General features: G+C 44.1%; 1 long non-coding RNA gene across 1 annotated transcript; it reads right to left on the bottom strand.

Moving 5' to 3' along the window:
- Positions 1-14,037: 14,037 nt before the first annotated feature.
- On the bottom strand, positions 14,038-34,736 carry LOC115080738. The gene is made up of 3 exons (XR_003853642.1): positions 34,611-34,736; positions 15,392-15,426; positions 14,038-14,169 (listed from the first exon to the last, which is right to left on the bottom strand). It is a non-coding gene; the product is annotated as an uncharacterized LOC115080738 (long non-coding RNA).
- Between the last annotated feature and the right edge of the window lie 37,353 nt (positions 34,737-72,089).

Below are 72,089 nucleotides of genomic sequence, written 5' to 3'. Positions count from 1 at the left end.
CAATTGGTTCCTGAAAACCATATCTTAAGTTCAAACATTTTAAATTAAAACTGATTGTCCCATAAGAACAATGTTCTAATTGAGGGATTGGTTCTAGTACCAGGGCCCGATGCCCCATTTTCACCAAAATACCTGGAATTTAGTAACATATAATACTGTAAAAAGCTGTGACACATTTCAAAGCATTACTTTTTTTATCTGAAGAAGAAAGTGCCAAGATATTAGAGATGTGAATCGTGTCCTCGATCGTCTTAACGATCGATTTCGGCTGGGAGGGGGAGGGAATCGTATTGTCGCCGTTTGGGTGTTTAGAGTATCGTGAAAATCGTTAAAATCGTGAACCGGCACACTTAAACCCCTTAAAACCCACCCCCGACCCTTTAAATTAAATCCCCCACCCTCCCGAACCCCCCCCAAATGCCTTAAATTACCTGGGGGTCCAGCGGCGGTCCGTAGCTAAATCGGGGGAAGGGGGAGGGCAGGAAAACCGGCACACTAAAACACCCTAAAACCCACCCCGACCCTTTAAATTAAATCCCCCACCCTCCCGAACCCCCCCCCCCCCAAATGCCTTAAATTACCTGGGGGTCCAGCGGCGGTCCAGAACGGTCTCCTGCAATTGAATCGTGTTGTCTTCAGCCGGCGCCATTCTGCGCCGCCATTTTGCAAAATGGTGGCGCAAAATGGCGGCGGCCATAGACCAACACGATTCGACTGCAGGAGGTCGTTCCGGACCCCCGCTGGACTTTTGGCAAGTCTTGTGGGGGTCAGGAGGCCCCCCAAGCTGGCCAAAAGTCCCTGGGGGTCCAGCGGGGGTCCGGGAGCGATCTCCTGCCGCGAATCATTTTCCGTACGGAAAATGGCGCCGGCAGGAGATCGACTGCAGGAGGTCGTTCAGCGGGGGTTCCGGACCCCCGCTGTGCGCACATGTAACATACACATGTATTTGTACATGTTATCAAATAGCCTGACCACATAAAATATGCACTCCGCATACACATATGCACTCAGTTTTAACTGAATGCACGCCTATGCACACAAATGCCACTTCTACCATGTAAGTGGGGATATTTTAAAAGGTAAGCGCTCTAATGCCATTGCCAGTTTTCCCAGTGTGTTCCCAGTTTGCCCAGTTAAGGCATAGGACTTCCACACCCCCCTAGTTTAATAGCCCTTCTTCCCCGCCTTAGATCCGACCCTTAAAACCCCGCTGATCTGAATAGATTTTTTTGTTTTATTACTTCCATGTCATCTATAGCAGAAGTAAAAGTACATGGCAAGGGACCCTGGAGCACACCAGTGCACAGAAAGTATTTACACGCTAATTTCAAGTTAAAATCCAGGAACAGACCACGCCCACTCCCCGCCCCTTTTGGAAACTTTGCACTTGTGCATGCAGCAGCATGTACGCACATATCCTGGCGTCTTTTAAAATCTGCTCGGCGCACACCAGCCTGACATATTCGCACATCCCCTAGTTTCAGTTCACGTAAGGCTTTTAAAATTCATCTATTAGAATATACAACTTACTTACGCACATGGGGCAGATTTTAAAAGCCCTGCGCGCGTAAATCCAGCTACATTTACGCGCGCAGGGGGTTCCGCGTTCCGAGCCTATTTTGCATAGGCCCGGTGACGCGTACAAGCCCCAGGACGCGTGTAAGTCCCGGGGCTTGAAAAAAAATGGGCAGGGGGGGCCTCGGAGGGAACGGGGAAAGCAATCAGGGCTCCCCTAGGGCGGTGCGAGCGAGGTGCACAAGTGTGCACCCCCTTGCATGCACTGACCCCGGATTTTATAACATGCACGCGGCTGCACGTGCATGTTATAAAATCGAGTGTAGATATTAAAGTCCGGCCCATAGGGTTAGATTTTAAAACCCCAGAGTTTATGTGCATGGCCGGGCCTTATGCATGCTGGGCCAATTTTCAAACAGGCCCAACCACGTGCGTAAACCCTGGGATGCGTGTAAGTGCCGGGGCTTTAAAAGGGGGTGGTCCGGGGAGTAAGGTGGGGCTAGAGGCGCCCGGTACAGCAGCCATTTGCCTCTGTGCTGGGGGATCGCACACCAGCAGGGTGCAAAACGTGAGTTAAAGAAATGGGAGGGGGGGCTAGGGAAGATCCCTCCCAGTCTGCTCATGCGCATATTTTTTGAAAATCTAACCCATACCTTCTTTAGTTTATGCATGTAAATCCTATATGGAAAAAGTACAAGCCCGTATTTAGTTAACTACTTTTAGCAAACTGGAATCAGCATATGTAAGTTCGTTCATGAATAAAAGAGGTCAATATCAAAGCAGTTAAACAGGAAATAGGATGATCAAACTGGCAATGTAAAAAAAAAACTATAGATCAAAAATGTGAGAATATTGCACTTGGTATTCAGGAAGACTCAAACGAATTATTGTTCTGTGTTCCATCTATGTGGCTATTTGAATTGCAATCTCTTTTCAAAAGGATTAGCCCAGCTAAAGGCTACAAAATGTCTTCTGAAGGTTGATTCTTATAAACTATGTAGTCCAATGTGAATGCAGCAAAGTTCTGCCTTCTGCATACAAAAGGACCCTGCTCTTTGTGTTAATATGCTACTTTTAGTTAATTGTGATGCTGTATTTGAGGGTCATTTTATCACTGCCCTTGTAGGGCGGAAGTCTATATATATAGAAAGCATATACAGACTTCAGCCTATATTTTGAAAGCAGACTTAATCACATAAGCTGCTTTGAAAATTATTTCATTTTTTACACTGTATGTGTTAATTGATTTAAATTATGTGTTTTATTATTTTATATGATTCAGTCCGATATATTTTATCTTGTATTTCTCATTTTATGTTTTTTATCTATTGTTTGACTATCCACTATTGTACACATTGCGGCGGATTTTAAGAGCCCTGCTCGCCTAAATCCGCCCAAATCCGGGCGGATTTAGGCGAGCAGGGCCCTGCGCGCCGGTGAGCCTATTTTACATAGGCCTACCGGCGCGCGCAGAGCCCCGGGACTCGCGTAAGTCCCGGGGTTTTCGGAGGGGGGCATGTCGGGGGCAGGACCGAGCGCAGCGCTGTTTTGGGGGCGTGTCGGGAGCGTTTTGGGGCGGGTCCGGGGGCGTGGTTACGGCCCGGGGCGGTCCGGGGGCGTGGTCGCGTCCCGGCGTGCTAGCGGCCCGCTGGCGCGCGGGGATTTACGCCTCCCTCCGGGAGACGTAAATCCCCCGACAAAGGTAAGGATGGGGTTTAGACAGGGCCGGGCGGGTGGGTTAGGTAGGGGAAGGGAGGGGAAGGTGAGGGGAGGGCAAAAGAAAGTTCCCTCCGAGGCCGCTCCGATTTCGGAGCGGCCTCGGAGGGAACAGGGGTAGGCTGCGCGGCTCGGCGCGCGCCGGCTATACAGAATCCATAGCCTTGCGCGCGCCAATCCCGGATTTTAGCGGCTCCGCGCGTATCTACTAAAATCCCGCGTACTTTTGCTTGCGCCTGATACGCCAGCAAAAGTACGCCTATTTGCGCGGTCTGAAAATCTACCCCATTGTGAACCACTCTCATAGTCTTTTCAGAACAACGATATAGAAATAGTTTTAAATAAATAAATAAAATTAGCAGGTGTTAGGCAGAACCCACTGCGACAGACGTGCACACACTTACTCCTGCTTGACAGCAAGTGTAAATAAAAGCATTTGCATATATATACGAGCATCCTATGGAAAATCAAAAGTATGAAGGGTAAATGGTTTCCCCCACCTCAGCTCCAGCCCTGGGAATGCCTCTTTCTAGGGCACGTTAAAGTATGCACAAAACTGCTTCCACTTGTACTTCTACGCGTACCATCAGGGAGGTTTTATGCATGTAAATACTTTTGAAAATCTGGTCCTTTGAGCAAGGCTTAGCTTACTGCAGCCAAAAAAAAATGTACATTTCTGTCATTTTGTTGCATCTTCATTTTTTTTCCTTTTTTTTTTTGTTGCTATTGTGTTGTTTCATTTTAACATTCACAATTTCAGCACCTGTTATAATCCATTTAGCAAGCATTACACATGAAAGTCACATGTGTTCAGGCACTTCAGTGTGCATGAATTTTTTTAACCTGTGCTAAAGAATTAAACGTGCACTAAATGAAACGATGCAAAACAAAAGGCAGCACATCTTTATCATGTAAAAGAAATGCACCTGGTTGTGCACAGGGAGCAGTGCCTGTTCTCTTGCTACTAGCTCTGCTGTGTTTTATTTCATCATTTTTCCTTTTTCTTGTGTGTTAGTATTTGCAGCCCTTTTCTCAGCACTTCCCCACCCCCTTTTTATGTCTTTTGTTCAATGTAGCATGACTATGCGGCTCAATCTGACCGCATCAGGCTCAGTTGCATGCCAGCGCATGTATACCCAAGGGTCTTTTTGGATGTGGAGCTGTATGTGCTGTCTACATTCTTGTTTTCCAGCTGTGATTTAATGTTTTGTATTATGATTGAAGAGACTTCAGCATGACATTTATTGTTTTCCTTGCACAGTTTGTTGGCTTTCCTAGACCTTTCAATCTACAGTAAACTTTTTTTTTTCTCAAATTATGCTGTGGAAAAAAAACCGAATTGAAAATATAAAAATAAACAAGAATATAAACATAAGAAGTCACTGAGGGATCTAAGTCACCCAATTTAAGCCCAGAAATGTTAAATAACTTCAGGATAGTGATTTTAACCTGCTATTCATCATGGAGCAGAGGCTATGGAAGAGGCCAGATAGCAGCCAGGTGGATGATAATGAGCAGATAATGAAGCATGGAAGAAGAATTACCATGGAAACATGATGGTAGAAAAATACCATTATGACCTATCTAGTCTGCCCATCTACTCCAACTAATTCAGCTTTATAATCTCTACCACTCCCTGTGTTTATCCCATGCTTTCTAGGTATGTGCAGGGGAAAACGTTTTGTTTTGATTCAACCATTTGTTTCTCAGGGCACCTCCATTCAGTTCATTTATTTCAAACAAACAAAAAATGTCTTTGTTTGTTTCATTTGTTCATTCATTTACCATTAAAGTCAATAGCGGAAGCACTGCAGCCTATTTTTTACACCAAAATTGGGGTTCTCTTATTAATTCTAATGAAATGTATAGGAAGACATCATCAGAAGAAGTAAAGAACTCCAAGGTGCTTAGACTGAAGCAAAGTGGTACCAAACGTGGCATGAACAGCCAAAGGCACCGTAAAGTGACAGGAATTTTTTAAGGCATAGTCAGAGGAAGAAAAAAGCAGCACGAGTGGAAAGAACACCCCTAGGCTTCAAAAGAGGGCACAAACACCAGTGTCATGATTCATTAAAGGTAGCACGAGAAGCAATGTGGCTCTAAGAATGGCATCAACATCCCAAGGCACTGTGAAGAGGAAACAAAGCAGAAAAGGTGACATAAAAAAAATTCCAAGAAACAATTAAAGGAACAAAGCAACACAAAGGCACCAAAACAGCAGCTTCCTCACAGTGGCAAAAACACCCAAAGGTGTAGAATCTGGGGTACAGCAGCAAGGCAGACTGGCAGAAAGTACCCTAAGGTGTAGCACCAGGTTGACAGGCCGATACAGGCTTGACAGGCCAATACAGACTTATTCAGTAAGGGGTAATAGCGTGTCAAAAACACGCATCCAACCCCCCTGAACCTAATATTGCCCGCAACATGCAAATGCATGTTGATGGCCCTATTAGATATTCCCGCGCAAAACAGTAAGTAAAATGTGCAGCCAAGCCGCACATTTTACATTAAGAAATTAGCGTCTATCCAAAGGTAGGCGTTAATTTCTGCCAGCGCCGGGGAAGTGCACAGAAAAGCAGTAAAAACTGCTTTTCTGTGCACCCTCCGACTTAATTTCATGGCGATATTAAGTCGGAGGCCCCAAAAGTTAAAAAAAAAAAAATAAAATAAAAAATAAAAAATTTTAAATGGGCCCACGGCTTGAAAACCGGACGCTCAATTTTGCCAGCGTCCGGTTTCCGAACCCGTGGCTGTCAGCGGGTTTGAGAATAGACGCCGTCAAAATTGAGCATCGCCGCTGACGGCCGCCGCTCCTCTCCAAAAAGAGGCACTAGGGACACGCTAGTGTCCCTAGCGCCTCTTTTTGCCACGGACCCTAATTTTAATAAATTAATTTACTGTATTGCGTGCACAGGAGAGTATCGGCCCGTATGGTAGCAAGGCTAAGTGGCAGAAAGGCCTCTATTGTTTAGCATGAGGGGTATAGTAGTAAGGCAGAGTTGCAAATCTTCCTGTTGAAGGATTTGCCAATAGTCAGATTTTGTACGAATGATCTGTCATCAGTGTCAGTTTTATGACAAGCTTATGTTATATTCCCTACTTGAAATTAATCTTACTGCTGGGTAGAATTTTGGATTACTTGTAAAATGTAAAAACTCTTGTCACAATCAGAATATGACAATGGTCTCTCATCAATGTGGCTTTCCTGGTAATTTGTGAAGTTTGCTTTATTAAGAAAGCTGTTCAAATATTCTGTAGCTGAACACAGTCTCTTCCCTTTATTGATTTTATGGTGTTGCATTAGTTCTCTCGTACCAGTGAAACATTTAAACCATTCAGAACATGTACAAAGGTCTCTCCTGTGCATCTTTTTTGATGTGCCTGCATGTCTTCCTTCTAAATGAGGGATTTTAAGGACAACACACTCCAGTATAACCAAGAAAAGTTAACCTCATCATCCTTGTGGACAATACCTTGAAATCTTCAGCTCAGTGTGTGGTGGTGGTGGTGGTGGTGGTGGTCAAAAAGGCAAATAGAATGTTTAGACTTGTTTGGAAAGCAATAAAGAACAAAACTGAGAATGTCATAAAGTGTTTGTATAGAGCCATGTTCTAACTACACCTTGAGTGTTGTGTGTAGTTTTGATAGCCCCATCTCAAAAAAGACATAGCAAACATTGAAAAAGTACAGAGAAGGGTGACAAAAATGATAAATGTAATGGAATAGCTCCTTTATGGAGAAAGGCTGAACAAATTAGCTTAGAAAAGAGAAGACTGAGAGGGAAAATGCTAGAGACATATTACATCATGAGTAGGGTGGAAAAGATAAATAGGGAATGATTATTTACTCTTTTAAACAACACTAGGACTAGAGGACGCCTCATGAAACTAGCACCCTGCAGATTTAATACAAATCATAGGAAGTATTTTTTCACTCAGTATACAATCAAGCTATGGAATCTGTTGCCAGAGGAAATGGTGATGGCAACTAAAACAATGGGGTTCAAAAGAGGATTAGATAAGTTCCTGAAGAAAAAATGCGGCACTGACGCTCCCTGCTGAACCACTTCCGGTGCGAGATCCCGAAACAAGAACCACTTACAACAAGAAAGAGAATTAGCCACAGCGTTAGAAACCCCGGGAACATGCCTAGTAGGGGTGTGCCTAGCCCATACAGTGATATTCCATCCCATACAGTGCAGCGCGAACTCATGCAGCAGATTGGACACCAATATGCACTTCACAGACTGCCTATTAATGACATCCACCACACTCCGGTTATCACACCAAAACACTACTCTCCTGTCTTGGAATTGCGATCCTCAAAGGAATACAGATATGACAATGGGGAATAATTCAAGGAACGTAATGTTCTTGGTAACCCCGGCCTCCTTCCAGTCCTCTGGCCAAGGTGCCACACACCAGGCACCGTGGAAGTAGGCACCAAAACCAACCAATCCGGCAGCATCGATAAATAATTCTAAGTCGTGATTCGAGACAGAATCATCTTGCCACAATAAAGAGCCATTAAAATCCAACAAGAAATGATCCCAAATCTGTAAATCCTCCCACAGCCACTCTGTTAAGTGAATGTGATGGTCACTCTTCCACAAACCCGCCATACTGGAACTCAACCTTCTCAGAAAAACTCTGGCCATAGGAAGTATGCGGCAAGCAAAATTCAGACTGCCCACCAGGGATTGCATCTGGCGCAGAGTTAGCTTTTTGGCCAGCAATGCCCTGGACACAAGATCCCTCATGACCATCACTTTGTCTGCCAGCAAACTTGAGATTATCTTGATTGAATCCAACTCAATACTCAAGAAAACTAGATGAGTACAAGGACCTTCAGTCTTGTTCTCTGCTAACGGGATTCCAAAGTCAGAAGCAGTGCTCAGGAAACAGCTCAACAGGTGCAAATAAGTCGATGAAGATTAGTCACCAATGAAAAAAAAATCATCCAAATAATGCACGATGTTCGCTACACCAGCTCGCTCGGCAACCATCCAATGAACAAATGAACTAAATGTTTCAAAATAAGCACAGGCGATGGAACACCCATAGGCAGGCATTTGTCAAAATCGAATGCCTCCTGAAAATGGAAACCCAACAATGGGAACAACTCAGGGTGAATTGGAAGCAACCGGAAGGCAAACTCAATATCCACTTTCGCCATCAGGGCCCCCGCACCACAACGATGAAACCATCGACACCACCGACTCAAAAGAAGCATACCACATGGTGCAGAGATCCCTAGGAATGTAATCATTGACCAAATTACCTTCCGGGAATGATAGATTATGGATCAAATTAAACTTACCCAGTTCATTTTTGGGCACCACCGACAAAGGGGATAAGGAAGGAACCTGGAAATGACCCGCAATCCTCCCCAAGTCAGTCTCATGTTGCATTTTAGAGGATACCACATGAGCCAATTTTTGAACCGATGGGCAATTCTGTCCCCGTCCCCCCCCCCCCCCGTCCCCCCCACACACACACACCCACAGGACCCGCAAAGGGGATATGAAAACCATGCACAAAACCCTGAAACAAGAGCAATGCAGCTTCTGCTTTGTGATACCTACCCAACTATACTGACATAGCTGCTAAATGGATGGGGGTAGGCGCCAACCCCGCTACCTCATTTTGGAGTGCTTTTTGCAGCAAACCTGCCACCACCCCCGACACTGGATCATTTCGGACACTTGGGGGCAGGTTGACCCATCCCACAATTGGAGCATGCATGTTTGAACTTACAGTCAGGGAAGTTACAGGCCAAATGGTTGAAATTCCAACACACATCTGGGAAACTGGCCCTGGCTTGACTGCCACTTGCTGGGGCCATTCTGGTCTGAAAGAGCTGCCCGCAGGCATGCCAGACATTCCACTAATGTCCCCTCTGCCAGAAGACCCTACCTTGGCACACATCTGTGTCAACCACAACCTGACATCCCTACTACCCCAAGTCATAAATTTGTTCTCCTCCATCTGGTCCCTGAAATGCTCATCATAATTGAGCCATGACCAACCCTTGTACACCCGGATGGCTGCCAGAATAGCATCGGCATATGCCAGCATGGGGCCATACTGAGCCAGGTCACGATGACCCACCACACTAGCCAAACAGAGGAATGAGTGAGTCTAATTAAGTACATTGCAAGCCACCCTGCATGGCATACCCTGAAATCTATCCGCACCCCCTTTTTTCTCTTCTCCCTGCGACCCTCCAGCAGCTGGAAAATATTGATGTACTTACGCTGCCTGATCTTCTTGCGAAGTGATTTATGCACATCCACCCATAGCTCGGACAGGCTAACTAATGCAGGTGCACCCCTCACCTGACCCTTTTCACCTGCCTAGCTTTTCTCACCAGAAGCTATGAAGGAAGGGCTAGAAAAGGTAGAAGAGGAAGAAGACGAAGAAAAAGAAGAATCCGAAGAACTGGGCTTGGAGCACTTCTTTTTATGCCATGATTTCTCATGTTTCTTGGAAACCGAGGAACCAGGAGCCAAAGACTCTGCAACCCCTCCCCGAGAAACCACAGCCTGTTCTGTCAAACTAGGAACCCCAGTCCCTGGTGAAACCTGAGCCCTGATCTGCGATGGATGAACCCCCAGTGATGGCATCAGACTCACAAGGTTGTCCTCTGTCCGAACTCATCTCAATGGTGTTCGAAGCTCGAGAACAGATGGTAGTACTGGAGGTTGAAAACTGGGAGCCACTGGCAGGACCCATCTCACTGGGGTTTGGAGCTCAGAGGCTGTTGGTGGGACCCGTCTCATTGGGGGCAGGGTCCCAGGAGCTGGATGTGTTCACCGCCGCTGAGACTGGATCATTTCGCCAACCCTCCTGCCACGAAGGTCCAGGGTAATCGATCGACTCTCCAGCAGGAGAAACCTGTGAAAAAGGAGCAGCAACAACCGAAGCCCTGGAAGATGTTGCGACCTCCGGACCTTCTCGAGGAGGACCCATAGCAAAAGAGGGAGATGCTGGGCCCCCCCCCTCCCGCCAGGAACACCACCCCAGGGGGACAATAATGCAGGCTGCATCCCCCAAACCTCCCCTGGGGACACCCATACCAAGCGGGAGGAAGTTCCTCACCCCATGGCTGAAGAAAGGGACCCCGGTTGTCCCCACAGCCCCAGAAATATTCTGGTGCCCTCCCCATGCCTGGCCAGGCACTGCCAAAATCCAGACCTGAAGCGGAACTGGGATCACATATCCCAGGAAAAACTCTCCCCCCTTTGGCAAGAAGGTGCCCAACTGGGTGGCCCACCAAAACTCACCCGAGCATTGGAGTCCCCATGGTCCCAGGGATCCCTCCCCAACACACCCCAGACTCCCTGGGCACAGCATTCCCCCCAGGCTCCAACCCACTTTGCATAGATAAAAGAAAATTCTCCTGTGCTGCACTTCCCCCAGCTTCAGCACCGGACAGCTCCTAGTGCGATGCTGTAGCCGGCACAGCAGCAGGGGAAGGCAGGAACTCCTGGCAATTGCACGAGCAGGAGGGGGAGAGCCGCAGCTAGACAGCGCAGCAGCCTTAACTCTGCAGGTCCTGATCCAAGAGGCCCGCCCTTTACCACCCACAGTATCAGGACACCTTGATGCCCACCCCCCGAGCCAACCGCATCGGAACGTGGTGCGGTTGAGCCGGTCCCGACCTCCCAATCGCTGTGATTCTCACTCTGAGCCATCACAGAAACTTCCTCTCCTGGCATGGCTGCTTCCTCAGACGCCATTCCTCACAACAGTGGAATCAGGCAGTAAGTTGAGGAGCAGGAGCAGGACTTGCAGCATCAGGCACGTGGGGCTTGTCTGCTGCTTCCACAGAATGACCCCCCCCCCCCCCGACTCCTCCCACTCCCATCTACCCCTGGAGGATGGGAACCAATCAGATCCCCAGAAGCAGGAGGTTTAAATCAAACCTGTGTCTCACCCTCCTTCTCCCCCCCCCCCCATCCCCCTGACCTACTCGCTGCACGAGGCCAACGGTCTTTGGCAGCAGCGGCTCCCCTCCCCCACCCACCCACCTGTCCTGTAGGCTTGCCAGGCGTGCCTGACACCATATTACAGCGGCCAGGCAGATATGGGACCTGCCTGACCTTATATAGTTTATATTTCGCCCACTCCACTTTCAAATTCTCTTATGTTCCATGCCCTAAATGATGAGGACAGGCCTTCCTGCAACATTTTCCATTTCCATAAAGCGGTGCTCGTGTTCCGTTCTCTCATGCACTCTGGAAAGAGGCTTGGACTCCAGTTTCTGCTCAGCTTTGAGGACAAATGTCCTAGAATGAGGGTAATGTGTCTGCTTTATAAGCAGTAGCTCCCAGGTTTGAAGAGTCAGCTGTCTTTGTCTGCTGGAGACCTGCAGCTAATATGCTATAATAAGTATTCAGCCCTCCCTCCCACCCCACCATTTGCCCACCCTCCTCTTCTATGGTGGGGGGCGGCGAGGCCTTCTCATTTAGGCCAAACAGTCACTGATGTTTCTGGTACAGCAGACATACAGTAAGTGAAGGATGAGGGGATTAGTGTCTGTAGGTTTCAGACAAACCTTGAGAGACTTAATGGTTACCCCATCTGTCCTCAGTTGCACAGCAGACTTAAGGATGAAGTAGAATTTTTTTGGTTTGTTTTTTTTAAAGGAATAACTAGGGGAAGAGGAGGTAGGGGTACTAATAACTCAAAGAAGAAAGCTGTTTAGCCCGCTCGCTCACAATTGCTCTCATAAAACTTTCATATGAATTTTTATGAAAGATGAGCGAAAGGACAGTCGCCAAGGTTGACGCGCTGATGATTAATGCCGCTGCTGACAAGTTTCTAACTTGTGTTAATTCAGCCCCCCTTTTCTACCTGTTTCCAATATATGTGAATCTACAGCACTTACTTGTACAATTACAGCTTAGGTGGATTTTGCATTTTGCAAGGATACTGTCTTTATAGCCTGAAGAAAATGAATCCCTTGTGTGAATGAGATCATCACTTGGCTGTGAGTGCATCAGGAGTACTTTTAATTAAATTAAACCGCATAGTCTAAAAGCCTAAAGAGAATTATACACACTTTGAAATGTACACAGTAAGAGGATGGAGATTGAGGCAGAGAAAGTGACAATATCTAATGCTTGCTATACTGTTTGTGCTTTTTAGCTGGGATGCTATCCCTGGGTACCACAAGTATCTGGCTAAATGCTGACTTTAGAATATTTTGGGCACTTATCTGGCTAAGCTTTACCAGATATCTCATCATCCTGCTAAAACATAGCTGGATACAAGTAGGGCATTTCAGGAAGGAGTTAAGTTAGCAGGCTAATAGGGTCATTTATCAAAATGCGCTAAGGCATTTTCGCATGCGTTAAGGGCTTATCGCATGCAAAGCACCATATTGTATGGTTCGATGCAAATTTGGAAGAGTTAGGGGCAGGGAGTGGGCTGGGTTTGCCTGTCTGTGAAGAGCTATCGCACAGACATAACGCTGATTTTAACAACACCTTTTTGGATAGCGTTAAGTTGTGTGATAGCTGCTCTGATGTAAGGTTTTATCGCCTTGCACGGTCTCCTGCAAGGCCTATTTTAGGTGAATTGAAGCTCAGAGAGAGAGAGAGAGAGAGAGAGAGAGAGAGAGAGAGAGAGAGAGAGAGAGAGAGAGAGAGAGAGAGAGAGAGAGAGAGAGAGAGAGAGAGAGAGAGAGAGAGAGAGAGAGAGAGAGAGAGAGAGAGAGAGAGGAGAGAGAGAGAGAGAGAGAGAGAGAGATATTTGTATCCCTATGGTAGGCCCACCTAGTAACTCGAGGTGAGGTTTAGGTATTAGTGTAGGGGATTAGGGGCCCCTTTGACATTCAATGTTAGACTGAACATTTGATGACCCTCGGAGTGAGAAAACTCACTCCAAGATGAGATTTGGGCAATGTTCTCTCAACCTAGCTTGATGGACTCTCTACCTGGGTAACATCAAGCTAGGTGGAGAGAACATTGTACAAATCTCATATTTGGGTGAGTTTCCTCACTCCGAGGGTCATCAAATGTTTACAAGAGACCACTGTTCTGTTCGTACGTCTAACATTGAATGTCAAAGGGGCCCCTAACCCCCTACACTAATACCTAAACCTCACCTCTCTCTCTCTCCCCCCCTCCCCCCAGTGGTTGTATGCAGGAAATACAAAGGTCTGGCTCCTATCACAAAGTCTGATAATGTGAGCGCAATTTGCACTAACTTAGCTCTTCGCATAGGTAATTAGCGCAAATTGCGATAAACCATGCCCCTTTTGTGATACCGCATTTTGTTAAATCTAGGCCTATGTTAATGAGCTAACTCCGATATTCAGAGTTAGCCAGATAATTTATCTGGCTAACTTTGGTTGTATCAAAGAGAAGTCCTAACGTTAGTGGATTAAGTTATCCGGCTATCTTTAATACAGCCTGTTATATTCAGTAGTGTGGCTGCACTACTGAATATCCCTCCAAAGTTAGTCAGATAAGTTTATCTGGCTAACTTTGTAATCCAGCCAGTGGCCAAATATTGCTCTTAATTATCATTTTTATACAAAAGGTAACATTTTGGAGGATATCTCAAAGAAAAGGTTGCTCTCATCTTAGAATCTTCAGAGCAAATAGATAACCCCCCAAAAAAGGTTAATTTGCATTAGACATAGGAGGCAAAGTCTACCATGTTAACTGTAGACGTTCAACTATATATCTTTTAAAACAGATCTATCCCAGAGGTAGATTCCAAATAAGGAAAATTAAACCCTGACATTTTTCAGCCAAGTATAGTTTTGAAATTATTCAGTCCTGCTGGCAGTGAATACATTTTACTTGATAACCAATAATTTCAAAGACTCTGATTCTCCCATTTTCTTTTCTAACTGTCCAACTGACATAGAAACAGTCTGCATCTCATTTTCCTGGATTTCTCACCCAATTAAAACGATGTTCTCCTGAAAAAAAAAAAAAAAAAAAAGCTGTACTTATCTCTTTTCTCCCTGAAATGGAAACCTCTACTGTAGGTTGCAAACTGACTCCCAAACAAAGGGGCTTCCCAGAAGCGGCACCCACATTAAACTCTTGCTTTGGACAGCAGGAAGGGAGGGGAGATCACCAGCTCACACTCTGTCCTTTTTGGGTTAGCAATGGCGGGGGCAGGGAGTTTTTTTGCGGGACACATTTCTTTTTTAACAGAGGGGAGTGCCCTGGAGGGAGGGGAGATTGGCATAGAACAATAAAAGAGATAGTTTGGATATTCGTTATCTTGATGTATAAGTTGGGAAGTGTAACAGAAACACGCACCTCTTAAGCTGTTTGTATGAAGTATGTTTATTAGAAAATTAATAAAAATGTTGTATCATAAAGCTTTGACAGAAGACTGGGAGGGAGAAAATGTCTCAACTGTCATTTTCTAAGTTTTCACGGGAGACTAGGAGGAGGACAAATGGCAGCGGGGATTCCGGGAACATATTTTTTAAATATGTTTTAGACAGTTGAGAGAGAAGGGAAAAAGACTGTGGGGATATTTTTAAAAATCATATTTTGACAGTCAGTTTAGAGAGAGGGCCAGGAGGGAGAGCAGTGGGCATTTTTTTTTCCCATAAAAGTAAAATTACAGTTGGTTGGGAGGGAAAAAGGAGAGAGAGGCCAATAGGGGTTTTTGGGTGTTTTTAATTACAGTCAGGAGGCAGGGAGTGTGAATGGCCAGATGTAGGCCTGTTATTGAAGCTCCTAGATTTGGCTAGCCGAGTTAGGAAGCCAGCGCTGATAATCAGAGCCAGATGCCTAACTTTCTCCCCCAACCTACCCCTGCCCCTGGGCCAGTCCTGAATTTGGTTGCCTAAATTTAGCCACTAAGCATGGTCAATTTTCTGAAGGCTTTAAATCCAATAGGCTAAAGTCCTTACTTAGGCCCTCGTTCACTAAGCATTTTTCCCATAGACACAGAATGGGAGAAAAGCCTTAATAAATCAGGCCCTTAGCCAGCTAGATACCTTTAAAAACTGATCACACACACAGAGAATGAAAATTAAAAAAAAAAAAATCTAGAAGGGGTTGTGTATATTTACCTAATCTCTAAGGGGAATAAAATAACCTATAAAAGAAAACAAAGGAATTATAAAAGATTCAATGGAGGGAATGAGAATTCTCAATTTCAATAATATTGTTAGTTACCTCTTTTCTGTTCTGCCTGAAGATCTGAAGAGCTCCTGAAAATAAAAAGCAGATATTTATTTGCAAAATTTATGAATTTATTGTATTTTTTGTAATATAACAATCACATTTCCAATTAAGTATTACATATCCAGACACATCTACCCAAATCTGTAGAATTATTGTAACATTTTGTATTCTAGCCCTCCTTCAAATATGCTACCAGTTATCTTAAATAACCTGGTCAACTTAGGACTGCATTTCCACCAACTTAGAATAGTATGCTCCTGGCATATTATTCTAAGTTGGTGGAAATGCAGTCCTGCAGTGATGAGGATAATATGGAGTCTGATTCAGCTAAACCTGTCACAAAATCTAGCATCCTAACAATGATCAAGGAATTTAAATTATTCAGAGTTGTATTTCTCAAGCAGCTGTGAATATGAAAGGAGGAATGAAATAGCTGAAAATGAAATGAACATAGGCGAAACTGCTTTCAGATCTAACAGCAACCTGGACATTGTTGAATTTGCTTGTGGGATAAGATCCCCCTCCAAAGACATGGCCAACCTTTTGCTAAGAATGGTTGATACATGGGACATACTTCTTCTGATGTTGGCTGCAATGGCAGTGGCCTAGTTCTTCCCCCATCCTACCCCCCCCCCCCCCAGCCTGGTGCTCCAAGTGGGCATCTGTCTTGCCTATCGCTTGCAATGGCCCTGAACCCAGCATAGCAGTTGGACACATTGGCTCATTTCTCTACTATGTATGCAAAGTATGCTTTTTTTTTATTTATCCCCTCCATTAGTTACAATATTCAGAAAATAACACAGTATAGAACATCACACACACACACACACTCACACACACACACCCTGGGAAAGGTCAGAGTGATATAAAAAAGAATTAGACAGAGAAGAACAAATAATTGAATCTTTGTTGTAGCAGAATGATGATGCCCAGAAAATTGTCCAAAGGAAATACAAATCCATCACGGGAACTGAAGACATACCTGAAGATCATATTGATCTTCAGGCATGTCTACTGAGTTCTGAGGAACAAGAGTAACTAACACCAAGGGTGGTGTCAAGAATTTCAGGACAAAAAGGACTCAAGAGATCAGAGAGCAAGACGCAATCAATTATAAGACCTTGAAGATCAAAATCTTCTCTGTCTCAATATACATTATTCTATAGAAGAAGCGTTCAGCCCTTAACAACATGGCTCAGTGAAAGGGCTTTTCCTTCTCCCTCTGTTTTCAAGTAAATAGCAAAACAATTTTCAGCACTGGAATAGAAAGATGTATGGAACTGTACTAGAAAATTCCAGGGGATGAGAACAAAATAGACCACAAAGGAGAGAGAGAATGAGCAAAAGTGCTCCTGGACAGAAAGAAGATAGCTCATAAGGGGATCAGAGGAGGGAACCAGGTCAGAAATGGAGTTCCTGCTACCAGAATTCTGCCATTGAGTGCATCCCTTGTGATCTTGTCTCTACTTGTGTAAAGAGGTCTAGCATTACTAAATATAGATTCACATGGTGCTAACACTGGGCTAGATAACTTTGATCTTTGATGATGCAAGGATGTATAATTTATGCTTCAGCCATCACCCACAAAATATCGGGTATGCAATATTGAGTAGTAAGCATAGACAGCATGTTAGAGTTTGCACAAAGAAAGAGCATAATTACTTCTGACAGGTCTAAATACATCTCAAGTTCTGTCTCAGGGCATACAGAAAATATAGTGCACATCCATTTGCCAACACTGTATTGAACATTTTTCTGCACCAAGCACATAGAAAATGCAGATGTCATAGTAGTTATATTCTTATTTTCTGCAGTAATTACAGAAAGAAAATGTTTCCTTGCTATTTTCTTTACATTTGATAGAAAAGAAAATAAGATGTTCTTGATATTGTAAAGTTATCATCTTTCCCATCAGTATGGGGCAATTTCTTAAGTGCCCAGGGAGCTTGTTTATTTTCAGGAGTGGCTGATTCAGGCCAGCTTATATCCCATTGCATGGATGCAGATCTAGCCAAGCTTTTGGGAAATGTGAGCTACAACCATGCCCTCTGTGTCAATGAGGAAAATAAATCATTGGCATTATGGTCCATGGAGGTAGATGCTGAAGCTATGTGCAAGGAAGACAGATGAGCTATTAGATGGAGCTTTACAGGATGAGGATCTGTAAGGGTACAACGACAAGCATGATGATTGTGCATCAGCTTTGCAGAGGCATTTCTACCTGCCATCTGTGTGACTGGCAGTGAGCATAGGGCTAGATGAAAGAATGCTGGGAGCTACTGACTTAGCAGCAATCCCTGCCCATACCTGCCAACTTCAAACCATTAAAAGAGGGCAGAGTCATGCACTGAGCTATGCAACACAGCTGTGAAGGACCAAAGACCAATTTTGAGTGTATAGTGAACAGGGCGGGCATGAAGGGTGTGTGACCTGTGAACAGGGTTGGGTCTTCCATTAATATGGACTCTGGATACTTGGGTATGAAGTATTGTTCAGCGTCTGCAGCAATGCAGGGAGAAAGGCTCTTGGACCCCACCTGTCAGTGGAGACGGGGATCTCTCCAGAATGATAAGGCTTAATCCTGGAGAGGTAGAAGAGAGGTCACTACAATTACTGGGGGGGGGGGGGGGGGAAGAGGGATGAGAGGGGTTAAAGGGTGCTTTGAAGGAGATCCAGGTTCTTTTGTGGCGATCTGGGTGCTCTGTGGTTCTGGAGGCGGGGGCAGTGGTGTGAAGGGGGTTGATTTTGTGTGAAAAACTGTTGTAGATTCAGTGGACTTAATCTTGTGTGAGGGGGTTTGATGGTATGGATGGCTTGATATTGCAGGAAGGTTGCTTATGGTGTGGGTGTTCCTGATGATGCTGTGGTGGGGGGGGGGGGGGGGGGGGGGCGGGCTGCTTCAGTCTTGCTGAAGGGGCTGGGAAGAAGAGATCCTCTGTGCTAACTGGCCTTTTCACTTTGGGTTGGGTAGCATGAAGGATTTGGACAGAGTTCAAACATTATATTTATTACAGTTAATGTGCATACTAGTTCCTTGCATTTTATTGTCATATATTTTACATGTTTATGATAACATTCAGTGCATACCTTGTTATGTAGAATGTTAGCATACACATTAAAATGTTAGTGACATACATACTACAACATTTTTAGCATGCATTTTAGTACATAGACTCCTTTATATAAAACATAGTAACATAGAAATGACGGCAGAAAAAGACCAAATGGTCCATCCAGTCTGCCCAGCAAGTTTCTTATGGTAGTAACTGCCGCTCTGTACAAGTTACCCCATGTTTCTTTTAAGGGTGATAATAGCCACTCTGTGCAGGAAACCCCCAAGCTTTTTGTTAAGGGTAATAATACTATTAGCAACATTTTTACAAGGTGAGCAGCCTTGATAATTCAGACAATGCTGCTTGAAAATGCTTTGCTTTGGACTTGGCCATAGAAGCAACCCTATGCTTTATCCCTAATATCTATTTACTAGTACACCCTGGACCTTTAAAGTCAAGGCCCAGAGTTGGCTGTCATCTGAATCCAATTCCTGTTTCAACCCTACCATTGAAATGGAGAATAACGTTGCAATTGCGTCAAAATCATGAAAGCTAATTGGTTAAAGGTAGTAACAGCTGCCCCATGCATCCTTTTCTTCATTTCCATGTTCTAGCCTTTAAGGATCCGAGGTGTGTATCCCATGCCTTTTTGAATTAATATACTGTTTTTGCCCTTAGCACCTCTTTCAGAAGGGCATTCCAGGCATCCACCATACTCTCTGTGAGGAAATATTTCCTGATGTTGGTTCTGAGTCGTTCCCCCTAGAATTTCATTTCGTGACCCCTAGTTCTACTATCTGTTTTTCCAATAGAAAAGGTTCAATGTTCATGCATCATTAAAATCTTTCTGGTACCTAAAGGTGTGTATCATATCTACCTTGCTCCTCCTTTCCTCCAGGGTACATATATTTAGATCCATCGGTCTCTTCTCATAAGTCTTCCGATACAGACCCCACTCCATTTTGGTCGCCCTTCTCTGGACCGCCTCCATCCTGTCTCTCTCCTTTTTGAGATACAGGGTCCAGAACTGAACACAGTACTCCAGGTAAAGCCTCACCATGGACCTCTTCAAGGGCATTGTCACCTCTTTTTTCTTATTGGTTATTCTTCTCTCTCTATGCAGCCCTGCATTCTTCTGGCTTCAGCTATCACCATGCCACATTGCCTCTAAATCCATCAAAGTGCTTTTTCTTTACCATCCTGATTTCTTTTAGTATACCCTCTATGTGTCAATATGTACACATTGATAGTAACTTTCCAACTGGTGTGCGTGTGCACATATGTTGGCCCACGTCTAGGAACGCAGCCATTTAATAACATGTGCACACATATGGGCTCATTTTACAAAATAGCCTGGCTGTGTGCATATATGCACCAAATTTTAAGTGGGCACGCTCCTGTGCGTGCAAATTCTGCTTCTCTCGCTTAAATCAGGGGACATTAAAAGGGGCATGTGCTGACGCACTTCTCAATTTTACCAGTTCGTTCCCAGTTTGCTAGCTAAGAGATAGGTCCTCCAACCCCCCATGGTTTGATAGCCTTCACTCTCCCCAGTTAGCCCTGACCCTTAAAACCCTGCAGATATTTAAATGTTAACTTACACTGTATCCATAGCAAGAGCAAAGTTAGGTAGCAGGAGACCTCAGTGCGCACCAGGTTGCCTAAGTATTTACTCGCTCATCACAGGTTCATGCCCTAAAAGCCCAGACCATGCCCATGCCCTGATTTTTGAGATGTGCCTGCTGTGGCATTTGTGTGCGTATCTTGAAACTTTTTAAAATACAGTCGGTGAACGCAAGCCCGATTTATTCGTGTATTCCCCAACTGATGTGTGCGCCGGGCTGTTAAATTCACCTCTAAGCCTCTAAATCTATCAATATGCTTTTTCTTTAACATCCTGATGTCTTTTACTGTATCCTGTATGTGTCAATGTGTACACTGATATGCGAAGGTCATATTTGCCTACATTCAGCTAATACATTAATTAGTTCTGTTTTCTACATGAGAGGGAATAAATAACCAATGTTTGTGACAAACATCAATATTTCATGTATACATTTATGGTATCCAATATAGATGCAAACCCTTTCTCTCTTCTTGTAGCCTTCCCTTAACCCTTCCCCATATGACTATATATGCTGATCAAGTAGTTGTGCCTTACAGTTTATTGACACAAAGTAAGAAAGAAGAGGCAATGATCATGAAGTTCTATGTCTTCTCAAGTTTTGTCATGAAAGTTGGATGAGGAAGTAGATTACATCTAGGTCATCTTGCAAATCTCTCCAAATATAATAAAAAAAATCTCTCATGCCTGTTGTTCTTTAGAAGGCTTTTTGTGCATGCTAAATGAATCCAGCTATAATTTAGCTGGATAACAAAGGGGCTTTCCAGGAGTATATAGAGGAGGGGGTTGAATTATCTGGCTAACCTACCTGAATATGAGATATATCTGACTAGGCAATCTGGATAACCCTAGGCCCCGGCATCGGGCCTTTGTCTGGGCCTAGACCCTGCTGTCGGGACCCAGCCTCCAGGTTGGGTCGCAGCATCGGGCCTGGGTATGGGTTGAGGCCCCGGAGTCGAGACCCAGCCTCCATGTCAGGTCATAGTGTCAGACCTGGAAACAGGCCCCAGCCTTGGCTGAGGCTCTGGATCCAGTGGCAGCATTGGGCCTGGGTCTGGGCCAAGGCCCTGACATCAGGACCTGGCCTCCATACCAGGTAGTGGCATCAGGCCTGGGTCTGGGCCCCGGCCTAGGTCTCGGGACCCAGCCTCCAGGTCAGGCAGAGTTCGTGGCAACCTATTGTGCCCTCGGCCTATGTAAGGCTGAGGCTTTGGCGTAGGCCAAAGTCGATGGATCCCCACCAAACCAGGAAAGTGGGGGACGGGAGGAATCCCGACCCCAGCATTTTTTCGGGTGGATGGGCGGGAGGTCTCATTTTCATATTTTGGCTGTTTTGGGGGGAATTTTTTTAATTGTTTGTTTTGTTTTTTCTCAGGAATGAAAATGAATCATACAATCCATAAACCAAAATTTTTGGCAAAAAAAACTCCCAAAAAAAGAACTGAAAACAAAAATGAATTTTTTTCTCCTGCACAACCCAATCAGTGGCTGTGTTTAGGAGAGAGAGCGTGCACAAGAGACTGAGTTCCCCACCACAGCACAAAGTGCCCTGATGATCTTCCCTCACCCTGCCAGTGAACCTGACCTCGTGCCCCCCCCCCCCCGGGGGTTATTAATCTAATGTGTGAGAGCTCTTTGAGATCCAGGAGAGAAGCTATGACTTTGAGACTCTGCTGTAACCCTTCAATTAGTTGGCTCAAAACCAAGAGGGGTTTACAGACAGTGCCTGAACAGGGACTCGTAGGTGCACTTGTGGTGGCTATGGACCATTTTTATGTGAAGACAGATGTTAAAATCAATAGGGAATTTGTGAAAAATGTCCCCATTGACTATAATAGAGTTAAGATGGCTACCAGCCTCGCCTGTGGGGACGAGGATGGCAAGAAAAATCATCTTACCCCTTGCTGGGAGGCTGTGCATGTTACATGGGGCCAGGAGGATCTACAAATATACTCTGTAGAGCTCAGTGATGTAAGCAGTGGGGTGGAAAGGAATCTGCCTGAATCATCAGAGGTGGCATGGCTTGCAGAGAAGGAGGTAGGTTCTACTGCCAAGTGGCCATCCCCTTTACAGCCCTGGAGGGAGGGGAAGAGCCTGCATGCCACTGTAGGAGGGGCAGAGAGAGACCTACCTCATGCAGGCCTGATTGTGAAGAAAGCAGAGATGAGTTGCATGTTTTGCAATCTGCTTGCCTGTTGCTTTTCTAATGGCTATGGGACTGAAGGCATCTGTGAGGAAAAAGCGGGGCCTGTAGAGGGGAGAGCCATGGTGGCTGAGAAGGCCCAGGTGGTGAGGGCTCGATGAAGAGAGTGGAAGCAGCTGGGGCTGCCTCCACTGCAGGCTGTTTGCCCCGTGGTTCTTACTGCGGCAAAGGAAGAACGGGAGCGGTGCTGGAGCAGAGAGGTTTCCAAAATAAAAGAATCCTCAGTCTGCAGAGACTTACCCCTGCATTGTGGCCAGTTTTGGAGGAGCTTGGCCAGATGAAGGATCACCGCTGCCACTGGGAGAGGCAGGCCCGGTGGCTTGGGAGAACTGCCACAGCATCTCAGCGGAAGAAGGCAGAGCCCAATGTTGCGTTCAGCGTTGCAGTGACGAGGGGAAGAGGGAGCTGCTTTAAAAGGGAGGTGTCTCCTTTTCTTCCCAGCTCACAAAAAGAGCGTGTTCACTCTGGGGCCAGTCAGGAGACAGAAAGCAGTGCCCCGCTGCCCCTGGAGGAGCCTCAATGCAGCTGGAATGGAGCAGCAAAGGGACTGCCCAGATTCAGTGAACTCAGAGGAACTGGATCAAACGCTGGATTGAGGAGAGGCCCCAGATACCTGCTAGGGTGATCTGGTAGGCAGAAGTTATAGCCTTAGTCATCTTGCTGTGAGTACTTGTCGCTTGAGTGTGCTGGATAAACTGGCTTGCCCGGTTAACACATAGTAAGCTGACTGAGATATCTTTGAACTGAGTTTAATATTGCTGATTTTTTTTTTTTCCTTATCATGTTGGGAATTTAAAAGAAATGTAGTGTTTCTGTGATTTGCCTTTTGTGGGAGGGTATGTTTGTCCCTCTGCTTTTTTTTTTTTTTACAGATTTCTACACCCATCTACCTCAGCTTCAAGCAAGTGGCACCTGGCATATCAAAAGCCAACGAAAAGTTGTTAGAGTTGCCAGGAGACCGGCTGCTGAATTAAGAATTAATTAGGAGGCACTTATTCCTTACTGTGAGTATGTGGGAGTATTATTTATGTTCCAACTGAAAATGGTATAGGAATGTTTTGATTTGCTTGTAGGTTGCTAGTTGTGCTGGTGCCCTGAGCAAATAACAGATGTGTTGAAATACTGCCAGAGTAAGATGAAGATATGTTATGTTACTGTTTATTTAAGAAAAAAATCATCATAAAAATAGAAAAATATTCACAAAAATTTAAAAATCCTGATGTTCAGTATATATATTTAATTCCTTATGCTACTATTCTCGACTAACTTTATTTTGTGATATATTATTTGGCTATGGAAATATTTGTTTAATACCAAAAAGTCTATCAAGCAATCAGTGTCCTCCTTTTAGGGGTTTTCCTACGTGTGATCTCCCCCAGGGATTACACTGAAGGTTAATTTAAGCTGCAGTGGTTCCTACTGACGTGGAATGGTATACATGTATGTGGTTGCCATATTTTCATTGGGATGCGGACTTAAGTGGATATTGTCTTTTTTCTGTAGTGTTTCCTGCTAACTCCGCATTCGGGCTTGCCATGGATGGGACTGAGACCTCTTTATTGTGAAGGCATCTCTGTGTAGGTTAGCGGAACGGCCCGTGTGTGCCAGTCTGTTACCCTCGCTTTTTCTTGGAAGAGGGCCAATTGTGCCTAGATTGAGGATCGTTCCCTCAGATATGGAGGGATGGTTAGGTTACTGCTGTCCATAGGTAATGGTCCTCTGGTTTGTGGAGCCAATGGTGTTAAGAGGTGTTGAAGTATGGAAAGGTTGGGAGCTCCTCCTTGAGAGCTTGTAATGACTTACAGGTGTTGTATAAGAAAACCCATGGTGCTAGTCTATGTTTAATGTGATTGCCTTATGTAACTCGGGCACTTCTCGGTTTGCCAATAAGCCCTGGGTGAGTGCAGCGTCAGTTAGCTAGAGTAGGATGAATGAAGGGAGGATCCATTCAAATACAGCCCTTCCTTCTGCAGGGTCTGGAACGGCCAGTCCATTTGTAACAGTATATAACCGCACCCTTGCTACAGCTTGGCAGGCAGTCCTTTGAGTTAGAAATAAATACAGGAAGCAGAGAGGAGTTTAGATGTTGTTGCTTTATAGGCCCAGCCAGTTTTAGCCAGGCAAATCCTGTTTGGTTGCTCTGGTTAGGGTCGGGAGGGTTTCTGCCCAGCCAATACCCAACCTGTCTGGTGGGAGATCCCTCTTACATTTGTTGGACTTTTACCTTTTGAGCATAGGGGCCTCGTTGGAGCCTCTTCAGCTCCTGGAGTCAAGGAAGACCTGCCTCCCATTGCCTCGGTGAGAAAGGGGGTGCCAGTGGTCTGTTGTGAGCCATTCCAGAGTTATCCTCAGTTTTGTCAGCCTAATTTCAAGATCCAGGTCGGAAGTTCTGACCGCCCTTCCTTCCTGCTGGGAGCAGGACACCCATCCGGTGATTCTTCAAACCCTGGGGAAATAGAGACTTTAACTTTCTGAACAGCGGCTTAGTATTCTGGCCATGTGGAAGCAGGTGTTCTGCCCATCCAAAGGACACCCTGCCCACCTGGGACTCTATTTTCCAACAACCTGGAGGGTAGAAGGTACCCTGGCTCTGGCATCAGACATTCCTGTTCAGATTGAGGAAAAACCTGTAAAGAACATATTTGTGGTTCTGTGGACCAGTATTGTGGCATTTTTTAACTATGTGCAACAGTAAAGTTGATTTGGACACTAACACAGTGACTCCTTTGATTTCTTTGGCACACTATGCACAGCACACTGAGTATCAGAATTTCTCTAGCCCGGGAATTCCAGATGGAGAGAGTTAGTCACCCTGCACTGGGAACCGAGGACTCCTTTCATCCCCCAAAATAACCTATACCCTGGGAAGAATGGGAGGATGGAGAGCTAGCCTGGGTTCCTGCCCCAAAGAACTTATAAATTATTTTATGGCCCCATTAGAGTGCAGTCTGCACACAGGGATGGGGGGGTTACACTTACATGACGTATTGTGTATAATGCTTACCCACTATATGACTATTAGCAACTGTACCTGTTCTACGCCCGGGCGGTGAGCCTTTTTATTGGTACATCTGCTCTTGTTTTGAGCAGAATTTCCCTAGAAATTCACTGTAAGAGTGTCCCTTCCACATACACACACCCTCATACAGGCTCCCTCACTCTCTGTCACACACATCCCCTCATATAGGCTCCCTCTCTGAAACCCACACTCAAAGCATCCCGTGCACTCCCCCTCTTACCAACCAAGCTGTCTCTCGCACTCCTGCACACCCCCTGTCCTCTCTCAAACACACATTCTCTCTCACCGGCATCCCCCCACCCACCCTCTCTTACCTCCCATGCTCTCTCTCAAACCCTCCCCCACCCCCTCTCACCAACCATGCTTTCTGTCACCCCCACACACACACACACACACATTCTCTCTCACCGGCATCCCCCCCCCCATGCTCCCTCACACCCTCCTGCTCTCACTCACCCTCCCCTCCATTCTCTCTCACCGGCATGCCGCAGGACCCATGCCGTTCGCGGCGAAGATGAAAGCCTGGCGCGCCATTCGCAGCACACGGGGGGCCTTCCATTTTCGCCTTGAGCAGAAAATAGCAGCGGAGACCCCGGCATGCTGTGAACGGACGCTTCCCATGGCACACGCTCCATTCTCAGCAAAGGCGATGGCCCGGGTGCGCCATCGCAGCACACGGGGGGCCTTCCCTTTTTGCCGCGAACGGCGCACCAGGCCTTCCTCCTCACCGCGAACAGAGAGTGTGCCGCGGGACGTGCTCTGTTCGCTGCATGCCAGGGTCTCCTCTGCTATATTCTGCCTGTCCCGCGATGGCCGCTGTCCTTCGTACCTGTGCTGTGTTTAAGCCTCCAAGGCAGCCAGGGAGCCATCTGCGCCATCTATCGGCGGGGCTGGGGAACATGCGCGAGCACTGACGGACACACTACCAAGCCCGATATATTATAGCGCCATCTATCGGCGGGCTGGGGAACATGCGCGAGCACTGACGGACACACTACCAAGCCCGATATATTATGGATGCTGGCCATAGTTTTTTGGGTGAGTGCTGCACCGAGTGCCCAATGACAAATATTACACCATTGGTGTTAATGTTCAATGTTTAGATGCTGCTGCTAGAAAAAAAGAATCTGAATCAGTGTCCTGCTGAAGTTTTTTGGTTTTGTTTTTGTTTTTTTTTTTAAATCTGGAGGAGGATGTAACCAGGCGTGTCAGGGTTTCCTATATCTTAGCCTGGTATAGCCCCCTTCCTTGTTCTTCCCTTTCCACTTATGGGATGGGCTTTAGGCTCACATATAAGGATACGGGAACATGTGCAAAAGGTCTTTGCCAACCCCCAGGTAGGCTGACCAGATGCTGTGAGGTGTGTCTGCGTCACAGTGGACAAGGCCAAAGGAGACAGTTTTTGGAGTTTAGAGTTAAAGAAGATTTTGAGATTTTTATGGAACAGTCACTTTCCCCATGCAGTTAATAGTGGGCTGTATCTGGTTCAGGGTTGCTATCCAAGACCAGTTGACGGTGGGTGGCAATTACTCTGAGGTCTGCTTTTTGATTGTACAGCGTTTTGAATTTTTGTTCTTCAGAGGAGAAAGAGAGTGGGGGATTTTTGAACTTTTCCCCTCTGCCTGATGCTGTAGGGACAGGACAATTTCCTTACCCCTTTTGGAGAGAGTTTTATGGTACTAATCTAGAAGGAAAAGGAAGTGCAGAATACATAAAGACACTGTTGATTTTGTAGTACTCTCTCTGATTTTTGCTATATACTCTTGGGGGAATTCTGCACAAAAAAAAAATAAATTCTGTGCATAAAAACTTAAAATTCTGCAAACTTTATATTGGTCAAAATAACACAATTTACATAACAGTCCTAAGTAAATACATTTTAAATTAATACAGAAAACAGTTATTACTTAATGATGCAGAATTTTAAATATTTTGAGCAGAATTTCCCTAGAAATTCACTGTAAGAGTGTCCCTTCCACTCGCTCTCCCTACTCCCCTGGCCACTTTGCCCTCTCAGGCCCCAACTCCTCCACCTGCCAGTATCTCTCCCCTCCACCTCTAGGCGCAACCCCTTCCACTCTGTCGCCAGTCCCAGAGTTTGACCCTGTTCTCAGTACTGCCCTTCACACAGGCTCCCTCTGTCCCTCCCTCTCACACACACACATGCTCCCTTTCTCTAGTGCACATACACACACCCTCATACAGGTTCCCTCACTTTCTTGCACACATACACATCCCCTCATAAAAGGTCCCTCTCTCTTGCATGCACACTCTCACAAGCTCCCTTTCTCTCTCACACAGGCTTCCTATGTCTCTCTCTCACACACTCCTTCACACAGGCTCTCTCTCACACATACACAATCTCTTCACAGACACAGGATACCTTTTTCATACACACCAGCATACCAGTATCCCTTTTTCATACATACCAGCTCCCAATCTCTCACACACATACACACTCCTTCACAATCTCCTCATATAGTAGGCTCCCTCTCTGGCACCCATAATCAAACAACCCCCTGCTCTCTCAATTCCCCCTGCTTACCCTCCCTGGTCTCTCTCACACTCCCTTAACTCTCTGTCTCACACCCTCCTGCTCACCCCCTTGCTCTCTCTCTCTCACCTCCTCCCCCTCCTCTCACACCCACACACATACACCTCTCTACATACAGTAATGCTCACCGGGGCCTTCATCTTTGCCGCGAGTGGAGTGCGCCCCGAGGCACGCAGGGGCCTTCATGCTCTCCGTGAATGGTGTGTGTGCTCCATTTGCGGGATGCCGGGGCCTTCGTCTTCACCACAAACGATGCACTCCAGTCGCAGCGTGCCGGGGTCCCCTCTGACATTTTCTGCGCAGAATTTGGCAATTCTGTGCAGGGGGAGAATTCTGCACAAATTCTGCACTCCACAGTAGTGCAGAATTCCCCCAGGACTATTGGCAGGTATCCTATTTTTCAAACTTCAGTAAAGCTTATTTTTGTTGAATACCATTTCTGCCTTATTGAGAGGGATTCTCTATCTCTGTGAGTAGCAAGCATTCAGTGACTGTGTGCACAAGAGACTAAGTCCCCACCACAGCATAAAGGCCCTGGGGATTCCTCCCTCTCCCCATCGCTGAACCAGTCCCCCCGGAATTATTAATCTGATGTCTGAGAACTATTTGAGATCCAGGAGAGAAGCTATGATCCTGGGACTCTGCTGTAACCCTTCAATTAGGTAGCCCAAAACCAAGAGGGGGTTGCAAATGATTCAAATAAAGAGTAGGAAAAGAAGGAGAAAATTACAATTAGCAATAAGTAAAATAAAGGTACAGGTTATGGAAAGTACAGCCTCAGGAACATGGCTCAGGTTTTGGTGCCGGTCCATATTGTCCATTTCAGGTTTCATTTTTGGCCTGATGCCAGCATACCACATATTTTTTGCTGTTGTAACTGCTACTTCTCCTCTTTCCCCCATAATTATACAGAGGTTTTCTTGCTCATTCTTTTGGGGGAAGTCTTGGATTTTCTTTATCAGCTTTGGGAAATGTGCAGCTCTGATCTCCCTTTATTTTGCACAACAAAACAGGAAGTGAACACTGCTGATTCTAAGTTGTCTTGGGGATAGTGACCACCTTTCCCTCTCCATTACAGGTGCCACCAGTCCAAGAGCTTCCCCAGACTCCCCCTCCATTCCTGAAACAAAGCTTTAGGGATATGAATCATTTATCTGACGATTGAAAATATCTTCCGATATTTTCAATATCGTCAGATATCGGGAGGTCCCCGATAGCGATAGGAAACCCCATGATTAATTTAGTGGGTTTTCTTATCGTTATGAAGGGGGGGGGGGGGGAGGGGCGGGAAGAAAGGACACAACCTGACCCTTTAAAATGAGTTTGTTAGTATCCCCCCAAAAAATTTTTAAATACCTGGTGGTCCAGCGGGGGTCCCGGGAGTATTCTCCCGCGCTCGGGCTTTCGGCTGCCACTAATCAAAATGGTGCTGATGGCCCTTTGCTCTTACCATGTGACAGGGGCTATCGGTGCCATTGGTCGGCCCCTGTCACATGGTAGGTGCACTGGATGGCCCACGCCATTTTAAAGATGGCGCCGGCCGTCCATTGCTCCTACCATGTGACAGGGACCGGCCAATGGCACGGATACCCTGTCACTTGCTAAGGGCAAAGGGCCATCGGCGCCATTTTGATTAGTGGCAGCCGAAAGCCCGAGCGCGGGAGATCGCTCCCGGGACCCCTGCTGGACCACCAGGTATTTAAAAAATTTGGGGGGGGGCTGGAGGGTGGGGGGGATACTAACAAACTTATTTTAAAGAGTCGGCTGTATATTTTGGTTATTGGCTCGGGCGCAGCTGATAAAAAAAAAAAACGATCGGACTGCAAGAAAAAAATTTCACGATGTGAATCGGAACCGGAATCAGAACAGATACCGGTTCCGATTCACATCTCTACAAAGCTTGCTTTCGCCTTCATGACCACAGTGCTTTCCCATTGGTTGGCCATGCCCTACACAGCCCTTCTGACTCCTGGCTGTCTGCCATGAGGTGAGACTTTTTTTTTTTTTTTTGCAGGGCAGGAGAGCAAGATGGGGCCTACTCTCAGGCAGGGAAGAGAGAACACATGGTCACCCTAGCAAAAAATAAATAAATATCAGGTAAATTTTCAAAGGCCCACACACGTAAATTTTAGGGTTTACGTGCGTGGCCGGGCCTTGCTCGCACATTTTCGAACAGGCCCAGCCATGCACGTAAACTGATATGTGCCCAAGAGCCAGACCTGTCAGAAGGGATGGGCCGGGATAGCACCATCAGTTCCTGTCCCGGGGAATCGTGTGCTGGTAGCTGGCGGCGCGCAGAAGTTACTTCTACTCCATCGGAGCAGTAAATAAAAAAAACAAAAAAAATTGGGGATAGTTAGGGTTAAGATAGGGGGTCGGGCAGGAGAGGAGTAGAGGTAGGAAGTGTAGGGTTAGGGATAGGAAAGTTTCTTCCCAGTCCGCTCCTTAATTAGAGCGGACTGGGGGGGGGGGGGAGAGGAACGGGGGAGACCTGATTGCATCACCACGCCGGCATGTTATAAAATTGGCGCATCCATGTATGCGTGCCAGGAACCCCAATGTGCTCTGCAGCAAGGAATTACGTTAAGTTGTAATTTTAAAATTAGCACTTATCCTGGGGGTGGAGTCAAGATGGCGCCCTGATCGGCAGCACTGCTTGTTTGTCCCCTGAGAATTTCTTAGTAAATCTTGTTTTTCCTGCTTCGAAATGCCGCCAAAAAGAAAGGGTAGGGTGAGGAACTACCCCTCCGTGACCACCCTACCTCCCGGGCAAAGAACCATCACACAGTGCGCCCAAATACCCACACCACAGGGGAATAGTGTTCCGGCTGTTGGACCCGCAGTAGGAGGAGCGGAGCTAACTACGGACGAAATATCACTATCCCCACCTGATGAGAGGTCACCACCGGAGCACAGAGGGACTTCGACCCCGAGCTCGAGGACGGACTCCGAAGGGGAGATCATTCGCTCGCAGGAGGAGGGAGCTGTGTCGCAGGACCCTCTAGCCACTAGCCTCCAAGAGACAGAGGCGATTCAGCCCGGTGAGCGTAATCGGGACAGTGGAGAAGTGCAGGCAGGAAGTTGTGAAGGTAGGCCTGCAATAACTCCCGTTCCTTCCACCGGAGTACTGATAGGCTTGGAAAAGCCTGAGGTGGTGACTTTAGACGCTCTCTGGCACCTAACTTCTGCCATAGTAAAATCATGTGGAGACTGTTCTGACAAAATCAATAACTTGTCTCAACAAATGGATTTGTTGAATAAAAATTTTGGAACACAAAAGCAGGAGGTAACTGGGAAATTTGAAAAAGTAGAAAATGAGATCAAGCAAGTGAAATCTGTGCAAAATGTGATAATTCAAGATTGTGGTAACATCAATAGAAAAATAGAAATGATTGAAAATGCGTTAAGATATCTAAATTTACATATACTGAATTTTCCTAGGATAGTGGGGGAATTTCCTCGTGGTACAATTAAAAGATATTTCACTTAAATTTTGGAATTTCCTTCTCAAGTAACCCCACCCCTAGACAAAGTATACTTTTTGCCAAGCAAGAATAGACAGAATGTACAAGAAATCCCAAGAGACTTTGCCAATTTGACGGAGTTTCTAGAATCTTCGGGATTTGAAATAACTGAAAGAAGTACTTTATTGATTACATTCTACAATGAGAAAGATCTTACAGATGTAATGAGAGCATATTTCAAAAGATGGAATCATTGTTTATGGGTGCAAAATTGAGAATATATCCGGACTTAACAAAAATTACACAGATGAAAAGAAAACGTTTTTTGGCATTGAAGCAGGAAACATTGGCGTTGGGAGCGTCATTTTTCCTGAGATTCCCCTGCAAGTGTGCAGTGAAGTATAACCGAGATAGTTATATTTTTTTCCAACCAGAACAGTTGAAGGACTTTATACAATCAAAAAGAGTCCAGTTGATGCTACAGAATTAAGGAATGCTCATTATTTGTTATTTGGGGTATTATAGGGTAGCCTGTTATTTGTTTTAGAATTTGAAAGAATTACCTATATATTCCTACTGTTCCCTCCACCCCCCAACGTGATAGTGGTCTAAAGGGTAACATAAGGGAGATTTGCAGATTTAAATATTTCTTTGTACAATTATTGCGATTATGATGCCATGTTTCTGTACAAAGTGAAATACGTTGATGTTCATTTTGAAAAGTTAATAAAGTATAAATGAAATAAAAAAAAAAATTAGCACTTATCCTTATGTAATGAGAAAGCATCATAAGCAAATAAGGTTTTTGCACGACCTATGGGAAATAGCATGGTATGAGCTCTATGCGCACTGTTTCTTGTGGGCTTAGTAAAGCTAGAAAACTAAATACCTGTCTTGCACCAAGTGTTAACTTTATATTTGGCTTGCTGCCTCAGAAAATCCCCTAAAGTGAAAACACCTGCCCCACTCATTAAGTCCCCTCTGAAACCCCAAATCTTTCTGGTGCCTCGCCAGAATGTAGATTTACCATTTCAAAGGGCTGTGCTGTTCAGGGGCAGGAAGGACATCAGAGCTTTCCTGCTCATATTCAGGCCCATACAGTAAAGTGCGCGGGAGAGTTGGCGCTCAGAGGCGAGCGCCTGCTCTCCCAACGCGCACCCAGGCACCTCTCCTGGGTACACGATTCACTATTTAAATTAGGGTCCGTGCTAATAAGGAGGCGCTTAGGGACACTAGCACATCCCTAGCAACTCCTTATTGGCAGAAGCGGCGGCTGTCAGCGGGTCTGACAGCCGACGCTTAATTTTACCGCGTCAGTTGTCGAACCCGCTGACAGCCATGGGTTCGGAAAACAGACGCCGGCAAAATTGAGCGTTCATTTTCCAACCCGCAGGCAGGTTTTTGTTTCTTTTTTAATTTTAATTTTTTTTATTTTTGGGGCTCCAACTTAATATCGCTATGATATTAAATCAGAGGGTGTACAGAAAAGCAGTTTTTTCTGCTTTCCTGTATACTTGCCCGATGCTGTCTGAAATTAAAATGTGCGGCTTGGCTGCACATTTTGCTTTCTGTATTGCGGGTGAATACCTAATAGGCTCATCAACAGGCATTTGCATGTGATGAGCACTATTAGTTTCGGGGGGGGTTTGGCCGTGCATTTTCCATGTACTATTACCCCTTACTGTATAAGGGGTAAAAATAGCACGTCGAAAACGCACAGCCAAATGGGAGCTAACGGTGTACTCAGCCGAGCGCACCGTTCTGTATTGGCCTGATTGAGGTTGGTTGCTGTATCTTGTCTTTCTGTCTGAAAATACACATATGTTTCAATCCACACATACAGTTCCAATTCAAGAAACCATACTTTCTGTGCTCACTTTATAAACATATACATGTATATTTTATGTGCAAAATAAACGTGACCACTGTTCCATCTATGCTGAATGTATTTGTGTGTGCACACAGGTCATGAATACTGAGCATGCAGCAAAACATAGCATGTGTATAAAATGGCATAAATAGCGTATACTGCATATCTTTACTATATAATTATGCTTAACTAAAAAAAAGAAATCAAATATGTTGAAATGTAGAATTTTATTTTCATTAAAATAATAATTTAGCACGTTCAAAATCCAGATATTATTTCCTTTATACTTGCTTCAGCACACTTTCCTCCTAGTGCACAAATTTGAGGTCAGCTTATAATAAGTTGCGCAAAAGGAAATGTTTGCACAGGCAGCCTGTCAAAAATTAGAGGAAACATTAAATTGTGACACTGCACAAATAAGCACCCAAAATTAAACACGGAGGCAGGTATTTTATAAAGTTTGTGTATATACCATTTTGAAAAGTACTTGTGAATCTCCAGTTCACCGATATCTCTGCCAGTTCACTGAGTCCTTTTCCAGTTCACCTAGACTCTCTAGCACTTCATCCTGACTCCAACAAGCAGCAGACAGACTGGTCTGATTTAATTTGCATCAGTCAACTAGGAGGTGTAAAAGTATACAAATATGTTTGATAATGTATACTGTGAAGGTCCACGGTCATCCGACACCTCCGGTCCGCTGGAACACCACTGGAATTCCCACCTCTGTTTCCCCGCTGCAGAACTCCCAGAATTTATTTGACGCAACTTGAAGGGAAAGGTGCGCCTCTGTACGAGGCAGAATAAATAAATTTAAAAATCTTGGTTCACAGGATGCCCAGGAAAGATAGGGAATGTCCAAATCCTCTTCCTCAGAGCAGTTGTCCGGACGTCTCCCTTCCAGTAAATGGGCAAGTCTTTTTCTTTCTTCTTTCAGGGCCTGCCTCCTGGTAGGCCTTCCTCCCCAACATTTGAAATGGCACTTTCCTTTCCTGGGCTTATAGTATTGCTCAGCCCACAGGTTTGCCAAGTAACAAAAACATACACACCAAAAAAAAAAACAAACCTTGTGGTTAATCACATTCTTTTCCTCGGGAAAGAAATAGGTGGGTTTTTTTTTTTTTGGAATAGCACTGCTCATCACAGCTTTGCAAGGCCACAACCACACACCAAAAAAAAAAAAAAACCCCACCCTTGTGATTAGATACAATCTTTTTCTAGGGAAAGAAACAGTTTCTCTCTTTGAATTGTAGCACCGCTCAGCACAACTTTGCAAGGCCACAAACACACAAAAACAAGCTGAGCAGATTTAAACACCTCCCACCTGTGGTAAGGCATGACGATTCCTAACCAATACTTTGGTTGGGGTCAGCCCTGCCACAACTTCCCACAAATATCTTTCCCTTCTAAAAGTGTGCTGTACCTGCTTGCAGTTTCCTTTCTTCTCCAGCTTATAAATCCCTCGGCTCACTCAGTTTCCATGTCCACATCGCTGACTTCCCTTTCTGAGGGGTAGTTTATTCCTTTCTCCTGCTTGAATGAATTCCAACTCCTCCTCTTCATCTCCCAGGGCCCCTATTAGCTCCTCCCCTCATCAGGGCGGATCCTTCTGGCTCTTTCCCTGATTCCTCCGGGGGGTGGGGAACCCGCCCCTTTCCTGCCACTGGACATTCCAAGTTGTCTCACTTGGTTGGGGAGGGCCTATCCAGTGAGTTGACCCCCCCCCCCCCTCTGCAAAGACACCCCTTTTTTCCTCCGTTCCACAGTCCCTTTGGGTTAGCACTGCAACTAGTGATGCCTGTTACTACCCTGAGTTGACAGCCTCTCCTCCTTCGCTCTAGTGGGCTGCTATACTGGTGGTGAAGGCTCACTCCTTCACAATACTCATATGTATATCTTTACAAATAGCAACTACCACCCGTACTTCTGAACGCGTACCTGGAATGCCCCTACACTACCCTTTTTTTCCCTTGGTGAAATCTCCCTGCAAAACCAAAATACATGCGCGTTCTCAATGTTTATAAAATAGCATATACGCACACATACTGTATATGTTATTTTTATGTGCAGAACCCCTTTCAAAATTCACATCTTAATGTGCACGTTAAAAATTGATTGCACAGGCCCAAAAAATGTCTTTAGGACTTCTGCTGTTGTTCATAAGATAGATATGCCCAAGCTATTGAAGGCACCTCTGAGCTGGTTGAAGATAGTTGGAATCTGAGCCTGCTTCAGATCTTTGGAGTTTGGGATTTTATTTTTTCAGAAGATAATAAGGATGCGAACCAGGCAGCACGTGTGGAATCTATTTCGCCTCTTCATGTGAGAAATTGCAATTTTCATGAGTTTCTTATCGTGCATCGCTGAACACTATACAGGTTTCTCCAGTGCGCCAATGTTATTTATGTTTAGCTTGCATATGCTTGATGTGAAGCCACAGCTGCTTTTCTGAATGATTCATGATCCCCAACCGAGACTCCGATGTAAAAGAAACTAGCTATGTTAACAGAGGCTCTCAGCTCCAAAATCATTCTGTCTATTCCAAACTCTTTTAAGGCTCCCGTAGGACTGTAGCCTTTGGAAATAGAATATAATTGATAATGGCACCATGAAGGTTTGGAGTATGTTGTATATTTATGACCTGTCAAAATAAACTTTATCTGCTCCACAGAGATGCTATTAGAGCACACTGGGATGTTTATGTCTCCCCATGGTGGCCCCTTGCCATTCTTCCTCTGGTATGCTTTTTCTTTATGTAGCAATATTTTGGTATTGGTATAGTCGTATTGATGTTGTTTCATCGGTGCAGAGAAGACAGGATCTTTAAACCTACAGAATTTTTAATAGTCCTTTTACAGGACACCTTAAGAAATGAGAACTTGACAAAAGACTAGAGGGCTTTATTCTTTAATGAGATGAAGAGTGAAATGGAGTAATCAACGACAAAAAGACATTAGTCTTTATGCTCTTTACAAGCTCAGTGGGTGTCCTTGCCACTTTGTTTGTTCATTAACCCTGCTCATTTGTGTGTCCTAACATAAATGTGAACCTTGAGGGCACTGGCACCACAACCATATCCCTGGTCCTTTAGATGCTGAAAATGAGATTAAACAATCTACACCATAAACTCCAGAATGTGGCCATTCAGAAATAATGGTTTTATTAGGCATGTGCATAAACATTATTTGGTTTAATTTTTTTTTTTTTTTTGGGGGGGGGTCCCCATTAGTTTTCCATTTGTTGCTTATTCAAAATGAAAGAAAATGAAACGGACAACAAATGAAATTTTAAAATGTTGAAAAAAAAAAAAACCCTAAATGAAATACAGACCAAACCAAAGAAAAAAATGTCAAGCCCCACTGGAGAAAAAAGACTCTCCTCAGTCTCCTGGGCCTCCCATTCAAACCCTCTTAGCATAATTTTCTTACTCTTCACGGGGTAAGAGCGATTCCTGGTCACTTCTGCTCTACCAGAGGGATGTTTAGTAATGGCATCATTATTAATTTCTTCCATACAAAATAGTGCTGGCCAGGCCCAGACTGATACCATTTTTTATGGAAAAAATCAACAATTGTGCCATTTGTAAGAATACCTCTGGAGGGGCAGGAGTGATTGGGAATTGTTCCTGCCCCATGAAGAAAAAGAAAATTTATTAGGTATGTGCAGAAGAAAAAAATTCATTTCGGATCATTCATTCATTTTGTGGAGACTCAGATTCATTTCATTAGATGCAAAATGAAAAAAAAATTATTTGTTTATTTGTTTTATTAGTTCATTCGTTTTCCTTTCAAGTCAATGTGGGAAGCATTGCAATTTATTTTGGGCTCCAGAATAGTGGTTTTCTTATCAGTTCTCATGAAACTTGAGGGAAGATATCATCAGAGGTTGCTCCAAGGGACTTACACTGTGGGAAAGTGGAACCAAAAGTGGCATAAGTGGCCTAAGGCTTTGCAAAGGAGTACCAGCATTGGCAGGAGTTCTCCAAAAGACAATGAGAGCAGCAACTGAAGCATTAAGAGGAGGAAGAACACCCCAAAATGCCAAAAGAGGACACCAGTAATAGCAACATGAACCCCTGATGGCATCATGAGGGACAAAGTGGCATCAGCACCCTAAGGCACCATGAAGAGGAAACAGGTGGCAGAAAAAATCCCGAGGAGCAGATAAAGGGACCAGTGGTGGTGTTGGGGAAATAGCAGGCTGAAGCAGGATATGTCAAGCCCCAGTGGTTGTGGTTGGAACATGGCAGGCTGAAGCAGGATGTGCCAGGCCCTGCTAGTTATTAGAGACGCGCATTTGGGAGAAACTAAATAGGAAATGGCAACAAAATTTCCTATATTGTTTCGGTTTGTTTTCAAAATGAAACAATTTAAATTCTGTTAGGATTTGGTTTAGTTTTGAAAGTAAAAAAAAAAAGTCACACTTTGGGCCTACGCCTAGATCCAATTCTGGGGCCTTGCCGAGGGAATAGGCTGAGGCCCAAAGCAGGGGGCCATGGTCTATGTCTGAGTGCAATGCCGGGGTCTTGGCCTATGTCCGAGCCCAATGCCAGGGCCTCAGCAAAGACCTGAGCCTGATGCCAGAGCCTTGACTGAGACCCGAGCAAAGGCCTAGGCTGGAAAATGTTGACAGAGTCAGTAAATTTCTTGACCCCCATTTAGTTTATCTGTTAGAGATCTGATACCACAGCCAGTCCTAGGCCCAATAACTGACCTGGCCTGGAGGCCAGGTCCCAATGCCTGACGCCAGGGTCTGGTCTAGAGAATAGGTTTTGAAGCCTGAGCCTCAGCCCAGGCTGGGTCCCAAAATCTTGGCAATAGTCTAGACCAAGTCCCGGGCCCAAGCTCAACTCTGAGGCCTGGTATAGAGGTAGGGTTCTGATGCCTTGCCTCAGCCCAGGCCCCGGCTCAACACCAGGACCCAGTCCAGAGGCCAGGTCCTAATGACTGGGAATTGGGCCAGGCCAGGTTTAGATGCCGGGGACTCAGCTCAGGATCAGGCCCATTCCCAGAAGCTGGAGCCCATGCCACATTTTCATCTTCTGACTTCTTTCTTATTCAAATAACTGTGTTCACTGGGGATGCGCTGGGGTAAATCAACTCTAGCACTTCCCACTCAGTGGAGGGTGCCATTTTGGTATATGGCCTGGGTCCCAGCATCAGGCCTGGGTTTGTGCCGAAACCAAGGTATTGGGACTTGGCCTAAGGGCTGGGCCAAGCATTAGGCCTGGGCCTTGGCCCTAACCTAGGCCAGGGCTCACACTTCGGTACCCAGCCTCCTGGTTAAGCCCTGGCATCAGGCCTGGGCTTGAGCTGAGACCCAGGAGTAAGGGCTCATCATCTGGGCTGAAGCAGGATGTGGTTGTACTGGGGACATAGAATGTATCAATATTCTGTGTATATCGTCTAGGGATGTGAATCGTGCTTCTGACGATTGAAAATATCGTACGATATTTTCAAAATCGTCAGAAATCTGGGGCTCCCTGAAACTGATAGGAAAACCCCACTAAAATTGTTCGTGGGGTTCTCTTATCTTTAAAAATGGCGCGGGCCATCGAGTGCGCCTACCATGTGACAGGGGCCGGCCAATGGCACGGATACCCTGTCACAAGGAAAGGGCAAAAGCCATCAGCGCCATTTTTATTAGTGGCAGCCGATGGCCCAAGAGCGGAAGATCGCTCCAGAGACCCCCACTGGACCACCAGGTACCTGTAAAAAGTTTTTTGGGGGGTCGGGAGTGTGGGGGAAGCTAAGGGATTAGTTTTAAAGGGTCGGGGTGGGTTTTTTGTTCATCGGCTCGGGCGCAGCCGATAAAAAAAAAAACCCAATCGGGCCAGACAAAAAAAAAAATCACAATATGAATCAGAACCGGAATCAGAACCGATTCTGGTTCCGATTCACATCTCTAATATCGTCCCTTGTGCTGGCATTTCAGGCCTAGGAGGCAGATGCAGAACATTTAAAGGAATGGCGCCCAAGTGCTGGTGTTGGTGCCATGGCAGGTATCAAGATTCTGTGTGTCTGGGCTCCTATATGGCATTTCGGTCCTAGGAAGTAGAAGCAGCATATATTATGGAGGAATGTGGCCCATGTGCTGATATTGGGGACACTTACAAATAACCATAACAATCCCAATGAAAAATATATACATGAAACTGAAAGATCGGGCAAATATCAATTCAAACTATGGAAGGATATATTTAGAGACCTTAAGATGGTAGAGTGAAAAAGGGATCGCTCAAGTATGTGCCACGTTTTACAAGAAATGGGAACACCAAGGCATTTAGCTTTCACTCCATACATTGAACCATGGGTCTCATTGCCCACCATGTTTCAATTGTTTTCTAAAAAGTTTTAAATTGCAAATTAAAATGATAAACACGTGTGTCGCTCCCAAATCCTTCTAAAAAATACTTTACTTATCTTAATTTTAAGAGGGTTTTTTTGTGTTCAGTTCCTCTGCCCGACACATTGTGTGTTTCACATTTACTTTAGGGACAGTTATGATTTCTCAGTTCATACTGTTCATAATTTTAAAAAGGACCAGCCAAACAATTTGGGACAAACTCCAACAGGTAACAGTTACTGGGGACATGGCAGGTATCAGGATTCTATTTGTTTAGGCCCTTATGCTGACTTTTCAGGCTTAGGAGGCAAAAGCAGAATGTGCGTGTTACCCTCCACGGACTTCAAAGATGCGGCCGAACGTTGCCATGCCGCGGCAGAGATGAGCTACACTATAGCCTTTTCTTTAAAGGGCCCCGGCAGGAATTCTCTGTGGCACGGGTGAAGGACGTCATCAAGCTGCCCTTACTTAAGGGCAGCCTGACCTGCTGTCTATGCCTCAGCTACAGGTCTCCTGTCTGACGTGTTTTCCTGCTGGTTGCCTGTTTGCCCTGATTTGGATTGTGCCTGGATTCTTCTCTTGCTTGCCGCCTACCCTGGATTTGGACCGTGCCTTGGACTCTTCTCTGCCTGCTTCCTGCCCTGATTTGTATTTGGACTTGGACCCTACTTTGCTTACTGTTGACCTGATTCGGACTGTGTCTATCAGGCCTCGTACCAAGCCCCTGGTCTTTGAAAGAGTATCCGCCTGCTGACCCCAAGAATCTTTGGGGCACCTCTGTTGGCCTCCCCATCTTGTCGCAGCCCAAGGGTCCACATAAGTAGCAGTGTTTGTACAGAGGTTGGTGTTACCTAAGGTAGTGTCTGGGACATGGCAGGCAGATGCAGTCAGTGAATATCATTGGATGATTAGATATATGCCCCAGTGGTTCTATTTGTGGCAAAGCAGTCAGTGGATGTCACTGGATGTGCTTGTAGGCCCCAGGCAGATGCAGTCAATGGATGTCAATGGATGACTAGATATAGTTCCCAGTGCTGGTATTCAGAGAAAGGCAGGCAGATGAAATCAGTGAATGTCTCTGGATGACTGGATGTACACTCTAGCGGTGGTATTCGCAGCACAGCAGGCAGAATTACTCAGTGGATGTCAGGGATAACTGGATGTAGGGCCAGTGCTGGTATTTGGGGCAAGGCAGGCAGATGCTGTTAGTGGATGTCAGTGGATGACTGGATGTACTTGTAGGCCCCAGCAGTTGAGTTTGGTGCACGACAGGCAGATGCAGTCAGTGGATGTACTGGTAGGCCCTAGTGGTGGTGTTCAGAGCAAAGTAGGCAGACAGGCAGAGCAGCAAGGCCTTCAAATTGCTTTCATTCATCTTGCCACACACATGGCAAATCTGGAACCCCCAAAAAAGGCAGATTGATTATGAGGAGCATTAGCTTTTCCATCAAGTGTGGTAACATACTTAAGCGATGAGGTCTGAAGATCACTGAAGAGACTCATTCACTGGGCATACTAGTTGGTGGGGAAGACAGATAGCGCTGATCCACTCTAGCTAGTTCTGGTGCATTTATGGGCCCAATATACCAGCACATCTGTGTCCATGTCCTCAATAGTCTCTGTGAGATAGCATGTCACAGAGATTTGTCCTGCTGTTCTTTGCTCAGGTAGGGTATGTATCTTTCTTCCCAACTGCTTTAACAACCACCTGTGCCAGAAATGAAGATTCTTTATGGGCAGCATGGCTTTGGAGTGTTGAATTGGAGGAGGAGGAGAAACTAGGTGTCAGTGACAGTTTGCTGCTCCTAGTTGCACTGTTGTCTGATGTGCCCACTGTTAGTGTTTCCTCTTCTGCTACATCCCTCCTGTGCCTCACTCTCTGGTACTCTTACTCACAAAGCTCTGTCAGCATGCTCTTCATATGCTGGCCTGGTGGGTAAGTCTCCCTTTCACAATGGGATCACATAATGTAGCGAGCATGTATGTGCTGTTTTTTGATGAGAGGTCCTAGTCTCTCTGCCACCTGCTTTTGCGCAGCACCTCATCTGTCAATCCCTCTTCCTCTTTAAAGCCCTCCAACTTTTCCTCCAGGATGTTTGCTATGGGGATAGCATCATCTAAGGTGGCACTTCTGCTACTCAGCTCCTCCATGGCATCCTTAAAGGGCTTCAGGAATTTCACCAACTGTCTCATGACTGCCCAGTCATGGTACCCTAGGAGACCCTGCATACCTATCTCCATTTCCCGAGACAAATCATGAAGGGGTGTCTCCTGCTCCACTAGCCTCTGCAGCATCAGGCAGGTGGAATTCTAGCAGGTGCCCACTTCTTGAATGAGTCGCTTGTTTGACATCTCAAAATCATCCTGTTTTTCAAGGAGAAGCTGTCCTGCCTTCACACGTCTGTGGAAGTGCCCAGCTATTTTCTTCTATTAGCTCCTGCAATTAGATATTCTCTAGGTCCCTGCCCCCCAGCTCCAGGGCCTTCTTCACTACTAGGTGCAGAGTGTGAGCAAGACACCGTACACCCTGATATCCCCAGTTGGATATTTCCTTTATCATGTTTGAGGCATTGTCTGTCATGATAAAAAAAAACCTGTGTTATGACTTCTGGCTCTCTCGTCCAGCTGCCAGTCCTCCAGCATCTGTTTAAGGAGGTATGGGCCTCATCCATCAAGTGAGTATGCAGCAAATCCCACCTGCACCCCTGATACTCTTTCCCCTATGGAACTGTTGTTTGCCCAACCTCAGCCAGGTTCAATTAGTGTGCCATCAGAGAAAGAAAAGTGTGACTTGTTTGTAGCTGTCTAGATGACACTCCTCTCTGTGTTGGCCAACAGCACCTGGATGCGACTACGGCACTACTTGTACAGGTTGGTGAAGGACCTTTCTAATAAAGGGGGTTCTGGAGGGCACTTTGTGGTTTGGCACTAACACTTGCAGGGGCTACAAGTGTTAGTGCCATTCTCCATTACCTGCAGGGGCTGGTCATCGAGGGCAGTCATTGCATCAGTGCTCTTTGTCAGCACGTTAGATGCTGCCTGCCTCTTTCCCCAGGATAATGCCGCTTAACGCCATTCCATTTCCTCCACTGTGGGACTGCTGGCCTGCCACCTGATTAGTGGAAGGAGCTGAGGACATGGGAGCAGCTTGAGTAGCACTTGTCATCTTTTCAAACAGTGTCCTCTGGATGGAAGAAGGGATGCCCTGACTAATTCTACTGCAACCATCCCCAGCTGACTGTTGAATGGGGATGCTGCTTCTACAGGTGATGCAACATCCCAGCATTTGTTAAATGGCCCACTTGCTTGCCTCAGCTGATGTCCCTGGCACAATAATTACAGTGAGCCAAGCGTGGGACCTCCCTCACTTGAAAATGCCTCCAGTTCACTGATTTCTTTCATGATCCCTTGCCTGTGTTTTCATTTTTGGGGGTGGATGATGCTGGCACTGAAGTAGAGGTGGAGGTGGGTGGACTCTGAGAAACACTGGCACTCATGTGATCTTCTTGGTGTTTGGGTACCTGCCAGGTTCTTCTAGCCTGGTTTGGCCACATTGGAAACAGGATGCTGGGCTTGATGGACCCTTGGTCTGATCCAGTATGGCAATTTCTTATGTTCTTATCCTCTGTTCCTGCACTGTCACCTGCTCTCCCTCACCAACATCAACTCCTGCCTCTCTCTCTCTTTCATCACTGACGTAGAGGCTAAGACACTGCTAAGTAATGCTCTAATGCTCCAAAACTCAATTGCTCAGCTAACAGCTTTACCATCTCTTCTTCTTCTGGGAATCCTTTAAAAGGAGATTCAGCTTCATATTCTGATGAGGTTTCTGCCAGTACTGCTTTTACTGCCTCTTCAGCGCTAACTAATGAAGATTGCGCTGCTGGTGCTTTTAGGACTTCCACTTCTACTGCCTTGTGCCTAAGGAAAAGACAGAATTGAAAAGATAGTTTATAAATAAGATCTATTATGGATCTTGGCATCTCTCTCCCATATTTACTTAAGATTATAGAACAATTTACAAACCTATGAGGATATAAAATCAATTAGAGTAAATCTACTTTTCTTTCCTAGACAGGACACGTTTCAAAAGCATTTCCTTGGTTAAAACAGTGTTTTACCCACAGAAATGGGCTTTTAAAATTACCCTCCTGATATGCAGGTAAACCCACCCATATATGTCCTGTTCCCACACAAGTTTATCCAGACTGAATGGAGGGGTTTTGCATCATACTTTTTTAACATTTATTTTAAAAATTTCTGGGTACATTGTTAGCAGATATAATTGTGTGCAGATAGATTGGTGAGATAATTTTCAAAGTGAGCTTGTGCATGTAAATCCATTTTGAAAATTGGTGTAACTTATATGAATATTTCTCAACTAGCCTTTGTGCAATATTACAAAATTACCCCATAAATGTTCATCACATCAGGAGTAGCATTTCCCTGTTTCCAATTCAGTGAATTTCGGAAGACTTATAATACACTGGTGTTTCCTTTTCTAATGACTTGGAGAGGAGAATTTCAACCAATGCCAGGAATCTTGAACAAAGATTTAGTATTGACTATTAAAATCATCTCCATTACAGATCTGGTGGGGGAAAGTAGAAACAAATCATATATATTGCACTGATCGTAATTTAAACATTTAGCATGCTGCCGATTCTTTTTCCAGCACCATTTTACAAATCCTTAGATAATACATGCACAAGATTCTTAAGGAAGGGGGAAAAAAACCCCTAAAATTTGCTAGGAATAAAGGTGGGGGAATACATTATCCCAAATTTTATGAATATCATCAGGTTTATATTTTAAGACAGAGAGGGTTACAGTCATATTCATAAATGGTTAAAAGTAGGTAAAGAAATAGCCTTGCCCATTATGGGGCAGATTTTAAAAGCTTACGTGCATGGGGGGAGGGGGGGTTAAGCTTGCTGGGCCTATTTTCAAAAGGCCCGGCGGCGCGTGTAAAGCCCTGGGACGTGTGTAAGTCCCGGAGCTTGAAAAAATGGGCAGGGCGGGGCGTGACCAGAGGCCTCTGCAAGGCCGTTAGGCCAGGGGATTGCACGCGGGCAAGTTATGCCTGCCTGTGAAACAAATGTTTGGGGGGGGGGTTCGGGCTGGGGGCACGACAGGTAGGGGAAGGGGGGGGAAGGTGGGGGGGAAAGGGAATGGGGAAAGCCAGCTGGTCGCCCCGAGGGCTCGGCGCGTGCAAGTTGCACTAGTGTGCACCCCCTTGCGCGCGCCGACCCCTGATTTTATAACATGCGTGCAGCTGCACACGCATGTTATAAAACCGGGCGTCCATTTGTGCGCGCCGCGTAGTGTGCACAAAAGTACCCTGCTTGCGTAGATTTAAAAATCCGGCCCTGTATTAACAGGTTTCCCAAATCTTCAGTCATCTCAATAAATCAGAAATCACCCAGTGAAAGAGTTCACCATAACAGCTTTTCAGAAGCTTAAGTTCTTAGCAGAGGTAAAATAAAATGATTGACTTCTGCCATCATTATGGTGTAATCCTTTGTTTAAGATTAATAAGACAAATGTCAGTTGGCTTTGGCAAAATTATAGTGAATGGCATTTAAAGGAAATCTGGTCAGTTGATGATAAGAAGGATAAATCATGTTATCTCCCCCACATATAATATTTTAAATGGGTACAGTTAAGCTGCTTAATAAAAAGTGATGTTCTACCATCTAAACTGAATGATTCTCTTGATGTTTGGGAATTGTGCTTAGCAATCATGGATTTACCTAAAATTGTGTCAGGATTTTGTAAACTCCTATGCCAGAATGAAAATATTTACAGTGTTAGAAAGCATTTAGCAAAATGATTGAGGTAACAAACTTATAGAGAAACAGTGGAAAGTGTTTTGGGGCAAATCCATGCACATTTCTCTGACAGCTTCCATAAACCCAATGCTTATATTTCATAGCACATTGAGATCTGAATGCCGATTTAAAGTATCTAAAGTAGGTAAGGCACACAGTGAAGCCTCTTAGGTTTGCAAGCATGAACTAGGAACTATTTCCTATATGTTATATAAGGGTTTTTTGATAGTCACTTGTATCAGATGCCTGTTTGGAATTTGCAATTATAATATGAAGATCTTCCATTTTCTCAGTGTGTCTGCAGTGAAGGAAAATGCTATTGGATTTTTACTAGCTTGGTCATTGAAGGTTATTGTAAGTAGCTGGAAACGTAGCTCCAAAATTACTTTGCTATCATGGTGGAATGTGGTAATTTCAACCTATAAATATACGATGGTTAAGGAAGAAAGGACCAATAGACAGTTTTCTGCTAAGATGCTATGAAACTTTCTGTACTTGTATTTACATCAGACAACCATCATATTACCTAGTGACTGTTCAATATTGCTACATTCTTTGCAATTTTCTTTTGTTTTTTTCTTTTCTATATTTTATGCACGGAATTGGAGCAATGAAACAATAAAATACATGTGAACAGTAGAAAACTGAATATATTTGCACAGCTGCAACCAGTAGTCATTGGCATACTGTATAGGGCCATCTGTTTCACAATTATTTTGGACGGCTCTTAACTCTTGCATAGGCTTTTGGCTTGGGGCATGCTTATAGTTGGCATAAACAAAATGCGCTTTGCTTCAATGACTGAGATCATCACTCGTTTCGGTGTGCTTGAAACCAGTCAGTAGTCTCGCCATGCTTTTCATCAAAGACTGTCAGGGTGGTATTGTGAACAGTACCTTTTAGTTGTTCCCATGTCTCCTGTCTGTAGGGGAAGGGGCCGATAAATATGTTTTCTCTAGAGTCTCAGCATATAGCCTAGCCTTCTTTTAGACCTTTGCTTTCCGGTGGACCATGTTACAAACTGTGAGCAAGGAAGATGCTTTAAAGCAGTGGTTCTCAACCCTGTCCTGGGGACCCCCCCAGCCAGTTGGGTTTTCAGGATATCCACAATGAATATGCATGAGAGAAAATTTGCATACACTGCCTCCATAACATGCAAATTTTCTCTCATGCATATTCATTGTGGATATCCTGAAAACCCGACTGGCTGGAGGGGTCCCCAGGACAGGGTTGAGAACCACTGCTTTAAAGGTTAGGGCGCCTAATAATAATCAGATTCAATTGATTCTAATAAACTGATCAAGAGTTTCTCCAAAAAGGCATATGTTGAAATGTGGTTTTGAAAACTTTACTGGTGACAGTTATGATAACAGCAAATTTCCAAGAGAATGCACATTTTCATTCATTTTCCCATGCCAAGGGTCATGATCATGGCACTCTCACAGTAGAGTCATCAAGCAGCTAAAGATATTCACTTTTGGGGATCCTGTTGATACTTAGCAAGGATGTGGTTTAATATGAAAGGAAATCTCAACAAATTTCCAATTTCGTTTTTTCATTTTGAAAATAAAATGAAAGAAAAATGAATGAAATGTTACTCATTTTTTGTTTTGTTTCATTAAGAAAAGCACTAGCAGGCAGCCAGGCCCAGCACCCTCCCCCCTTCACTGCTGAGAAATCTTGCACTGCCAAAATATAAAATTTTGGCTTGGTGCCATTGCCAAAGCCCACTGAACCTCCTCCATCCTGCATCTTATCCCATCCTTGAGTGTCTATGGAGCAGGGTCAATATTCAGCTGCTCCTAACCCACTGGATTTCTCGGACTGGCACCATTTTGAAGTATGGCACGTTCTCCAAAATGGTGCCAGCCTCAGAATGACCGATGCCCTCTTAAAGTACACAAGGAGCAACTGGGGGCTCACGCCTAACCCCTTTGGACCTCAATGATGGGGTCAGATGCTGCAGGGGGAATTCCAAGATGGTCACAGGGATAGAGGCAAGATCAAGGGCTTTCTTTTGTTAAGTTTTATGGTGTGTTTACTCAGTGGTGGGGAGGAGGGGGAAATGCTGATGGATAGTTTTTACTGCATGCTATTGGAAAATAGTGTGTATAAAAATGAAACAAAATTAAAAACAATACAAAAGAAACTAACCCTCCCCCCCCCCCCATACACACACACACAAACATACACAAAACAAAACAAAACTTTTGAGCTGTACATCCCTAGGTGACCATAGGATTGAATTCATTATATAACTGATCTTTTGTTTCAGGAGAACTAAATTTTGGTGTATACATACTTATAATGTTAAATGGAGCATTGATAGTCTACAGGTAAAGTACCAGGATTCACTCTAATCTGCTTGTGGATAGTTTGATTATCCCCAGTATTGTGTTTTTTGATGGTAAAACCCATTACACATTTTTTTAGGTTCTTCAGGACCCTTTTCCTGCTAAAGAAGATGTAGGGCTTCTGAAACCTGTCCTTGAGACTCCTGCAGTCAGTTGCATTATCAGGTTTATACACAATGAATATGTATGAGATAAATTTATATACATTGGAGAACCTGCATATGCAAATTTATTGCATGCATATTCATTGTGGATAGCCTGAAAGTCTGACCAGCTGGAGGGTCCTAAGGAAAGGTTTGAGAAACCCTACCTTAGGGGAACCAGTTGATACTAACCATGTTTCCTGAAGAATAACCATTTGACTTGGAGTCTCTCCAATACTTCATTGATGACAGCTTAGCTATCTTATGGACATCGCTGATTTGCTAAAGGTTTTCAGGCAATCCAGTTGTCATACTTCTGATATTCCTGTACCCAAACCTGAGGATTGACCTTAGTTTATTTGGTGAAGTAATTAGATTCTACTTGACAGCCAATGCCTTAAACTTTACATACCCAGGCAAGCAGATGGACTATGGTAAGACAGCTCTTATCACTTAGCTTAAAGCAAGCGGTAGCTGTCCAATGGGATCAAATAACTTCACCACCATCATAAGCAACCTCTGGTACTCCTTTTCTTTGCCAGTTGTCTGAGGATTTATAACTGGAGACTGCTGCCTCCTGTGTTCGGTCATTGCCATGAAGCAAAGCTGGAGTTTCCTCTGCAGATCACAAACCTGAGTGGGTTGATACAGAGGCCGTGTGTTGCCCAAGCAACAGGATACCCTTCTTGGCCATGCAAAGGAGAGGCAAGAGCCAATGCAATTTATTATCAGCTCCATAGCAGGAGTTGCCAGGACAATGTCAAAATTTACTTTGAACGTCCATTGGAGCTGCATGTCTGGAGTTATTTCCTTTAGCCTTCTTCCTCTCCAGAGGTTATCCACTAGTAGTGGGAGTTTGAAATCAGTTTACTCCTTTTTAGATGAGATGCCATTTAAGTCTAGCAAGCCCTATCTGCCTGAAGCTACTGGTTTTAAGTTTCCAGGAATCTACCATTTGCCTCTACATCTGTTTGTAGGTGAATGGTGTATTTGTAAAAAATAGCTTTCCATATCTTGGATGAGTTGAGGATCCTTGATCTTTGATATTCTCAGCTAGCTAACTTTGAGAACTTATTTTATGAGGTTTTTTTGTACAATATAGAATGAAATATACTTTTGTTTGTTTCTCCCCTAATATTTGATCTGGCCTCTCAGGGATTTCCATTTCAGTTCTTACCTTTAAGCTTCTTTTTCTAGTCTGGGTTCACTATCCTGTATTTGGTGGACATAGTTTTTATGAGGATATACATAGTGGTCTTTGCTGTTTAGATTTTCAATCTCTGAGACAGGGGTGAGCCATTCTAGTACCCAAGGGCCACCAACTGGTCAGGTTTTTGGGATATCACAAATGTCAATTGTATGCAAATCTATTTAATGCATATTCATAGACAGGCAAATTTTAAAATGAGCGCACATCCACCTCCCAATATATGCACCTATTGGCATGCGAGCGGAGATAGGCTGGAATTTTAAATCATGCGCACACTTCCACGCATATGATTTAAAATATGCCTACCATGTGTAAGTATGTTACTAATTTTTAGAGGTCCTTGGAGTAAACCTACTTCAGGTACCTTCCATAGGACTTTGCCAGCTTTAACATATGTATATATATGTGGATTTTAAAACATACTAATTCGAGGGACATTCCCAGTTTTTCCAATTAGTCCATCAATTTGCCCAGTCAATCTCGAGGTCATACAGACCCCTCTGGTTCTTCATCCTGCTTGACTCCAGTTGACTCTGTACCTTCACCTTGTCAAATAAGCCCTAAAATGCAATCTCGGCATACTTGTTCCTCATCAGGATCAGCAATAAATGTATGTGGCTAACAAGCTGTCAGGCGCTGCGGTCTCCAGTTTTAAAATACAGAGTTATGCATACTATTGGCCCTCTTGTTTTTTTGCTCGTGCACACTCATATATGCACATAAATTGCAGCTTTTAAAATCCACATTGCTCACGCGTGGCCCACGTACTCGTGTATATGGGCATTTTTGCATGAGCAACGCTTTTAAAATTGACCCTTAAGATTATATTGAAAACCCAACGAGTTGGTGGCTCTCAAAAACCAGAGATCCCCACTCCTACTTTAGAAGGTATGTAGGCATTCTTGGCCCCATTGTAACTCTTGAATTTTTCACTTTTCTTGGTTTGGGCTGTTGATATTTAAATTCTGACTGCTGGTGTTCTTAGGGAATAGCAATAATACATGGCATGTCTATGCAATGTCTCTAACTGGTGCTGTGTTGCTATGGACTTCTGCCATTTAGCTGAAAGGGATTTTACATAGAAACATAATGGCAGAAGAAGATCAAATGGCCTATCTAGTCTGCCCATACACTGAATTAATTGAGCTTTACATTTCTTGAATTCAGATACCACCACCTCTAACAGCTCCACTGGGAAGCTGTTCCATGCATCCACTACTCTCTCTGTATTAGAATTATTTCCAAGTGTGGACAAGAGAAAGAAATATTAAATGTTTCTACCTGCTGGAGGGGCATCCATATCCCCCTGGAAGTGCCCTCTGGCATGGGCACAGGATTTCTGGCACACACTTGCTGGCATGGTTTGATGCTGGCTGGAGAAGAGGCTGTCCAAACACCAGTGCAACATAGTCAGGAAAAGGGCTGAGAAAGCCTGACTTCTTTTAAAATGAAAAAAAATACCAAAGTTTTCTTTTTCTTTTGTAGTCATGCCCGGCCTGAGTTTAAAAAGGGCCATAGGAGAGCCCTGCACTAGTGTGCTTAGTTGAGATGAAAATCCAGAAAGCAGTCCCTGGGGGGAAATAATTTAAAACACATAGGGCCTTATTTTTCTAAGGCTATCGCACGCCTGCGCTACCTACATCGGGGCAGAGTCAGCCCCGGAAGAGAAGGAGTCGGGGCATCACCGGGGCCGACTCTGCGAGGACGGCGCGGACAGCGGAAAGGTAAGGGCCTTTTCGCTGCCTATTTCGCGCCCAATAACTACACCTTCTATGGTGTAGTTATTGGGCGCGATGCCGGCATCGATCGCACTGTGGAGGTGCGATCACTGCCAGCTAGCGCAGGACCGCCCCCTGGTTTCGGCCCCCCGCTCCTCATTACCATATTTTTCTAAAGTACCGCAGGTCTACGATACTCTAGAAAATGAGGCCCATAGTTGGAGCAGGCTTGGTGATGGGGTGCCCACTACATGCTCCCATCACCTATACAGAAGTGTTTTGGTACATTCTTTATGGCCAGGAATGCCCTGTGCCATAGCTCCAGTTCTGCTTAGGAATCCAGTCCAGGTTTTGGCTTTCAGCTAATTGTTCTTCCCCCTCTGTTCTTCAAATGGAGGGGGGGGGGGGGGGAAGGATGTAATCCTATCAATCACAGTAGCTTCAGGAAATAGCCTTGTGGCCCTATTGAAGTGAAATGCCCAGTGTAAGCACACCAGAGGAGTAAGGTGACATTCCCCTGAGGATTTTTGAGATATCCCAGCTAATTAAAAAAAAAAAAAATGTTAGATTTACTAGAAGAGTTTGGCACTTGTGCCATGAAATGGGGATGCAGGTGAATACAGAAATAAAGTTTGTAAGGGCACTACTTTTGTAATGTCACCGCAGCAGGGATCTACTCTCTGAGGAAAAAAGACTTTATGAAAAAAGGATTGGTGGGAACCGAAGACAGCCGCTCCTGAGCAGACGCGTTCACAGCAGCTCCCATGATTTTCTTCACCTTACTTGTCTCTTTGCTTCAGCGTTCTCAATTTCTTCATGGGGGAAAAGGAAGGGAGCTGTAAAAGAAGGAGATGCCTCCTAAGATGCTGGCCTCTCCCCATCAGTCCACCATGCTTGAACAAACCATTGCTTGTTCCACAGCAGAGGAGTCTGGCTTGGCAGGAACTGGGGAGCCATGCCTGTCAGCGACGGAAGTCTCTCTTAGCCCCAAATTCTGCTCCACACTGCGTCCTCCTGGTAGTGCTGCTTTTTCTGTGGATGTTTTCTTTGGGGAGTTTCGGAAGCCCCGCGGTTCCCACAGCGACATCAGGCAGCGCCTTTACTCTTCAGCCAGTGGAGGCCTTGCGGATTAGCTCCGCGGGAGCTGGTTTCGATCACCAAGGACCGCTGGAAAATGCTGAGGCAGCTTCTGCTTTCTCTGCTGTGCCTGCGGGGGGCATCAGATGTAAGTCCTATGGCTCCTTTACCCCACTCTTTGGCTCCTGTTTCTGAACTTCGCTCTAAGACTCCCTTTTGAAAGCCCACTATAATAACTTTGGGAAGTTTGTGGCCTGTTATGATGTTTATTGAAAAGTCAGTTTCTTCACTTGTGTTGACTGCGGATTTACACTCTAATTTTCAAATTTATGACCAGCGTATTTCAACATGTGAAAAGAAGTTATCTGAGGTTGAAACTTCTATGGAGAAATTTTGTGATGTGCAAACTAATATGATTGAGGGTCTCTCTTCATCTTCTTGTAGGATTCAAAATATTGAGAATTCTCTCTTGGGTCTTTGAACCTGAGAGTACCTAATTTTCCTCATAAGAACAAAAGAAATTGCCATGCTGGGACAGACCAAGGGTCCATCAAGCCCAGCATCCTGTTTCCAACAGAGGCCAATCCAGGCCATAAGAACCTGGCAATTACCCAAACACTAAGAAGATCCCACACTACTGATGCAATTAATAGCAGTGGCTATTCCCTAAGTAAACTTGATTAATAGCCATTAATGGACTTCTCCAAGAACCCATCCAAACCATTTTTTAACCCAGCTACATTAACTGCACTAACCACATCCTCTGGCAATAAACTCCAGAGCTTTATTGTGCGTTGAGTGAAAAAGAATTTTCTCCGGTTAGTCTTAAATGTGCTACTTGCTAACTTCATGGAATGCCCCCTAGTCCTTCTATTATTCGAAAGTGTAAATAACCGATTCACATCTACTCATTCAAGACCTCTCATGATCTTAAAGACCTCTATCATATCCCCCTTCAGCAGTCTCTTCTCCAAGCTGAACAGCCCTAACCTCTTCAGTCTTTCCTCATAGGGGAGCTGTTCCATCCCCTTTATCATTTTGGTTGCCCTTCTCTGTACCTTCTTCATCGCAACTATATCTTTTTTTGAGATGCGGCGACCAGAATTGTATACAGTATTCAAGGTGCGGTCTCACCATGGAGCGATATAGAGGCATTATGACATTTTCTGTTTTATTAACCATTCCCTTCCTAATAATTCAGATTTCCTTGATTTCTCCATCTGAGCTTTTCATCTCCTATTTAAAAGAAATTCTATTAATTCCTGAGGCTGCTTTGCCTCCAATTGACAAAGTTTATTATTTCACATCCTCTAAGAGAGCTGTACTTCCTGGTATGATGGAAGTTCCCACTGATCTATCTAATCTCCTGGAGAACTCTAATGAAGAAATGAGCTACTTTGTTGGTAACTTTTTTCTTTAAGCAGGATCGTAATAATGTTTTTCATTTATTTTTTCATCATAAGGACAAAAAATCTGGATGTTCCCTGACCTCTCCAGAGTGACACAGGAACATAGGAGGAAGTTCCTAGTTATAAAATCTGAAGTTCTGTCTCTAGGGGCCATCTGCATTAATTGTCATCCGTGCAAGTATGTAGTAACCTTAGATGCACCTAAGTTTCCCTTTTTTGATCCATCTCAATTGAGAGAGTTTATAGATGCTAGACGCAGCATTGTATAACAGTTCTTTTCTGATATGTGGAAATTTGTGTTTCATGGGTAATGATTCTGCTCGGAAGGCTTGTCCCTTTTTTCATTGTACTAATTTCCTGTTTGCAATGGTCTTCCCCATGGCCATTTCTGTCCCCCCCCCCCCCTTTTCTATTGGAGTTTAAGCAGGGGATATGCTAAGGTGAATTTTTCTGAATATACCTTGTTCCTTTTTTTGTATTTGCTTGGTGTTTATCCTAATTTTTTTTTAAATATGATGTATATTTGATTTGTATTTAAATGCATAAATAAAAAGTAAAAAAAAAAAAAGGATTGATAAGGGAAGATAGGTGTGGCTGAACTAGCCATAATAGTTCTACCATACTACAAGGAAAAGAAAAGGGAGATTTAAAGCATCCAGCCACCAATTTAAAAGGGGACAGATAGGGAGATTATGATCTCAGCACGAAACTGAGAGAGGCCCAAGAGTTGTTTGGTTGTTTTGTTTTTTGTTTTTTTTTTTGAACTGGAAGTTAATCCTTGTTCCTTGTGCCAAGGGTAATGGGACAAGACAGGTAATGGCAAAGTCCTAGGAAAGAATGCAGTGATATTTTACCTGTCCTAATTAGAGGGACGGGTGGAGATTTGTGAAAGTGAAAATGTGCAGTGCCCTTTAATATCCAAAAATGGGAATATTTGTTTATCCTTTTATTTTGCCTAGCTAGCAAACCAATTTGGGCCTGGATTCACTATTCCATCGCAGAATGGTGAATCCAGCGAAAATGGGGGAGCCTGCGAAAGCCGGCAGCCATCGCACCACCACGGTGTTATCGCTGCTGGCTTTCGCACCCAATAGTGCCACAGTGAAAGGTGGCACTATTGGACATGCTACTGGCGACGATAACGTGGCGTACCTTATCGCCGCCGGCGAAGACATCGCTGAGTCCGCCCCGACTCCGCCCCTAGCAAGCTATCGCACGCGATAAGCTTTACAAAATGACCCCCTTAATTAGCTTGCAGAAGATTTTCTGTGCTAGGCAGTTAATTTCTCTTATCAATTTGGTATAGTCAGGAGCAGGTAATCCTGACAGAGAGACTGACACTTACTGCCATTGGCCCAGTCACCCAGAAATGCCAGCTATTACAGAGACCACTGCACCCAAGCATCTACCTGAATAAAAGAGAAGAGATACATTTGCACACCCGCAGGACACACACATTAGATCTGGCCAGTCTACTACACAAAAAGATAACAAAAGCTAATAAAGGTACTTACTTACAGGGATGCTGTATACAGAGAACCTGTAAAGAATAAAGGGGCGATAAAAGAATAATTTTCTTAAAATTACCAGTTTTGAGAGTAAACGTATAGTTAGGGTGAAGCAAGAAACATTCAAAGTCAATACGTATCTAATGGACATGGTATAAGGTTCTATAAGAAAAAGAATATAATAATAGCAGTTCAAGGTATTTTGCTTGAAAGAAAAAGATTGAAATTGAATGAAATTTCTAATGGTTGCATAAGTATATATGAGTGTATAAAACACTCTTTATTCTGGAAGTACTGTTTAAAGAGAAAATATTTGTTTCGATTATATTGTTTATTGCCAGACTGTTTAAAAATATAGGGCCGGATTTTAAGATGTACACGTGGACATACATTTGTGCGCGCAACCCCGCACACAAATGTATGCCCAATTTTATAACATGTGCGCACAGCCGCACGCATGTTATGAAATCCGGGGTTGGCACACGCAAGGGGGTGCACACTAGTGCACTTTGCGCGCGCCGAGCCCTAGAAGAGTCCCAATGGCTTTCCCCGTTCCATTCGAGGCCGCTCCGGCCTCAGAGGGAACTTTACTTCCACCCCCCCCCCCACCTTCCCCTCCCTTCCCCTACCTAACCTGCCCCCCAGCCCTACCTAAAAAAAACCCCTAACCTTTGGTTTACAAGTTGCGCCTGCCTCCGGGCAGGTGTAGGTTGTGCGTGCCAGCTGAGTGCCAACGAGCGCTCCCCCGGCCTAGCGGCCCTACGGAGGCCTCTGGCCATGTCCCTGCCCCGCCCCTTTTTTCAAGCCCCGGGATATACACGCGTCGCCGGGCCTATGCAAAATGGGATCGGCGCGCGTAGGGCTTTTAAAATCTGCCCCATATATGATTTGTTTTCCTAATATAACTAACTATTAAGATAGATGAAGAAATTAGTAGCTCCTGTGCCTTTTTTTTTTTTGCAATATTTAATATTTGTGTGCTTTAACAGGGTCCTACATGAGAAGGTAACTCAGTGGTACAAATAATTTTGACTTTGTCAGAGAGATAAATACATTTTATCTATTTCTAGAGGTAGATAGCTAGATGGATGGATGAAGAAATTAGTAGCTACAGAGTAATTTTTTTTTTGCAATATTTATTGTTTGTGTGCTTTGGCAAGGTCATACATAAGAAGGTAACTCAGAGGTGCAAACGTGGTAACACAGAGGAATAAATTGAAATTCAGTTGCAAGACAGAGGATATAGGTCCTTATCTAGGTAGAGACATATATCCTCTATCTATCTATTTCCTCTGACAGAATTTTATTTTTTATTGCAATGCTTATTACTTTTTTTTTTTTGCTAGAAAACAACAAGAGATAATCCAAGTTGTTCTGTTTTTTTCCCAGGGATCAATTATAAAGTTTGTTCTTTCCCTTTTATATATTTAACTTGATCCTGGGAGAATGTTGTATGAATCTATACTATAAATTTCTACTTAGCACTATCAATCTTACTTGTTGTACCTACCTTCAGGGGATGCTTAATCTCAGTTCCCAGTATTTGAGCTTGTAAAGTAGTAATTCTTTTTTGGTGACCCCTGAAACATTTCTTCATCGCCTTACAGAAAGTTCACTATCTAAGTTACAGGCTCTCCAATGAATAACAACAATTTTATTTTATATTTAGAGGCTAACATTCTCCTAAATTAAAGCTGTAACCACTGACTTGTTTGTGTAAAGAATTTGATTTGCTATGGAAAGTCTTGTTTTGAGTATTTAAACTTGCTTTTCAAGTTTATATACAGAGTTTACAGAGATTTTCTTTTAAATGCCATCCTATGGTAAAGATTTATTAATTTGGACCTCCAGACTTTCTCTTGGAACAAGTAAATCCCTAGATTCATCAAAATGCTATTAAATATACAAGAACTAGCACCTGTGATAAAAAAAAAAAATGGGCATGTTAGGCCTATCTTCTGCATCACATAGGCAATAGAGTATCACAGTGCAGCCTGTGTTGATTTATGTGTGGTATGCTAACACAATGCTCTTTGGCCTCCCTGAAACCACCATCAGACCGCTTCAGGTACTTCAAAATGCCGCCGCCAGATCTATCACAAACATAAAAAAGTGCAACCACATTACACCCACACTAAAAGAACTTCACTGGCTTCCCATCAACCAAAGAATTCAATACAAAACCCTCACCCTCATCCACAAAAAAGTAAACAACAATGAGATGAACTGGCTAAACACTGCCATTATCCCATACTCAACACAAAGAAACCTCAGGTCCTCAGACACTGGCCTCCTCACCGTTCCCAACTCCAAAACAGCCCACCTCACCTCAACCCGCAAACGAGCTATATCCGTAGCTGGCCCCACACTTTGGAACTCCCTCCCACCCCTACTTAGAAATGAACCTTCCACCCAAGTATTCAAAAAACAACTCAAAACATGGCTCTTTCGAAAAGCCTTCCCACCAGACACTTAGCCCCCCCTCGAGCTCTACCCTACCTCGAAAATGAAAACACTAACCGCTGTCACCCCCTATGAAATCCTCCCCACAACCCCTCCAATTTTCCACCCTTGCCCACCCCTCTCCCCTCGCCCTCAAGGACTCCTTCCCAATTAACCACTCAAAGACTATATTAAGATCGTATTCTATAAGTTATATTCCCAAGTTGCAACGTTATAACATTATAATATATATGCCTCTCTTTTATTTTATACAAGTTACCATGTTACAATGTAAAATATTTTCTATTCATACAAGTTACCATGTTTCCATGTTACAAGTTACCAAGTTACCATGTTACAATGTAAAATAAGCAGATATTGTCTTATATTTTCAGTTATTTATTTATTTATTTATTTATTTAAAATTTTTATATACCGGCATTCATGTTGCAAACACATCATGCCGGTTTACATATAACAGGGGTGTACAGTAAACAATTCAATAACCTATTTGTGTAGAAGGAAGCAGTTACAAATAACAAGGTAATAGAACTGGGAGGAGAGAAGAAAAGAAAGAGAATAACATTAGGTATAGGTATTTACATTAGTAATAACATTTTTACATGTGGAAGTGGTAGAATCTGGCTGAATAGAATTAATCGGTGTCCGGGAAAGCTTTTTTAAACAGCCAGGTCTTAAGTCTCTTCCTGAAGGTTGGGAGGCTGGGCTCCTGTCTAAGGTCCGGTGGGATGGAGTTCCATAGAAGGGGGCCGGCTGTTGAAAAGGCCCGATCTCTCAAGGTAATGTGTTTGGTAGTTTTGGCTGGGGGCACTTGAAGAGATCCTCTGAGTGTGTCTCTTGTTGGTCTGGAGGAGTTATAAATTTGGAATGGGACTTGTAAGTCGAGTGGGGTGTGTTGATGGATGGTTTTGTATATTATGGAAAGAGATTTGTAGAGGATTCTAAAGTGAACAGGCAACCAGTGGAGATCTTTTAGGATTGGAGATATATGGTCCCTCCTCCTGGAGTTTGTCAGTAATCTTGCCGCAGCGTTTTGTAACATCTGGAGGGGTCTAGTATAGGAGGAAGGTAGGCCCAGAAGGATAGAGTTACAGTAATCGATCTTAGAAAAAATGATAGCTTGTAGAATGGTTCTGAAGTCCTGAGTGTGGAAGAGTGGTCTAATTCTTTTCAGAACTTGGAGTTTGTGGAAACAGTCCTTGGTGGTTCTGTTGATGTAAGCTTTAAGGTTCATCCGGTTATCAATTAATACTCCTAGATCTCTCACCTGTGTAGTAGTTGGGATAGTTGGAGGATTAGAGATGGCATTATTATCTGGGGAGATGAGAAGCAGTTCTGTTTTAGAGGAGTTTAAAACTAGGTTTAGGTTAGCCAGGAGATGTTTAATTTCGAAGAGACAGTTTTCCCAGTGAACCAATGTTTTTGTGTAAGATTCTTTAATGGGTATCACGATCTGGATGTCGTCGGCGTAGAGGAAATGTTTGAGGTTAAGGTTGGAGAGGAGTTGGCAGATAGGTAAAAGATAAATGTTAAAGAGTGTAGGTGACAGTGAGGAGCCCTGGGGGACACCTATGGATGCGTCCATTCGTGAAGATTCTTTGTTCTGTATCTTAACCTTGAAGCCTCTGTTGGAGAGAAAAGATTTAAACCATGAGAGAGCTGTGCCTGAGATACCTATAGAAGCCAGAATGGAAGTGAGAATGGAATGATTGACCGTATCAAAGGCGGCTGATAGGTCCAGTAGAATTAAGAGGAAGGATTGGCCTTTGTCAAGGCCCATTAATATGAAGTCAGACATGGAGATGAGGAGGGATTCTGTGTTCAGTGACTTGCGAAATCCGTATTGTGATTGGAATAGGATTTTGTTTTCTTCTATGTATTCGGAGAGTTGAGTATTGACAACTTTTTCTAGAATCTTGGCTATGAATGGGAGATTGGCGATAGGACGGAAGTTGTTGGGGTCTTTAGGATCCAAGTTGGGTTTCTTGAGTAGAGGTTTGATGGAGGCCAATTTGAGGTCGTCAGGATATAGTCCTTGGGAGAGTGAGCAGTTTATGATGTCCGACAAGGTTTTAGCGATGGAGTCAGGGATGGCCAGGAGCAGTTTGGTGGGGATAGTATCCAAAGGATGGGAGGAAGGTTTCATTCTTCTTATAAGAGTTTGTATCTCTAAGATAGAGATGGGTTCAAGTGTTTCCAGACCATTGTTGTTGAGGGATGATTGTTGAAGAGACTGGTAAAGAGCAGGGTCGGTGGGATTAGAAGGCAGATGAGTTAGAAGGCTGTTGACTTTGTTGTGAAAATGAAGAGCAAGTTCTTCAGCTTTGGGTTGTGCTAGGTCGTTGGGAATCTCCTGTGGGATGATTTGGGTGAGATTGGAGACATAGGCGAAGAGGGCTTTTGCGTCGAAGATTAAGTGGTGAATCTTGGATGCATAGTAGTCCCTTTTGGATTTAGAGGTAGTTGACTTGTATTGATGGAGGGTGGCTTTGTAGATGGATCGTGTATTGGTGCTTGGGGATTTGCGCCAGTCGCTCTCTTTCTGTCTTAGATTTTGTTTTAGCTTTCTTAGTTCTTCCGTGAACCATGGTTGTCTTTTGGAGGCGTTTGGGAGTGATTTTTTGGTTGCTAGCGGACATAGCTTGTCGGCTATGGAATCTGTGATGGCTTTCCAAGAGCGGAGAGCTGTGTTCGGGTTTGAGAGATCAATGGATGGAAGTTGAGAGGCTAGGTGGGAGCTGAGGTCTTCTGTAGAGCAGGATCTTCTGTATGGGAAAGATGGTGAGGGCCCTTTGGAGGTGGAGGGTTTGTTCAATGAGAATGCGGTTGAGATAAGTGAGTGATCAGACCAAGGGACCTTCTTGCTTTTGAGGCGTGAAGAATGTTTGATGCCTGGGTTAATAAAGATAAGATCCAGCGTGTGGCCTGCTTTGTGTGTGGGTTTGGTAACTAGTTGTTTGAAACCCAGGGCTGAGAGGGCAGAGAGAAAGGATTCACAGCTGGATGATGGGGTAGGATTGTCCACATGCAGATTAAAATCTCCTAGGATAATTGCTGGAGCGTCCAGTTTGATGAGGGTTGTGATTTCCTCTACTAAGGGGGAGGGGTCTGTCTCAAGGAGGCCCGGAGGGGCGTAGACGAGTAGGATTTGTAGTTGTTCCGAGGTGAAGAGACCCATTTCTAGTTTAGAGTCTGAGTTGTATGGGTGCTGGATGAACCCGAGGTCTTTTTTTGATGCAAATAGGAGTCCTCCTCCTCTTTTTTTCAGTCGGGGGATGGAGAAGATGTCGTAGTTTGATGTGGGAAGTTGGTTTATAATTGCTGTGTCCGTGGGTTTGAGCCATGTTTCTGTTATAGCACATATATCTGGTTTGGTATCAAGGAGATAGTCGTTGAGGATTAGAGATTTCTTGGACAGAGATTGTGCATTGAATAGTGAAAGTGAGAATACAGTGAGGCCTAAGAGTTGGGTGATGGGTGTTATCGAAATTGGGGTGAATGATTTAAGGTTTCGGTTGTAGCGCCTGTCGTTTGTGTTGTAGTATGAATGATCTGTTCGGTTTTCCTATTGCTGACAGGCTGTGTTGTAAAATAGGTATTGGGAAGGTGGGGAACATTTTAGCGTGTAGTGCTTGTGTTGTAGTGGTGCTGCGTTAGTGCTGTTGATGGACCGAGGGGCGAAGGCAGTCTTTGTGAGTCTTTTGTTTTAATGTAGAGTGCTGAGAGGTAGTTGTTTTGCTGTTGCTTGAGTGTTGTTTGCTCAGGATGGTTGCTTGTTCAGGATGGTTGCTTGCTGAATGCTTGCAGGATGGTTGCTTGCTGAATGCTTGCAGGATGGTTGCTTGCTGAATGCTTGTAGTATGGTTGCTTGCTGAATGCTTGCAGGATGGTTGCTTGCTGAATGCTTGTAGTATGGTTGCTTGCTGAATGCTTGCAGGATGGTTGCTTGCTGAATGCTTGCAGGATGGTTGCTTGCTGAATGCTTGCAGGATGGTTGCTTGCTGAATGCTTGTAGTATGGTTGCTTGCTGAATGCTTGCAGGATGGTTGCTTGCTGAATGCTTGCAGGATGGTTGCTTGCTGAATGCTTGCAGGATGGTTGCTTGCTGAATGCTTGTAGTATGGTTGCTTGCTGAATGCTTGCAGGATGGTTGCTTGCTGAATGCTTGCAGGATGTTTGTTTGTTTGCTGAGCACTTGTTGAATGCTTGCAGGATGGATGCTTGTTGAGAGCTTGCTGAGATGACACTGGCTGGGTGCAGTATGGTGCTTGTTGGGAGAGAGCTGTGAGATGTGATATCTCAATCGAATGTCGGTATATAAAACAATAAAATAAAATAAAATATATACCAGCTCTCTCTTTTTGAGGGAGGGAGTGAGAGAGAGGGAGAGAACACACAGTACTAGGAAGAATTGGAATCTATATATATCTTGCACTAGGGATGTGCTGAGGGACGCCATACGTCGCATTCGGGATTCGTATTCATCGGGGGGCAGATACATTGCATTCGGCAAGGGGGGCCCCCGATATGTTTATATGTTAATTCTTATTCGTACCGGCTAAAATTAAATTAACTACAACCCCCCCCCCCCCCAAGACTTACCAAAACTCCCTGGTGGTCCAGTGGGGGGGTCCAGGAGCCATCTCCTGCACTCACATCCTCGGCTGCCAGGTTCAAAATGGCGCCGATAGCCTTTGACCTACTATGTCACAGGAGCTACCAGTGCCATTGGTCAGCCCCTGTAACATGGTAGGAGCAATAGATGGCCATCGGCCCCTGTGACATAGTGAGGGCAAAGGCTATCGGCACCATTTTGAATACTGGCAGCCGATGGTCCAAGTGCAGGAGGTTGCTCCTGGACCCCTGCTGGACTTTTGGCAAGTCTTTTGAGGGTCAGGTGGTCCAGTGGGGGTCCGGGAGCGATCTCCTGCACTCAGGCTGTTGGTTGCCAGTAATCAAAATGGCACAGATAGCCTTTGCCATTACTATGTCACAGGGGCTACCGGTGCCATTGGTCAGCCCCTGTCACATGGTAGGAGCATAAGATGGCGCTGGCCATCCATTGCTCCTACCATGTGACAGGGCTGACCAATGGCACCGGTAGCCCCTGTGACATAGTAGGTCAAAGGCTATCAGCGCCATTTTGAAACCGGCAGCCAAGGGTGTGAGTGCAAGAGATGGCTCCTGGACTCCCTGCTGGACCACCAGGGAGTTTTGGTAAGTCTTGGGGGGGTCAGGAGGGTGGGGGGTTTGTTTAAATTGGTTCCTTTAGATGGCCGAATAATTCGGTGAAGATTTTTTGTATTCATGGGGAATCGCAATATGTTTCACTTCCCCACGAATACAACGAATATGTCCCTATACGTTGCGGATTGCCAATTCGTAGGGAACGAATGCACACCCCTATCTTGCACTGTAGATGGGCTCATTCAACTCAGGGTGGGTTTTAGGGGGTGGTGTTACATACACATTCAGAAGAATTAACAGCAAATTTGAAATCAGTGAAGAATTTTTATCATTCGAATTGATGAAAGGTACAACAAGAGGAGTTGATTTGTATAATGTAGTTTCTGACTTTATATGAAACCCCACCCTGAGTTGAATGAGCCCATCTACAGTGCTAGATATATATAGAGTCCTATTCTCCCTACTATAGTGTGTTCTCTCCCTCTCCCTTCCCCTGCAATAATGGCTGTGGTTGCAATAAAAAGATTTCCCTTTACCACAAAAAAGGTGTAGTTCTTGTGTGTTAACTCCTCCCACTTGCATAACAAATTAAAAATGTGCATGCTAACTTGCATTGTGACCCTAATGCATTTTGATGAATGACCCAACAAGTTTGCAAATTCATCTCTACAGAAGCTGCATTAATCAGCACTGAAATATTTGCTATTTGAATTCCTTTGGTACACACTAGTTTTACTGGGTTCCAGTTCTCTGTTTAGCCAGTTTATAGTTCTGAAGATCCACTTACCCCAAGTTCTTCCAGATTCCTAGGATAAAATTTCCATATTTTTGCTCCAAATGATACACTTGCCCAACTCATTGGTTTCTTCATGTGGTCTTGCAATCTACTCAGCTGGTGGATGGACTTGCATGGATGATCTAGCATCATTTCCCCACTCAGCTCCTGCTTTAGATCATTTCTGGAGATACACCTAACCACAGTGAATATGCTCACAGCCTACCCAGCTGAAAGAATGAATGCTGTGCAGAGAAATGAGGGAACAAAATAGTGACTGCTCAAAGTTAAATTTTGCTTTCAGTTTCACCCCGGCTTCTTTCTGTTTGATTTGCCTTGAATAGAAAAAAAAAGCCCTTCAGTTTTGCTTGCCCCATAAAAAATGAATGCAAATGAAAAATTGTATTTATTTTTAAAGGCACTCTTTGTTCATTTCATTTGTAATGAAAGAAAACAAAAATGTCCTGTTTTATTTTGGATTAACCATTCTTTTCAAATAAATGACAATCTCTACATATTACTGTAGTTGTGAGATTTTTTTTTCGACTTCAAATAATATGTAATTTGCATCGTCATCTTACTAAAGTTGATCTAGCTATTGTAATTCATGCCACAGTTTCTTCATGAATTGATTATGTAATTCTCTTTCTGCAGGCCTCTCAAGGCAGCAGAGATATAGACTGTAATGCAGGGGTCCCCAACCACCGGTCCCATGCTACTGATGCCAGTAAAAGCAGTCACTATTCCCTAAAAAGTAGATTTTAAAACGAGCACGTGCATACATATGGCCATGAGCATATCTAAGCTAGTATTTTATAACCTGCACATATGATATACAGACATTTTGTAAAATATATGTATCTCTACCCTACAACATATGCATACACATATGTAGGCTTTCATGTGAATACATGCAATGCATTGAAAGAATGTACATCAATGCATGGAATGTGTATACTTTTCCTACCTATTTAAAAAATGCATGCCCCTATATTTTACCCGCAAAAATAAAGTAGGATTTACTTATGCAAATCAGTGTATTTTAACTTTATTTTTATATAGTATCTCATAATACACAGACTTTGTACAGAAATACAAAGAGATAAGAAAGAAACAATAATCAACACACAGTACGGCATCTTACTAATTGCGAATCTGTTCTATTAATAAATAAATAAAAGAAAAAGGGGAGAAAAAAAAGAAGGCATAAAAAGGAAATCACAAATACAAGAAAAAGCCTGAAATCTAGATTCAATAGGCTCTAAATAATAAATATACATATCAGGACTATTGATTCAAGTTGCAAACGAGATATGGTGCTAATTCTCCTAGAGCCTAAAACAGTTTTGAGTCAATCTGTGAAGAAGAAAACATAAGAGTCCTTATGATATTAAACAGAACATTTACATGGATAGTGCAGCAAATACATCGTGGCCAAAGCCAGAATATCTTGCCACAAATCAAAAAATGCTCTCCTGTATTGTTCTACATAGACCTGGGTACACTCATAGTTTGGCCATGAAATATAGCATTAATATTCCTGAAATAAGCAGACATTACTTTACTCGTCTAGATCTTTAAAAAAAAAAAGATAGAATCAAGGTAGAGCACGCAGTGATCTCAGCCTCAGTAGTTTCCAACATCTGTTTTAAATTAAGCATAGGAGAAGAAATAAAGTCTTGAGCATTAGAAGAGGCAGACAAAGATGAGAAGAAAATCTTATAAGTAGGAGAAAAGTCTCTTGAGAAAAATATAAACAGACCAATAGATATCTTTTAAGAGTCATTAAGGGTACTTCTCCCATAATATACATAATTTAGGGAAATTCATCACACAAAGGTTAATACATCTTGAAGCATTTTCCAAAGCTTCAACTCTATTAGACAAAACCCCTCACTCCTGAATCAATGTAGACTGCACACCTTGAATTTTCTTCATCGCTTTTTTAAGACTAACAATTTTATTTTCATGCTCAGACAAAAGAGAATCATGCTTGGATACTTGTGCTCTAGCTTGAGTGAAGAAGAAGCAATCAAAACTTGGCTAAGCTTTGAAAATAGTTCTCATAATGAATCAAGCGTTATGGCTGCCGGTTTCCCCAACAACTGTGGGATCTCATCTGATGACTGACCTCCTTCTGCTCCAGTACTCAAGCTCACATCTACCGATGCTGTCTTGGGGACTATGGTTAACACCAAACACTGCTGAAGAGCTTCCACCATCTGAGGGAGCATACCAGATGCATTAGATGTTGATGAGTCAGAGACCAAATGTTCCTGAGAACCTACTAGTGGGTTTGCTAAGACAAAACCATCGTCCTGAATATCTGGCGTCTGGGAGGGGTCATGCCTCAAAGCCAGAGGCACATCTTGATGATAAGGGCTGAGGGAAACCGTCCCCAGGTGAGACCAGTGCTCCTCCATTGGAATTCATAATGGGGGCTGGTAATATGAAGGATGAGATCAGTAGCTGGCCAGCAAGGTCCTCACTTTTCCCTTGTGTTTTGGTGACATATTTAAAAAAAGAAACAAGAAATCAAGACAGTTTGCTAATAGCATCCTCCTTCAGGCAGCCAACTTAGTTCTCCCTGCCCCTCCCAGTGAATTTTAAAACATGCTTGCATCAAGGAAATTACCAATTTTACCAAGACGTCCACCCAGTCCTTCCTCAGATCATCAAGACCCTCCTGGGTCTTTAAGTTAAACTCCCCCTCCACCAGTTCACCCATACCTCTCATCCAATCAGAACTACACAATAAACACATCAAATATCATTTATTCAAAATAATTAGCAGCTGTAAAATTAAATGAATAAGTTGGCAATCTATGGGGTAGATTTTATAAAGTTGCGCATACGCGAACTTTTGTTCACGCACCAGGCGCGAACAAGAATACGCGGGATTTCAATAGATATGCGCATAGCCGCGTGTATCCATTAAAATCCGGGATTGATACGTGCAAGGCTGCCCAAAATCGGCAGCCTGCGAGTGCCGAGCTGCGCAGTCTGCCTCCGTTACCTCCGAGGCCGCTCCGAAATCGGAGCAACCTCGGAGGGAACTTTCTTTTGGCCTCCCCCCACCTTCCCCTCGCTTCCCCTACTTAACCCACCCCCCTGGCCCTATCTACACCCCCCTGCCTTTGTTGAACAAGTTACACCTGCTCAAGGCAGGCATAACTTTGCGTGTGCCGGGCTGGCTGCCGCGCGCCATGTTCCGGTTCTGGGGCTGGTCCGGAGGCCGTGGCCATGCCCCTGGATGACGTGCTGGCTGCGTCACGCCCCCGACATGCCCCTGATGACGTGCCGGTCGCGACACGTAACGTATGTGCGTAACCCTCTGAAAATCTACCCCTATATGTATGTGTCTTTTAAAATAGCAACCTATGCATATAAATGTTGTCCCTGTAACAAAATGCCTAAAAACTACTCCTTTTTAATATTTATTTATTTTATTTATTTATTTGTTCGGTTTTATATACCGTCATTCGGTGCAGTCATCATAACGGTTTACAAAAATCAAACAGAGAATATACGATTAAAACATATTTACATAAATTAACAGTGGGAGAGATGAAGGGAAGGGGGTGAGGTTGGTGGCATATATGGCATTTGAAAATGAAAATACGTGCATATTTGTTACTTTTATAAAATACGGAATCCATGAATAGAGATTACTCCTTCATTTTTTGTACTTAAACTTGCTATCTAGCACTTGACCACTCTTCAAGCTTTCTTAAAATCACATCTCATTTTGTCTACTTTCTCAGCTGTGTCCACTATATTGCAGTTTTTAGCATCATCTGCAAAAAAGAAGTACATAAATAATTTATAAAAGACCAATGGCAATTTGAATCAAAATTTGTTCTTAATCCAATTGAACAATTCATCAGGTACTTAGACAACTCATTAAGGGACTGATTCACTAAACTTTACACCCAAAGGCACAGTGTGTGAAAACAGTATAAGTGGATCAGAACCTCAGTGCTGTTAATACATAATTACATTTTCATCAAGGTTCCAATAATAGTCCGTTCAAAAGGGAGAAACTCATACAATACAAATAATTCATAAAATACAGAAAAAAATTGATACAATATTGGTAAAAAAGAAATGTTCCTGAACCAAACAAATCCATGAAATGTTAATTTATTTAAAATAGCTTAGGAAGCTCATTAAAAAATCATCAGAATTTAAATAATAATGCATCCAGGTACTTGAAAGTTAATAAAGTGCTAGATATTATGGAAAGCCTGGGCAATTCATTTGAAAAGTGCAGAGGGAAATTTTCAAAGCTATTTCTCAGGGTAAATAGCGATTTACCCAGGAAAATTGGCCTGTCTAAAAATTGCCCTCCCTCAATCCTGCTAAAAACACGTTCCAGGGGTGTGGCTGCAGCCTCCGGACCAGCCCCCGGACCGGACCATGACGCACCGGCGTAACTTGTACAACAAAGGTAGGGGGGTGGGTTAGGGAGGGGAAGGTGGGGGAGGGAACGGAGGCAGGCTTCGCTTCTCGGAGCACGCAGGCTGCCGATTTTGGGCAGACTTGAGTGCGCCGACCCCGGATTTTAATGGATATTCGCGGCTACGCACATATCTATCGAAATCCCGCGTACTCTTGTTCGCGCCTGGTGTGCGAACAAAAGTACGCGTGTGCGCAAATTTATAAAATCTACCCCTATGGTTTTTGCACCCTTTGTCACTCTCCCTCCATGTCTCCATCATCCTTCACTTCTCTCAATTACTCCCTTTCAATCATCTGTTCACACTCACATCCCTGCCCAGCATTCCTGCCCCCCCCCACACACATCCTCTTCCCTATGTTCCCTCTCACCCCTGCTTGACTCTCCCTATCCCCTCCCTGCCCAACTACCCCCCCCCCCCATTTTTCATCCCTTCCTGCTCAGCAGCCCCCACACTTTCTCTCCTTTCCACATCTATCGGCCCAGAATTTCCAACCTTCATTTCCTTATCCTCCACAGGGTGAAGAGATCATCAGCAGCATCACTCCCAGACCCAGCAGGAGAAGATAAAGTTTGTGTCCCCTCAGGGCCCAGAACAGCAGGAGCTGGCAATGTCTCACTCTGATCTGGATGAAGGAGGAAACCGCCTCCCACTGGGCCAGAAAGAAGAGAAGGAAGTGAGAGAAACCTCCCATCAGGCCCAATGTAAGAGAGGTCAACCAACTCCCACCCAGGCTGATAAGGAGACAGCTGGCCCTGCGACACACCTCCCAGGACCTTGTGACACACAGGTGTGTCTCGACACACCTGTTGAGAACCACTGCTCTATTAATGTATGCAAGAACTAAATGCAGGCCTCTATAGAATCTGTGCTTTTAGCCAGACCATGAGGAGGTGCTCCCGAGGGCGTATACAGGTTAGGAGAGGTAAATAACACAGATGCATAGAGTTAAAAACACAATGTATGTTATTGTTCATTCAATTTTCATCCCCACTAAAAAGAAAAACAGGTACAAAGCCTGCAGGGACTTTGTTCCTGTGACTAGATTTCTAAGAGAAAGTGTACGTGTATGTGTTTTCCCTTTGAAATTTAGGAAAAGAGTCCTCATGAAGAAAGTACCCAAGGATCGTGTACCTAAGAGGGCATTTTAAAATTACCCAGGATAATAACAATACTCATTAAAAAAATACCTAAGTCTTCCTTGGGGGGACATAAAGTTCAAAATATACTGTGATCTTAAAGAATGGGAAAACCCACCTCAGTAAACAAATTTTGCTTTTCCAGGTTCACAAATAAGCTTGTGGGAGGTTAAGGGCTACTTTTCTTTATCAAAGTGAGATCCGACAGAGTCTGTGTTTTAGGTCAGGAGTTCCTGATTGCACAGAAACTACAATGAGTACAAAAGTTAAATGATCTCATCAGCAAGCTCCTTCCATCTGTGTGGGACAGCTTCTTAAATCCTCAGTAGGGCAAAACATGTCTCCAAGGCATCCCAATCCAACACCCAAACATGAAAGTGGTTGGAGACCCAAAGGACAAATTAGCTCTCTTATAAGAGTGACTAAATAATAGGGATGTGCATTTGTTTAGAACAAATTAGGCAATTTCATTGAAATTGCCTAATTTATCGGGATTCAGGAGACCCAAATCCCGAAATGGATTTTTCCCGAAATTCGGAAAAAAAAAATGTTTGGTTAATGCGGGGCGGAGGGGCACATTTATTTAAAAAAAAAACCCCAACCCAACCCTTCAAATGTAATCAATTACAAACCCCCCCATCCCGATCCCCCCCCCCCCCCAAGACTTACTGAAAGCCCTGGTAGTCCAGCGGGGTTCCCGGGAGTGATCTCCCGCTCTCAGGCCATTAGCCCTGCCAGGAATCAAAATGGCACCAGTGGCCTTTTGCCCTTACCATGTGACAAGGCCTACCAGTGCCATTGATCGGCCCCTGTCACATGGAAGGAGCAATGGACGGCCGGCACCATCCTAGAAAATGGCGCGGGCCATCCATTGCTCCTTCCATGTGACAGGGGCTGACCAATGGCACCGGTAGCCCCTGTCACATGGTAAGGGCAAAGCGCCACCAGCGCCATTTTGATTAGTGGCAGCCGATGGCCCAAGAGGGAGAGATTGCTCCTGGGACCCCGCTGGACCACCAGGGCTTTTAGGCAGTCTTGGGAGGTGGATCAGGATGGTAGGGGGGTTATAATTAAGTAGATTTGAAGGGTTGGGGTGGGGGGGTGTTTCGGTCCATTTCCGAAAATGAAATGAAAAAAGTTTCCGGGTTCAGAGAGTGGACCGAAATTGTCCACCCCGAACCTGAAAGCGAAAAGAACCAATTGTGCACATCTCTACTAAATAATACTTAGAACTATTCAACTTCATGAAATAAACACAACTCTTTGTTGTACGATGACCTGAACTGAAAAGGTATTGCATGCTGTCAAAAACAAAAACCAAATAAGAGATTTTTTGTATTAATTACTCAAGCTTTTTATATTTAGCATTTTATAAATTTTCAAGCAATGCAGTATCATGTAAAGCATCTTATTAATAATGAATTTTGCAAAAATTGAGAAGCGATAACATTTTGCACATTGGTTTTGACTAAAAAGATAATTACCCTTCAGTGAAGTACAATTTGCATTTTTCATCTGTCCCGGGAGCCAAATTCCACTTTAAAATTTGTTACCCAGCTCATTTGTATGAGGAACAAACTTTCATGCTAAGGAGGCCATTAATCTGTGGGAAATCCTGCAGGTGAGTACATCAGCCTCAAAGAGTCTTAAGAGGCTTCATTTGTTTCAACTTGAGTCAATTAAAATTGCACTTTCCACAATTAATTTCACCTATAACTCAACTGGTTTAGTTCTTGCTAATCGTGGCTTCACTCTTTTAACTGAACGACTTTTATTATGTGTTTCATCTCTGTGCCTTGTCTGTCTATATTGAGTAAAATGAGAATTTTTAAGCCTTGTGGGAAAGATGCAGGCCACGGGTACTCAAGGGATATGTGCATTTATTTTTTGCATTTCATTTTGATTACTGAACACTATTTTAGTATTTTAGTAATTTTTTAGTGTGCATTAAAAACATTAGTGCACACTAAATTGCACTAAATTGAAGTGTGCACTAAATCTAAATAGTGCGTACTAAATGGAATTTAGCATACACTGAATAAAATTTGTGCACACTAAAATGAAACAAAATGAAAAAATAATGAAATGAAAAAACAGCAGAAACAAAATTTTTAAAAAATGAAACATTTTTGGCTTCACATCCTTAGCACTTGGTACTGGTGGCCCTGCAAGCTGATTTTGAAAAAGAAACTCGCTGCAAAGATTTTGAAATGCCATCCCAGCAAAGCAGGTTTGGGGAGGTGGCATTCAGGGTAGAAGAGCGAGGGCAGGCCTAGGGTGGAAGCCTTGAACCTTCTTAATTTTGGTGGCATAGGGAAGGAAGGGCTGAAACCTTGGTCAAGGTTTGTGGCTGTTACCAGGAAAATGAAACTAAATTAAAAAAAAAAAACTGATCACTAATGTCATTCATTTTGTTTTGTTTCGCAAACAAAATGAAACTGGAAATTTTTGTTAAAATGTCCTATTTTGTTTCAAGTGAATACACATGCCTCCAAGGTCTCTCTCACATTAGCTTCTCGTCACCACCCACTGTGTTCTGCTCCCTCATATTTCTGCACTCTGAATACAGAACTATACTTTTTTTGCATTAAATTCTAAATTGTAAGTGCCAGTCATTCAACCACTCCTCAAGATTTCCTAGATTGCTTCTCATTCTGTCTACTCTTTCACAGGTCTCTGCTCTCCAGAAAAAAAACAAATGTTTCCCTCCAGTGCCTCCACAATATTGCTAACAAACAGGCCGATACAGTACAGTGCGCTCCGACGGAGTGCACTGTTAGCCTGCTATTGGACGCGCGTTTTCCCTTAACCCTTATTCAGTAAGGGGAGGAAAACGCGCGAGGGGCCGGTGCGCGCGCCGGGAGAGTGGGCGTTCGTCCGCTCTCCCGCGGACTTTACTGAATTGGCTTGAAAGAGAATGAATAGAACCATCCACACTTAGCACTACCCTCTGTTGTCTTTTACTCAACCAGTTTCTAACCCAGTCCACCTCTCTGAGACCCATTGCCTAGGCCTCCTTGCCATTAGGCTTACCACTTCCTGGTGATAGAGTATTTGTTTTCTGTTTTATTTATATAGTGCTATACTTTATAAAAATGTACGTCCTGTAATTGTTTTATCTCTTGTAATAGCATTTAGCTGTATTACATTTGCCATGGTAGGGGAACCTTTGCTAGTTACAGCCACTTTAACATCATCTCATAGAAAAAGAAGGAAGACTAGGATGGCTGCTCCTTTAATCTGAGCTCCTTAGCAACATGACAGACAGGAAACTCTTTTCTGA

This window comes from Rhinatrema bivittatum, chromosome 1 (assembly GCF_901001135.1).
Source record: "Rhinatrema bivittatum chromosome 1, aRhiBiv1.1, whole genome shotgun sequence".
NCBI classification, from domain to species: Eukaryota; Metazoa; Chordata; class Amphibia; order Gymnophiona; family Rhinatrematidae; genus Rhinatrema; species Rhinatrema bivittatum.
The sequence above is the reverse complement of the archived record's forward strand: the minus strand, read 5'-3'. Positions and strand labels throughout refer to the sequence as shown.